We start from the raw sequence: 62,708 nt of genomic DNA on the forward strand, positions 1-62,708 counted from the left end.
TACAGATATGAGTAAGCAAAATCAGCAGCGTTAAGCTATTAACTACCTTTTGGTTGTAACAAGTTAAATGATTTTGATCAATTCTAAGGGTAGGTCAACTGGGCCTAGCTGCAGTGTGATACCCCTCTTGATGTCAGTTTCTGTTTGTCTTATGAAAATGAGTAACTGTATTTAACGTTGCAATGAAAAGTCGGTAGCTCTGAAGAGGTGCCTGTTTTATATGGTAACTGAAACAAAGGAACGTGACGGAAGCAATGGAAAAGAAATGAAAAGGAAAGTCAATGCCACGGATGTCACTGATACTTCTAAAATAACATGAACTACTGGCATTTGGGGTACAGAAACGATTGTCCATTCATGACACATGAGGCCAGAAAGCATTGTTTTAGGACTCATGAAAGGAAGAGAGAGGACCCTCTGATGTCATTTGTAGACAGAGGGACTTTTTCCTCTTCTAAATGGTTTAGCGAAGGTCTCCCTGAACAAGTGCTTTGATTGATCATTTCACCCTCTCATCCTGAACCGACATCTCATGGTCCGGAGATCAGGGGCTGGGCTGCTAACTTTGTTTTCAAGCACATGGCATAGAAGACCTGACAGCGTTCCTTTGTGGATCCTCCTGACCTTCACAGCTCACACTCATCTGCTCCTCTGCATGCTCCTGAACCAAAGCTGCAGAACAAGCACCATCTGATCAGAGACGGATGAAGCATTCAGAAGGAGAATACAGTGGGAAGCTGTTTGTAAAATCCACCTCAACGGTGGACTGGGTGTATGGTTGGTTCAGCGGCGGCTGAAATTGATGCTCGTGTGTTGTGCTGTGTTTCTTCACTGCCTTTCACGGTAGAACGTATAACAAGGAATTAGAGGACTTTGATGAAACACCTCCAGGAAAATGAGAAGCAAAGAAATTTTTACAGGTGTGTGCAGGACAACAAAACACTCTGCAGGCTTGATTGTATTTCCCTGCGAAGGCCAGCACCTGATGGGAAATGATGACTGGCTTCCTCTCTGTTACCGTTAATGGACAATCAAGAGTCCTCCACCTGACGGATGACCCCGTCACAGCGGTGGGATCTGACCGTTCCGCTAGCGTGTGGTCTGCAGCCAGGCTTCGCTCCCGTCAGCAGCCCTTCCGAAAGTATTCCTGGGGGACACGGCGGGACTCTTAATGCAATCGCAGCCCAAACCTGTGCTTCTGTTACAAGCCCTGCATCCACCCAGCCCCCCGCCACTCCCCAAACGCTCTTTCATTGCCTCTGTTATTTTTGGCATTCATTGAACATATGTCATAGCAGAGAGCGTGCTGTACATAGACAGAGCTAATTAAGCTACCTCAAAGTGAGAAAAAAAGACATTTATTAAAAGAGTCTTTAACTCCTTGCCCTGAATCTGAGTCAGATTTGTAGAAAGCGAGGCACCGCCAACTGGGGCTACCCTAGACAGATAGATAGCCAAGCAGCAGCCCATTTATTCGTAAAATGTGTTTTGTTTTTCTTGAAGTAGCGATGAATGTAAATATTCCTAGTGAGTCCCCTTATATTTTTTAAGGAAGGATATTTATTTATTATAATCAAGTTCACAGAAGGAAAGATTGTCCCTTCATCCTTGGCTTACATCTACTCTTTAGGAAAGCCTACTGGGTTTTTAGACTTTGTACACATGGCAAATAATACATCCTGCCAGCTTTCATAAAGTTTATTCAATCTTTACTATGATTAATTTTGTGCTGAAAACTAATAAACCTCATGCAAGCCCATGATCTCACATTCACAGAATTGTTTTTATGACCAAAGTGATCATTACTAAGAGGTCATTTGTTAGTGCACTATAGTCCCCAGTAGTCCAATAACTTAGTCCAATAGATCATTCCAGGATCTGCTCATTACCAAGAAATAAACACGTTGGAAAGCCATGAACTATTATTATTATTATTATTATTATTATTATTATTATTGCTCTCATATTGACTACTTGTTTTTGCTTTTCATGCATTCAGAGCTCAGCTGACATTGTACTGTATTACAAGATCTACATAGACCTTAACTTTAAATCTGGATTTTGAGATCAGGTGTTTGAGCTGAAGGACAATACGTTTTATGATGGCAGCATAGCAACACTGAATATTAGAGTACATATGAATCAGGTACAGGTAGTCCTGGACTTACGATGGGGTTGCGTCCCACAGTGCCCATCACAAGTCGAAAATATCATAAGTAGAAAATGCATTTAATACACCTAATATACACCTCGGCATTACAGACTGGGAGATGCGGATTACTGCCACTGCCCAGCATTGTGAGAGAGTATCGCTCCACATATCACTTTCAAATCAAAATTCAAATCACAAATCAGAATTTAAAATTCAAAGTATGGTTTCTACTGAATGTATATCACCAGCTCAACATCGTAAAGTCGAAAAAATTGCAAGTCGAACCATTGTAATTCGGGGACTACTTGTATTTATAACTCTTATATCGTAATATATGGGGGTGCGGTGGCGCGGTGGGTTGGTCCAGATCCTGCTCTTCGGTGGGTCTGGGGTCCGAGTCCCGCTTGGGGTGCCTTGCGACGGGCTGGCGTCCCGTCCTGGGTGTGTCCCCTCCCACTCCGGCCTTATGCCCTGTGTGCCGGGTTAGGCTCCGGTTTCCCGTGCCCCGTCTGGGGCGACCAGGTTCGGGTGGGCCTTGCTCAGGGTTACTCCATCCATCCATCCATATCGTAATATAATGATCTAACAGTACCGGGGTAGTAGGCAAAGTAGTGTTTAAGGACATGGATGTCCAGTTTAAAGGTCGTTGACTTGAGTGCATGAGAGGATTCCGTGCTGAATTACAAAAAAACCTAGGCAAAACAGAAAGTGAATAACAGAACTGTACCATCTAATCTCTGTTAACATTTTATCACCTCTACTTGATTTCAAAGAATTTGTCTTTCTTGGGAACGGTTACTGTACGTCAGCAGTGTTTCGATGATACCTTCTCATCTACCCTTGATCACCCTTCGTTCGCCCTGCTAACAAGCAGGCCCTCTTTCTGCTGACGGTGAGTTTGTGGCATTAAATTGCTAGGGCCAAAAGAGTGCCACACATGCGAAATGCAGAATTATTGCCTCCTCCTCCTCCTCTGTGCTGTTCTGGCACTGATTATGGCGTTGGGGAGTGCCACAGCCGAGCTGAAGGCAGAGGACAGACATGCGAAAGACATTACCTGGGGCGAAGCCCACATGATTGTGCTTAAGAGGTTTACAATGCTCATTAACAGCTCCCCACCACAACCTCTGGCAGGACTGCCTGACTCCTCCAGTGGGCCGCTGCGCTCGCTCGCTGGCCTGCAGTCGCTCCCCTTTTCTCTCTCCTCGAACCCCAAACAGTCTCGGTGGCTTCACATCAGAAAAGAGCCAGAAAGAGAACACAGGAATTAGAATCAGGAATGTTCAAAGCATGTTAGCCCTCATGGGACATGACCCTAAGAGAGGCCACAACAGGAAATGGAAATGAAAAATACTTGAATAACATTTGAATAATACTTGCATGAAAGTATGCAAGTGTTTTGCCAGACAGGAACAGCCTCATGTCTGATTTACTTTATTTAAAATGTCCAGTATTTTTTCTTCCCACTGGATGTTTTACGAGAGAAGCTGTAGAGGTACCTGAGTTATTTCTACATGAGGGTTGTGCTGGAGCGCGTGCCACGACTCTCGGAAATAATGCGGGCACTTTCTGGCACCATTGCATCTACTGTAGGCGCATGGATATTGCCAGACACACAGCTCACGTTAAGACTCTTTCAGACCACAAGAATAAACTGTTTACTGCTCACTTTGTGCAATTTGTCACTAAATGGTTTGAAAGTCAAGAAATAATCCGATAAAAGTGGAGAAATAAGTCTCCTTAGTCTCCTTGGTATTATCACCTGATGCTTGCAGGAGGAAGGAGCAAAATTGGGGGAAAGCAAAATTTTTGTTCTGGGTCAAAGCACTTTTTAGTAGCAGCACTGGCTAATTTAATTGTCTAGTTTTTTCTCTTATAAATTAACAGCAAATATGAGTAATTTACCCAGAATGTCCGATGCTTAGCTTTGCTTTTGTCCAGTACACGGAACTCTTGCGCACAACCTGAACATACCGTAGTGCGCTCCAGGAGACTGTGGACAGAACCAGACCACATAAGTAAACAATATTGGGAACCTCTGAAGGTCCAAGTTAATGCAGCTGCATAGGGACGTTTATACTACACTTGCACTAACAAAACAAAAGCAAGTGCCACTTGGCTTTCACTTATAAGCCATTACAAGTTTGAGTAACAGAGAAAAGTGTGTCGCGTTTGGTTTGTCCGTTAAGGATAGATTCCATGGCAGTTTCGTGCGGTCACGGAGCCTGAGTAATATGTTATTTCTCCTTAAACGGCTCCTCGCAGCCTCTTGTCCGTTTCTTATCATGTGTGCTGACAGGTATTAAGGGACAAATTGAAACCGAAATGAGCGGGCTGCTTTCTGGTTGCCTTGATTTCTGTCTCCTTCCTTGACAGGAGACTTTCTTCTGCAATTGTAGCCTATATTACCAGTGGACATAGAGCGCTCACTGAAGGGTAGAGCTTTTCACGAATACAGAAATCCATTTTAACTCTGGGCTGGCATTGTTTCAGCTTCGCACAAGGCTGGAACTGTCTGGAAGCTGCACGAGCAAGAACTCGGCCATACTCGGTCCTTTGGAAGGACCTGGGAATTTGTTCTAAAGCTTCTGAAATAATTTGAGGACATGGGATTTGGACATGGTTTTATTTATGAGCTTGAGGACGTGGGATGCAGTTTTATTTATGAGCTTGAGTGTTTACCTCAAGTCAATAAAAAGAAAAAGATAAAAAGAAATTTATTTCATTTCGGTTTCCTACCGTCGAGGAAGTTGGAAATCGACTTTTTATTCGGCTGAATGTAGGGTTTATTTGGTTTCAGGGGATATGCTATGAGTCACTTGCTTTATTTCATTTGCTTCACAGTATTCAGTCCACTTCGTTATTGCCCAATACCAGTGAGAAAATTTTTATAAAAATAAACAAATGATTTTGTGATGACTGCCTACCTTGTGAGAGACACCAAAGGGTGGAAAAACCAGCCCTTTTTTGAGAGCCACTTTGTTTCAACGATGCTCTTTACCAGGATCCATAAAAAAATCCCCTCTGGGCTGAAAGTGATTTATGAATAATTTCTAGGCTTTATTATAACTTTTCTTTATGTCAAATTAGTACAGTGGGTACCTGAAAAACAGCCAGTGCAGACATGGCAGACTTACACCGTAGCATGGTTTCGGGCACAAAAGAGTCTTGTTGGTATTGCCAGACTCAGAGACGTGAGACTCCTGCCTTGACCAAATCATAATTCTGATCCGCCCACTAATCACTGGCTGCACAGCAGTTTTGTTGGCACTGGAGTATTTATGAATGGCGGATGTGACTGTAAAAGAAGCCGTCGCTGACTTCAGGCCCCCGAGCCTCAAGTAACGGGCAGACCACGTTCTTCATTCACTTTCGTTTTAGCTTTCATTACAATTACATCACTTTCTCCCAAGCTCAGCCTCTGATGAAGTGTGTATTGGAAAAGCGCAGTCACAATGTCCCACATTTTTTCCTTGCTGGATATTGCTAAATGACTGCAGTTACCAGATAGCACTGCCTGCAAGTGCAGCGGGAGTAAACGGAATGTGTAGCTTTACCCCACAGCCTCTGTCACGTATTATATGTTCCTATAACCAGTCTGCTCTGTGTGTTGTGTGGAAGGTATGTTTCTCTTCTTACTGCACTCATTTATTTAACTTGATGGATATGAATAGCACACACACACACTGTCTGAAACCCCTTGTCCAGAGTGGGGTCGCAGCAAACTGGAGCCCAACCCGGCAACACAGGGCGCAAGGCTGGAGGGGGGAGGGGACGCACCGAGGACGGAACGCCAGTCCGTCGCAAGGCACCCCAAGCAGGACTCGAACCCCAGACCCGCCAGAGAGCAGACGCAGGCCAAACCTGCCACACCCCCACATATGAATGGCGGTAAACAATCATTCATTCTCCTTGCTTTCATAACACCTGTAAGATCAGGTGTAATGTTAAATATGGAATATTTCCAAAAGAGCATTTATGTTTTTTATTAGAGAAAATAAATTGATGTTATAAGTCTATGTAACTAAGATTCTTTTGGTAATATTACACGGTAATAATGTATTAACCACATGTCTAAATGTCTATGAACCAGTTAGGAATCCTAGATTTGAAAGGGCAAAAACACCATAAAATATCTGTATCATTATCTAGGTATATAGATAATGATGTGTTTCTGGCATTGACACATGAGTGAGGAAAGCCTGCAACGAAAGGGCATGTTATAGAAGAACATAACAAGCCATGTTAGCTTTGCTTCTCAAGGAATAATTAGACAAATCACACCATTCTGGGTACCACAAAATAATATTCACTTCTTCAAGTTTCTGCTGCTTGTTTGGCATTTTTTCACTATGTAAAATGAGGAAGACTTCTACTGAAGTACTGCATTGAGCTCTAATGACAGCTCTGCCGAACTTAATTCATTAACATAATAATAATAAAAAGAATAATAATAATAAAAACACACACACACACTTTGTGAACCGCTTGTCCCATACGGGGTCACAGGGAGCCGGAGCCTAACCCGGCAACTCAGGGCGTAAGGGACACACCCAGGACGGGACGCCAGTCCGTCGCAAGGCACCCCAAGCGGGACTCGAACCCCAGACCCACTGGAGAGCAGGACCCGGTCCTACCCACTGGACCACCGCACCCGCCAATAATAATAATAATAATAATAATAATAATAATAATAATAACAGCCATGAAATCACATTCATTGGAGAAAAAAGTCCAGTCAAGTCTTATAGTTTTATATCTTTTAATGTAAACATTATGAAACCAACAGCAAAAATTAAACAAATTTAATGATTAAATGATATTTAGAGTAATTTCAGCAACGTTTTAAATATTACATTGTATTTTCCTTTGAAAGATGTGTCCAGGTGACATTCGCCTTATAAGCAAACAGGAGAGATTTTGTAGTTTCAGCAAATTTCCAAAGATGCGTCCAGTGGCAGTACAGTCGTGTGAAGACGTTGGATCACTGTGACCATGATTCACGCGGACACCAAGGGCCCAGGCAGGTGAGCAGAGTGGCCCGGGGGTGACACACCGGGGAGTCTGTTGGGAGCGCAACAGAGGAAAAAAAGAGGTAGCAAACACCAGTCCTGCGATCACACTCACACTGTGAATAACGTGCCAGTATTGGTCAGTACTTACATGTTTTTCAGCGAAATATTAAATCTAAAACAGTTTATTATAGCAAATATCATAATGACCTACCAGAAAGAAAGGGATTAGAGGATAATTGAATACAGTTTTAGGACTTTCCACAATGAAAAACATCAACAACCAGAATACTTTTAATATGAAAAGTCTGGAAAAGTGAATGTTTGAACCTATCGCATTATACACACGCATCACTTCATTGCTACTTTCGGTATTGATTGCCACCGTAGCTCTGAGGTGCACGGAAGAAGGACTGAGATCTAACCACCGTGGCACTGCCTGTGAAAACGTCAACTTGCTCTCTCATTTGTCTTGCTGCATTTTATATTTTAATGTTTTTTCATTCAGCGAAAGGGAAAAGTAAAACAGATAGGATGCGATGCAAAATAACCAGTGGGATATGCCACCTGCCCTGAGACAGAGGGACAAAACTGATAGAAGTTCTTCTGTGTGCAGTAACACATTCAGAATTATTCCTTTTCTCTCTCATATGCAAAATAAAAGAATCCGTTTTCTGAGGAACCACACAATTATATTCATCGTTAACTGATTTTCCAAATAGCTTATACCAGAAATTAAAGGACATCAGCATGACAGCAATGAATGCATTTCCTACATTTACTCATGTGCATATTCACTTATTTAGCTTACAAATGTATATTGTATATTGTACATATTGTTGCTCATTTGTTTCATCTTTAACTTGTGAAAGCACCCTCGGTCTCCCTGCATGATACAGCGCTATAAAAGAATAAAGCCGTATTGTAATTGTATTGTATTGTCGAACCGTCTCACGTTGATACGCATCGTCATCAGTACCTGCAATGAGGAATTTGGGAAAGTTTTGTCACACCTCCTAGTAGAGGGACACCTTGTATCCATTCCCAGATACGGGGACTGATGTTGGCAGAGGTTCTTTATTGAGACTGGTGTTTTGCTGCTCGGATGCAGGGGGGGGGGGCGGGGCAGGCCCTCAATCCAGGCGATGATGGATAAGCAGTCATGGCAGGCCACGCTTATGAAGATTTATTTTGCACAGAAGCCTAATAAACTTATTTTAAAGCCGAAGTTGAAAAATTGCAAAGACACAGGTTTGTTTTGGCTCTGCCACATGTTCCATTCTCCTGTGGCAGACTGCTGGTCTACAGGCAGCCTTTTATTGCCTGTCTCTCACCGAGAGACGAGGGAAAAACGGCTTTGTATAATAACCTCAAGGCAACAAAAAAAATTAAATATATATTTATATATAAATATGCTGGCAGCAGTTTGTATTGCATACTAAAAAACAGACATTTCTGACCGCAACTCGTAAACCACACGTTACTTATACTGGCTCCCACCCTTTATTTGTTCATAGGCTTTCTGTGTCTGAGAAATGTGTTCCAGCATTTTGGGGGAGAAAAAAATAGTTGCCAGTTGTTGCCATGACATTCCATTAGGAGAGGCAGTATTGCCCTCATCAGTAGTCGCATACCGTTAGGGACTTGCTATGAATGGGGAGCAGTTGTAGATCACGCTGCATGCGTTTGCGTGCTAAAAGGGACGCTGTGTATTTCCCTCATGAGTTCATGATGTGTGAGTGACAGGAAAAGAAATGAGGCCCAGAGATGAATTTCATGTATTTATACTGCCGGAGTACTAAATAAAGCATCGGCGTTTCTTTTTTTTTTTTTTTTTTTTTTTTTCGCTCCAGTCGCCATAGCTGTCTTCAGTTTGTGATTTCTGCACAGTTTGTGTTTTAATGACTTTAATAAAATAAACACGATGAAAAATGTTCTATTTTGGTAATTGTGTAACTTAAAGGGCTGGGGTGGTGAAAAACGGAAAAGGGCGCGGCCTTCGGTCCGAGCTGCGCACGATGACAGAGTTACTGATGCTAAATAAAATTGAAAGTAGACTTCTAAATCAAACCAACCATTGTTTGCGGTTTATTATAGACCCAGAAGGCATCGCTTGTTTCCACTGGCATTCAGTGATAGCTGCTTACTGGCAGTATGGATTTCAAATCCGAGAAACCGATTTTGGAATGAGGTGTATCTACGGATCACGCGTCGCTGATATTTCTTCTTCAAGTTAGCATTATCGTTATTATTGGGCCCTGAGATATTTTGTCAAAAGCTGGCAGGCCCAGACCCAGCTGAAGAAAACCACGGTGACGCAGCACGTGAGGGCCACCCCGTTCCGCAGCGGGGCATTCCCGGGGGTCCGTCGTCCTTCGCAAGTCATCAGCGAGCAGCGCAAAAACTCGTATTGGACGATCCCGGCGAAAACGACCCGTTAACGTGACGACGTCGGAACGCAACAGCGGCCGACGTGTGCGACACGGGCGCTTTGCTGAGCTTCGCTCCTGCCGACAAGCTCGACGGAAGTAGGCGAATCGTAACCAGGTGTGTTTAATGCTCTCTCTCGAAGTGGCGTCCTGCTCCTGGGCTCCGGGCCGCGCTCGTGCTGCTCGCTCCGCTGAGACGAGGCCCCGTTCGCCGCGCGGGAAAACAGCGCGGCTTCCGGCATCTTCCGGGCGGATTCCTCCCCGCCTCCCCCACCCCAGCCCCGCGCCTGCAGGGCTCCTTCAGGCCTCCGACAAGATGCTGTCATTATACGTGTTTGCAATCACGGGATTTGAATATCTTTGGGAGAAGGGGGAGCGCGCCGTTTCTCTTCCGCGCCGTTTGCCATCGCAGCGCTGCTCTGTTTACCTCAGTGGGAGGCAAACATCAGGGTAGGAAAGAGGAGCAACGGCAAACACTGCCGAATGAGCCAAATGCGCGCGCATCAAGGGCCTGCATTCAGCTCGCAGCACTCATTTCAATATAAATGGAAGAACACGAGTGTCGTTTCATACTGATTTTAAGCGTACTTTGCAGTCGGATACCGCTTCCAAATAGTTTCCCTGTTTTTGCCATGGGGAACGGAGGATGACAACTGCAATTTCCTGCTGCTGTTATGGAGACTCTTCATTTAAGAAAACCCGTTGTTTTTCCTCCTCTGGCCGACATGGCTTAGAAGATTTTTTCATCTCCCGATGACACTTTACACGTGAAAAAGTTGTTAACCCAAGGGCTGCTGACAAATGGCCACACTGTAGCTCTAATAGAAAATGTGGTGCAACAAGACAGTGGATCGTTCAGCTGACATGGATTAAATGTCTCGGGTGATTACGTGTCCACACATTGACTCGGAGGCATCTGACGGCAGAGCAGATCGTGCTGCTGGCTTTGGATCCGAAGGTCACAGGTTTGAATCCCACCTTGCGCTGTAGTACCCATAAGCAGTGTATTTACCCTGAATTGCTCCAGTAGAAATTACCCTCTCTATTAAAGCAGGGAATAGGTGTAAACAGTTCAATATTGTAAGTTGCTGCGGAGAAGCAGCAGGTCAATGAATCAACACGAGTTTTACTTACTTTCACGTAGATACAGCACAGCATATAGCTTGTAACTTTTATTAGCTGTCAGTAATATTAAAGCTGCCAGAAATGACTTGGAAATAACAATAATGAGAGAAGATTTAGGCGGGATTAACCATTACAGGGGACAGCGAGAAAGGGGGTACAAGTGAAACCTTGAACATGTTTCGCACACAGCGACATCACAGGCTGTTTTTCAGAGGGAGAAAACACCGAGAGCACGACACCGAGACACGCGGCCTCCCTCCACCTGGATGCTTAGTGGCTGGGTGACAGCTGGCGCCGTCATGGGAACGGCGGGGATAAATGTGTCGGGTGGCACATGGGTGCCCCCTCTAGAGGGCGCTGGAGGCTTCGGCAGTGGCACTCCCATTATGCTTCGGGGTTTACCAGAGCCTACCACGCACCCCTGGCTCAGCCGTACGTTCGCTACGCGCTTTTTTTTGCACGCGATCCCCTCGCCGAGAGTTTGTCGGCCCGGTAAAGGCATTCACACCAAAGGACCACCGACGACAACAAACGACCGTGCGATGGGCACAGTGTTCGCACTGCATTATGGGACAATCTCAGCGCAAGCATGAAAATTTATTGATAGCCAGCAAACAACAGACAGCTGGAGTTTTTCCACCGCTTGAGTGTTATCCACATAGAACGGTAGAAAAGCGCAGCGATGCAGGGACGCGGCCGCAGATCTCTGCGCGGTTGTGTCTGAGCGCTGCAAACACGTTCCTGCCACGCGCACGTACACACACACACACACACACACACACACACACACACACACACAGACAGCAGGCTCATTGTGAAAGAGTGACCTGCTTCCCTTCTGTTCAAATTGTATTTATGAAACCAAAAGTCCAAACATTATGCACAGTATGTGTCGGTATTTGAATTTTTTTTGCGAAAGCAATTTAAATGCTCTTCCACCGAACTGCAGTCAGAATTTGACTCCAATAGGTATGAATCCGAATGCAAATTGCTGCTTCTCTTACCACAGGTTCTCCTTTTTCTGATTAGCGCTGCGGTTCATTTTACCTCCGCTACAGCAGCAATGCATCCAGCCCCCACAAAAAAAATATATATTTTTAATGCTCAAGTGCGCGCAAAGACTGAACCAATACCAGGTACTTACAAAGAAAAAACTTGGGTATGGCTTAATTTAAATGCGGATGCATCTGATTTAAATGTCATTAAACCATACTCAAATTTTCCCATAAAAAGCATTTAAAATGAGGCCTAAAATTACTTATAATTTAATGGATTTAATGTCACCACAGCTGATTTCCTTGCACCTTGGTGTACCGCCTAAAATAAATCAGCGTATGGCATTTTGCGTTAGATGTTGTGTGGACACCGTCAGAGAGCAGACTGCCCAGCGTTAGATCATCGCAGAGATCAATGTTCGCACACTTGTATGTCCTGGAGTGACACTGGCCCTTGAAGTGATGTGATTACTTTCTGTGCATACCTAAAGTTAGTAAATTAAGCGAAAGTGTGTTGGGTGGTAGAGACAACGTCTAAAATGACAAGGGATTTGGTGCCGAATCCTTTCAGCAGACCATTGACACATGAATGGGAAAAATGGACAACCAATTTGGAAGTAATGCAACTAAAAACAGACAAGTGTAATTTCATCCATCTGGGCAGATGTGTAAAAGCTGCAGCTCTGAACATTCCCCTTGATTCCCCTTGATTGATCTTCCCCCGGACTGAAACACCTATTATTAGCTACAAGCCTAATAGCACCAGGATGGCTCGCTGCTCTCCCAGGGCCATTTCGCCAGCCGCCCTCTTTCACTGCAGCTGTGGAAACCCAAGGGGGGGGGGGGGGCAGAGGGGTTCGAGGGGTTAGCAGTGGAGCGGGAGGGGTTGGGGGAGAAGGGATGATAGAGCAAAAGGCTCAAAGCAGTTCAGCAGAGCTGATCGATATCTTTGAACCAAAGGTACTGTGACTGCACAGTAAAGACGGATAAATAAATGAACGAACGAAACAACAATGACAAAAAAATTGCGTTCCACATATATTTCGTAAAAAACAAATACAGTGACAGGTTGACATCAAGAACAGTGAGCTTTTCTGTTGTGGTGATCGTACACTGACTAATTTTCATCGCAATAATCGCTGCTATATTAGATACACTGTAGATTGTTTCACTTCTTAGTATTACATTATTGAAACAATAGAAATTTGACTTCTTTAATCCTTCACTTAACAGAGAATTTTATGTTCACCGGAATCCACCCTGGCAATCGAAATTTCGGACTGAACGCAAGTATGTCGGTGTATGCCAATACTTTTCCGTGGCATGGTACAGCCGAACGCAGCACACCTGTATTGTGGTTAAAGACTATAATAGCCCTTTTAACTGAGCTGAAATGACAGTTTGTGTGACACACAACACACTCTATTATATGAGTCAGCATACGTTGTGAACACTTGCTAAAAAGCTCATACGGCGGTGTACTGCACGACTATCTCAACTACCACAGGTTAGGATGAAATGCCCTCTTTTAAGGTGCTTTAAATGTTGGGTCACACACACAAGCGCCATTCTCTAGGTGACTCCCGAGACAGGCCACGAAGCCAAGGTCTAATTCCGAGATACGGCTCGTATGTAAATCCCGGCTACGACCCGCACCTCCCGGGTCTGCCTTGTGACCGCAGCTCTGCTTTGTTCCATCTGCAAAGGTTAAGTCACACATCTGCAGTCCTACCACACAGACAAGTGCTCCGCACCTGAGTTCTGCCTATCTAGGCCTCGCAGCCGGGCAGATCATTGCGTCGTCAACTGTGTGACGCTTCGCAAAAGCAAATAACCTAAAGTGGCCTCATCCCTGATGTTCACATATTCTATTTCACGCGTAAAAATCATCTTGAGAGTGAACTGCGTAACTTTGTGAATCTCTTTATTTTTTACTGTAGATAAAGCCTGCATATCATAAAGGTTTCACTAATATATTTGGCATCTGTTTTTTCGGTCTTGACAGATTCACTCCAGCACATTTAGGAATCAGAACAGCTTTGGTTTTTTTCACAGTCAGCCTAAGGACAGTTTTAAAGAATATAAGTCTGCCTTCGGTACATATGCAAATACAAACGGGTCTTAACAAGAATTTCCAAGAAGTTAAACTCACAATAGGGGGTTGCACCATAGTAAAAGTGACCTTTTCTATTCATTGGTATAACGATTTCAGTAGCTGTAAAAAAAATGTAATTCTGCATTCAATACAGCTTTTAGAAGTTTTCAGAGGTCACTTATGATGGGACTTCAGTTAAACGTGAAAAAGAGTTGGAAAAAAGAAGAATCACACGTCTACAGCTATGTCTCTTTCTCTTTCTCCTAATGTAATGCACAAATTGTATTTTCGCTGAGATGTACGTCGCTTCGGAGAAAAAGTGTCTGCTAAATGAATAAATGGGAATGTAAATGTAATGTCAAAATATACATTATTTTCTTTTCTATTTACTTACTATTACAACTTAATGAAATAAACTCTGATCTAGGCAAATATATTCAATTTTCAGAAATACATTTCCAAGTTTTAAGGCCAGTACAACAACCTGTTTTGATCTATCAAGCTTTCAATTCAAAATCATAAGCAATGATTACGAGAAACAGAATGGTCAGAATTTTGTTTATAGCACTGAATTAATTGTAGTTTGTCCAGTCTGGTCAGCATAGCGTAATTCATAACGTTACCTTAACTTCTGAACATGTTTTTGAAACTTCATTATCTCAACAAATTTGCCACAAAAATTTTAACACGACACGAATATCGCAGTTTGCGATGCTGCTACAGGAGCCGGGACTCCATAGAGTCCATTCTGAGAAGGAACGCAATTGTGACACCAAAACAATCCCCAAAGCCACAACCCTGAGTTAACCTTCCAAAAAGGTGCTTATGAATCACAGGTATGCCCTGCTGAAACAAGGCCTGGGGGCACCGAGGCTGTGAGAAGAAAGGTTCCCGGTGTAGGTTTTGGCAGCTGACAATGGGAAACATTGCCAGGCAACTCCTTTCATTCTACTCTTCGCGAGAGCTCAGGCTTGTTAATAAATGTTTTCTGCTGTTCCTCCACATTTTACCAGGTGTGATGTTTTTTTTTTTCTTTCCTTTTCCTTTACGCTTCAGCGCCTTCTGAGCTCTTAGATTTCAAGTGCCTTTTTGTTGTTTCCAGAACATTATGTATGCCTCTTCCCACTCACTGTTTGGATAATTAGGCTCTGGTCAACGTCTTATTTTTGATTCTGAGGAACTTCCGATCTCCACGTAGGGCTCCAGCACCAAGGATCTCTCACTGAAGGCTTCTGCTTTTTTTGCTTTGGTTAAAGCTAAATTTAACGCAAATAAACAGTGGTTACGTTTGTCTTTAGTTTGAAACAGGCCTTGGTTTGTCAAGTCTAAATTAATAACAGAAGGCAAAACAATGCAAATGGCATTATGGGTAAATTCCCATATTAGAACATGGTCAGACTTTGTGTTTGCCAACAAATGCGTTTATCGCTCTTGATTTATGCTGCAGCCATCTCCTAGTCAAAGAGCTGCAGAGCCACATATGTTAACATTTCCTTCTCTAAGGTTACACCTGGAAATTAAACATGAACATTGTTGTCAGGGATTTTTAATTGTTTGGTTCATCCAAGTCATTGCACCAAAACAAAGAGCACGGAGCTGGAGTTTTGCCCTGACAGAGGCCCAGGAGTCAAAGCAGGACCTTCACACTTTCCCATCACATCACACCACACATCCAGACATAGCGCCGGCCACTCGCATCCTCCCTCATGGTCTACGTTCCCTGCGCAACTTATTCGGACAAGCAATTGCACAAGAACAACACACAGTGCAAAGTAATGTTCCGTAACCTCCGTAATGCTTGACTTTCACTTGTTTTTATATTATATCACACAAGGGCATAGAGAAAGAGAGAGAGCAAAAAACATTTATAAAAAGCCTCAATTCTCACGAACAGAACGATGAAAGGATTTGCTTGTCAGGAGCTCCATGATTTAAAACCAATTCTTCTGATGCAAAAGGTATTGTTCATCACAAAGAAATCTAAATCTTTAAAGAACAAGTCTAACAAGTAGCACTGTGACTGAATGGTGCAATCCAAGAGGGGGAGATGCTGCGATGCTGCTGTGTTGATGACCAGAGTCCAACTGTTTGGATTAATTACCTAATATTATGCATAAATTGATAAAAGTGCAAGAAGTTTTCCTGTTTGGAATTATTAAGGATTCACGAAATGCATAACAATGAGAGTAGTGTTTCCAAAAGTGTTTCATTGAGGAACTAAGAATCTGTTTTCTTCAGATTCATGCAGGCTTATTTTGTAGTGGCTCTCCTTTTTTATTTATTTATTTATTTTTGTTTATTTGTTTCTTTTTTGACAGGAAAGATTAAGTACAATATGTGGACTGACTTGTCCTGCAAAGTGACAGCTTTACCACATGAATTCATGGAGGCAGCGGAGCGTTAAGGTAAGGGGAGAGGATATGGGTAATAGACATTTCTTTTCAGTTGTAAACCCAGGGTTTCGTGTTGTCTAAATTACACACTATAACCATTACATAGTTCACTGATTTAATTGTAAGTGGTATTTTTCATCATAGTGCAGCACAGAGCCTCTGGACACCTGCCTCTGCAAACTGGACACAAGGTCCTTTCTTTTCTTTCTTTCTTTCTTTCTTTCTTTCTTTCTTCCTTGTTATAAATAAATACTGTAAATAGTTGTAGTAAATACAGCTGCTATACTAGTTCATCCTTAAAATTTTTACATTAGAAAACAATATCCCACATTTCAACAGCAATAAACCCCATATCCTCATAATTATTAGTATTTTAAAAGTGCCAGAACAACCAACGATTAACCACTTCTGTTACATTCTGTGGGATACTCAGTTGAACTGAATTGTAACATATCTTACATCATCATCATCATCATCATCGCTATTATATTGTTGTTTTTTTTTTACAGTTGTGTCAATTTTTGTTTTCATACACTACTGGAGATCCAATGTGTTGACTGCGAAAAGCCAACTGTACTAAATGAGTCATAGTCACAGAGACGGTGGAGCAGCAGAGCGCTGCGCGCATTTAACGCTCACTGTCCGCACGCGACGGTTGCGCGTGAAGAAAATTGCTACAGTTTTTAGGCCTGCCTTTTAAAAATGACATCTATAAATGGGTTAAATTTGAAATAGGCTTCCATATTAGTAAACATCAACACGGCGTTTTAACAACTAAATCTTAGCAAAAAAATAAAATAATCCAGGACGTTTATAATTTTTGTCTCACGAGTTTGCAATTACGTACATCCTCTTGTTCAAGTTGAAAACATTATTTTGGCTCATTAGATTGTAGGCTTCGCTCAGTTCTGGAAGAAATAAAAATCCGGTTTATCGACCTCCAATTTTATTTGTGTGTGTGTGTTTTAACTTTAAACCCTCACCGACATGTATAACTGTTTTCACTGCAAACGGTAATTTTGTAATAATTCACTGCTGCGAAAATCATTTTAATCCGACCGCTAATATCAAACTCAGTGTTATTTCTGGTTTATGTATGTTTACTCCATACTCTCAGTCTCACCATTTTAAAGTACATTTACATATATGTATTTTATATGTACAGAAAGAGATTTTCTTTTTTATATCTCTCTCCTTTCCTTTTTTATGTATTTATAGAATATAGGCGTTCTATGAAATTAATTAAACATGTAACCTTTACAAATGTAAAGCAAATTTCATTTGTGAAACAGTATACCATTACATTTTCAAACCTTTTAAAAAAATTCAGAGTAGCCTATAGGCTGTAATTGCGTTTAGGTGTATCAGGGAGGCTGTGAGATTTAAAACCGCTCGGCATAGCTGCGAAGGAAAAAAAATAGCAAATGGATAAGTCTCTCCCCAAGAAAAAAGGTATCTTTGTTTGGTCCCCCTTTGTTTACTGCCGGATTTTTCATTTTACTAATTCATTTCAATGGCTTTTCAAACTGGAAAATGGAAATGTTGCTCTTGCCCTCTATTTCAGCTGCAGCGTCCTGGCAACAGAGCAATTTTCTATCATCAGGGATAAATGGCATCGAACAGTACATTCTGATAAAAAAAAAAAAAAAAAAAAAAAAATCTTCAGTCCAAGGAGCCCATGATTGCTGCCCTTCCTGTCTGTCATCTCTCCACAAAATCCTCTCCTCCAAAGCCAAGCTGCGTGCTGTCAGACCTAATAATGTCTTCTATTTATGCGAGAAAGAATCAGAAAATTCACACACAATGTTCGCATTTGTCCAACATCCCATAAAAGGCGTTTCAGGAAGAAGGGTGTCTTAATTTAGCCTGTTGTGAATTAAAATACGAAGCCTAATTACTGGATTTTTAAAAAAAAATACTTCAATAAAACAACCGCATATTTTGACCCGACGAGAGTATTTAAAACATCTCCTCCGTGGAGTGTGTTAAAGCAAGAGGTCCATTCGCTTTCAGGGGAGGGCTCCACATTATTCCCAGACCCTTTCTCTGTAACTAATTGTGAATCTGACAAAGTGTTGGCACATATGACACGCATATATATATATATATATACGTGCGCCTGTCAGTAAACACATAGGAGCCAGCAGGGGGCGTAGTGGTTAGGGTGGTCGATTTGTTTTCTGACCCTTCGAATCCCGCTCGTGTCCAATTTCCCTCGATCAATGCACTTACCCTGCGACAGATACACTAAGAGTACCATACTGCATAAGCTGGTAAATCGTTGTAAAGAGGATTATCTGACACTGTAAATCGCCGTGGGCAAATAGTATGTTAAATAAGGTTTAATAATATATCATATGTGACGTACTGAATGGCTACATAAAAGAAAGATTAGCTGTGAGGTGAGTAAGGCGAACGTGATTTTAAAGAGCCCCCGCTACGGGCCACGTTCCCCTAAAACCCGGGGCCGAGCAAAGGCCATTTGCTGCTGTTCCAGTCCAGACGTGGGACGTGTCCCCCCGCCGAAGGGTTTTTTACGCCACGGAGACGGGCACGCGGTGCTCCCTGGACACTGACACTGCGCTCGCGCACAATTAAGGTAAATCCCGTTGGCGTTTGGATCGGTTGCTAATAGCAAGTGGACCGGACTGTGACCGGCGCTCGTATGCGGGCTGAGAGCGCAACTGACCGGCGCCGCACCACGTTTCACACTCAAACCTTTTTCCTTCCAACATTCTCTCCTTACGTTACTCATTTCCGCTAATCTGTTTCTTTCCATGCATGTGATTGGTCATATATGTTTATTGTGAATGTATAAAAGCCTTTAAAAACCCACTAAAACCCATTATTATTATTATTATTATTATTATTGTTGTTGTTGTTATTGTTTGTTTTTCTTATTGTTCTTGTTGTTGTTGTTATTGGCCAAATTAATATTAGGTCAACCTTAAACCACCGGACTAAGTCCTCTTGGGTTTGTTTTGCACTACGGAGCATGCTGAAGAGAGAAAATGTGCTGCTGTAGGACGAAAGGCACCGTTGCCCGTTAGCGCTAACCCTTAAGGGGTAATTGATGCAGGAGCAGCGCGAACCCCCCCGACCATCAGAGGGCGGCTTTCTTGATATAATCACCGCGTCAAGTAATCACTCCGAGTCCGAATGGATCACCTGTTCTTGCCTTATTCAGGTGCACATTTTGGTTAGGCTATACCGTATATAGCACGTGTGTGTGAGGAAGCGAAAGCGTTAACTGCTCTGTTAATTATGAAATGGAGTACTTTGGGTACTTGTGTAGCTGTTATTACTTCAATTCAATTACTCCTTGTTACACTCAGGAGAGTTTTGTCTTAGTGGTCCATGAGTTGTAAATATTAGCATTTGGGCTTCCTCACCTTAATGTGTCAAAAATGGGAGAAACATCCATGCATTCACGAAACAATATTTCATATTTTTCACTGCTCCCACTGTAGTATGTGAAAGTGAGGTACTGACCCTATTTATACAGCAAAAACTACCATGCTGTACATACTGTAAGCTGTTTACCACTGCACACCACTTTGGAGAAAAGCAATAATAATAATAATAATAATAATAATAATAATAATAACTGATGTGAAACCGCTGCTGCCCAGGCCAGTTATTTATCTATGAAACGTTTGGATACACAGAATATTATCTACAGTTGTTACAAATAAAGTGACATTGCAGGTTTAAAGGTTGGCATGTTTCATCAGCCTCACTGGGTTCCCCAGTTTCATGTGCGTGGAGTTTCTCTTGGTTGGTTTTTATGCAGTAAATGTGGAAATCCTGGCAAAGTAGTGATCTTTTGGTAAACCCACATGCCAACATGCGCTTACTTTACCTCCCGGGCACACTGGAGGTATCTCCTGCTTCAGCACATCACCTTGCACAGATTTTTTTTTTAAAAAAACAAAAAACCTACAGCCATGCAAAGCAGCATCCTTGTTCGGCATCTAAACATCTTCAAAGTACAATGACAATAAAATTTACACAAACTTTCTAATTAGTGGGCTGAAGAGTAAAGAGTAAAATGCTCTTACTCTGGCCAGCAACCTCTAAAGCAGACATTTATTGAACTTAAATTTGCTGGACATTTTGCACCTAATGTATCTAACATAACATTTCTAGGATCTTCCAACGCATTGTGTTGGGATTTCATGGTGTATCAACCTGCAAAACACATTAATAATGTAAACAGTTAAAAATTTCATTTGCGTTATTCCTCTTTCATGGAAATGTGTCTCCTCAGATAGTGCTTCCAGATATTTGTATAGAAGGCAGAAATATTACATTAATTTAAAATGGTAAGAGTCCAGTCTGTTCCCCCCATACATCTTAAATATACTTCAATGTATCTACAGATATGTGACCTTTATTAATTAATATTATATGCTTTAATTATAACAGAGTTATGTAGAATATTTATTCAGGATTTTTAAGGATGTCTTGGTGATGGGTTAAGTGAAACAGAGGGCTAAAACAGAGCCCTGGCATTTATATATTAGTGAATATATATTCATGAGGCATGTTTCTTTAAATAACATTTACCTTGTATTTAAATGTGGGTAAATTGATGTGATAGAGGATTCAGTTTAATTGTTACATGCTTTGGGGGAAAAGTTAATATTAGTGAAACAATTATTTAAACTTATTTCTGGAACCTCAGTAATTCGACATGTTTTTCAAGTAATAAAAATACAAGACTCCGAAAAGAGTTATTGGAAGTTACGGACAAATTGCATTGCTGTTTAAACGAATTAGGCCCATACTGTCATTTGGGGTTTATCTGGTGGTTTTCCATATTATCACCAGCAGGGCAGGGCTGTTTGCATGGCGTTCTCATTTATTATTTGCCTGCGAGCGCTGGGATCAGCCTTCAGTGAGTCTCAAACCAACCAGAAAAATCCAGAAGATCTGCATATTTAATTATACATTTAAAAAATACATTTTGATTTTATCGCCCAAAAATGAACTTCTGAATACTATGTGAAAACCACGACTTCTCACCACAAAATAATTGAATTATCTGTCCAATACAATAATAGTAATAATAATAATAATAATAATAATAATAAGAAGAAGAAGAAGAAGAAGAAGAAGAAGAGAATCGATAGAACTGCTGATGTTTTGTTTCACGTATTGTTAGTCGTTGTTTTTTTTAATTTTATTGCTACTTATATCTTTGGTTTAAAAAGTGAACGGCTGTCATCATATAAAAAATATATCATATTATGTATCATTGCTGTTTTATTAGCCTTACTGGTGTTTTTATTATTACTGGATTAATGTGTTTATAATGAAATAATGACTTTTATCACTTATCGTTACATTGCATGATAGAGTTATGTGGAATAGTTAAGCGTTTAATGTAAAGCAGATTTCTCACACGCTAATAAACTTTTACCAGAAAAATTCGCAACTTGTTCCACAGACCTCTGGTAAATGTAAATTAAGAAAAGCTGCGGCTGCTTTAGGTATTTGCATAAGAAGCATTTCGCTTCAGACTGCGATGGGGGGACTTTACAATTGAACGAGCCTCTCCGCCGAGGTGCGTCGCGGCGAATTCCCGCGCAATTTGTTTTGGCGCGAAAGTGTCCGGTGAGTGAATTCCTCGGGAGCGGCACGGTGAGCTTGTGTCTGCGGGGGCTGTCTGGGCTCGAACCCAGAAGCTCCTGGTGATGCTCGCAGGAGCGTTCGCGGATGCTGCCCTTCTGATTCCCATTATGCTGAGCCACGTTAACTGCCAGGAGCTCCGTGTGGGATCCAGCTGCCCTCCATTCCCTCCTTTTCCACTTCCTTCGTCCTGCTGCCACGCAAATCCCCCGACGCCTGCGAGTCTGTGCAGCACCGACTGGGTCCGAGCCCCTGGGACGAGACGCCGTTAACCCTTTGTGCTGGTGACGGCTTACACACAGGAACAAACACTCACATGACACACACGCACACGCATCGAAAGTCTCCGCAACTCACTGGTTTTTCTTGCCGCCCATTTCTGTACAGTTCGCACAGCTTAAAGCCTCCGTGCGAAATGTAGGCCTAAAACTGTACGTTGTACCGGTTCAGATGGAGAAGGAAAACCACGCCACGACTTTCCTCTAAACTTAGTGACAGGTCGGGAAAATTGATTATTTCCAATGTGCCAATCTGATATGCCATATTTCCCCACTTCTCCGGATCTCTGCTGTATATTTGGCGTTTTTATTCAAGGAGAAATGTCACGTAACTGCTGTGACCATTGATTAAGACAGCAAAGGAAAGCATATTTTGATTTTCAAGAATGCACTTTTCTTTCGGGAAGTTTCCATTCATTGCCCTTAGGCTGACCAGTCTGTTACCTTCCAGCTGGAAATAGTAAGGAGCGTCACATGCCAGTCTTACCTCGGTATTATTTCTCAAATGGACTTTAAGGCTCAGAACCGCCCTGGTGCCGAGCTCAGGTGAGCTGTCCTGCCACCTGTGCCTCCTCACGCGCGCTGGTGCGGGCCTGCGCGCGCGCGTGCGCGCGCGCGCCTCTCCTGTTTGTGTTGCTGCCGTCTAACGGCTGTGTGTGATGAGTGAAGTCGCACGCGCAGTGTCAGTCAGCACCTGCCGTCGCAGCTTCAGGCCAGCTTCAGCGCTGACTTGACGCACGAAACAACATTCAGTGAGTCTTTTTTTTTTTTTTTTTTTTTTTTTTTTTTTAAACAATCCGCACATCATTATTATTATTATTATTAATTTTCTAGGAGGTCATAGCATTGTTTTCTCTAGCTTTGTGTTCGCAACCAGCATCCTTAAAAGCTTTAATCGGCTATTTGCGCCAGTAAACGAAAACAAAAAACAATGAAGTTTATTAAAGCATCTAATCCGCGTTAGCACAACCGTCCACGGCACGAGCAACGCTTCATTTATACCGTTTATTTGAGTGTGCAGTGATCAAGTACCGTAATGTCGAGCTCATTAAAGCCAAGCTTTTTTTTTTCCCCCACATCTGGAGTACTTTCAAATATTTATTTTATTTATTTATTTTCCTTCCCAATTTGTTTGTTTATTTCAGTATTGAGATTCTCAGTAATCTTAAACCGAATTTTAAACACACACACACATATATATATATATATATATATATATATATATATATATATATATATAACATAATTTAAACACTTTGCTTAAACACACAACTTGACATGTATGCTCATTCACATCCACAAGTGAATGAGAAGAATGCACGCGGCGCGCACCAGCAACAACTGCGTCTTCTCATCACATCACTTTGTCTTCATGTATCGAGGCAAAGTGCAGCCGATCTGTCATGATCACCGGATAACAGACGTATATTTCACACTCAAATACCTACATGTTCACAGGCAATAAAACTGTCATGGTAGGTAGATGATACTCAGCCGCTCGGAAGGTAATAAACCATGATGTCCTAATTAATCAAGAGCTGAAAAACAGATGCAAAGCAGTAATATACGAACGATCTGGAAGTCGGTTACAAAAGGGTCTGAATCTGGTTTGTCTCCTGAGCTCTAAGTGAAACCCCAAAATGTTAAATTATAGGGTCCATTTAGACACACGAAATTATCCCAACGAAAAAGCCACTGTACACCCACCTGGAAATGAAGGACACTGATTTAGGTCTCATATTTTTTGTACACTCAGCTTGTGATTAAAAACAGCTCTACTTCAATAAATAAATATATTTGATGTAAATTAGCCGCATCATTCATAATTCTTAAGCGTCCACTGTAAGTGCTCCATCACTCAACGCTTTATTCCTACCTCGTTGGGAAAACGTCCACAAGTGCCGTTTTCAACATCCGGAATACAAATATATTGTACAGAAAATATATAAATAAAAAATGCATGCTTTCACGTATATTCTAATAGGTCTTCTACAGTCGTTGTTTCTTCACAGTTCACCCAGAGAAATGGTTATCCCTCTCGGCTGTGCACTTTTAAATCCCCCAAGTAAATAACAAGCCTGGTAATAATAGCAAGGTACCAAGTTCTTGTCATAGAAAGGGAGAAAATTGAAACTAAACGCTGCATTTAGACAACCATTTTGATAAGAGGATAATTGAGGCGACACTAGTGTATAATTAGCGGATAATTTATGCTATATCCACTTTTATTCCACCTCCCAAAATAAACCCAGTACATAATCATTACGGGAGAATTGTTCTTAATTTTATAGCAGCAATTTGAATAAAGTGTGGCGGTTAATCAGAGAAGAATTGTGGATAACTGATTATGACCGTAATTATTTTTGCACCATTTTAAAATAAATTAATTCCACATTATGAAAAAAATGTGTTGACAATAAAATAGAAATCAACTGAAATGAGAATTAAGAGACCATAATAGAACATAGGTACTTCTCATTGATAGATTATATTGTGACTAGGACATGGCAGACCACTAACCGCACCTATTATTTGCATACATCTGGAGGAGAAGCTCCAGTTTTCAACAGATGGAAATATTGTTGTCGGATTTTTAGGAACGTGACCGTTTCCATGCGCGACGTACACGTCCAAATCTGAAACACAGATGGTCTGGTAAATCGAATTTAGTGCGGGCTCAACACCAAATAATCTCATATGTTAAATTACATGGAATATGCAGTAGAAGATCATCCTGTGTGCGTAACATTGTCTCTCTTGTAAGGTGCTTTCATCTGCAGCAATAATGTTGCATTTGCAATTTTGTGAACTTAAAGGCATATTCACTTTAAGGAACAAGTCTGCGCATGATTGCCCATTGTGAGGTACATATATATATATATATATATATATATATATATATATATATATATATATTTACAGTATATATATATATATATATATATATACACATATACATATTTGTTGCTGTCTGGAAGAGGACCTGTACTGTGCTGCACGTGCACGGCGCTGCTCATTGGAGTTTGCCTTCCACGCAGGATGTTTGAGAAGATCTCCCACCATTAAAATTGCCTGAAGTGTGGTTGTGGGTTCTGCGGGAAGCTGGTAAAGGTGGGTTAACTCACCGTGCAAGTCTCGGGGAAGGCAGTAGTAGTGATGACGTTGGGTTGGATGACCAATGGGAAGGCGCTGCCCTTTGGAGACAAACCATTTTTCACTTGTAGTGTCTGCATCAAGTCTGCAAGCAGGGACTCAAATTTAACAGAATCCACCTTAAAATCCCTGCCTTAACTGCAGCCCAACCTTCTGGCAAAGCGGGTGAGAAATCCACAAGCAGTGGTTGAAATTTGGAGTTAATAAGCCAATATCTCCTTCATTGAGGTGGGGGGGAATACACAAGCACTGCGAGGGAACCCATTTGGACTTGAGAGAGAGAGGAGAGGGGGGTAAGTGCTCTCAAAGCAGGAGCATTTTTTTGATGATGACCATGACTACGATGGCGGACGGTCTGGAAGCTCAGGACTCGTCCAAGTCCGCCTTCATGGAGTTTCATGGTCAGCAGTCTCATTCCCAGCAGAGCTCCCCGTCCATGGCCGGTGGACACTACCCGCTCCACTGCCTCCACTCGGGCTCCCACTCGCACCACCAGCACGACAGCTCGCCGTACTCGGGTTCGAGTTCCTACAACAGAGCGCTGCCCTACTCCTACATGGGCCACTCGCACCACAGCCCGTACCTCTCCTCGTACCACAGTAACAGCACGGCCAGCCAGACACGCTTGGACGGCACAGGTAAGAGCGCGAGCCTGCCTGGCGGCTCGTTCTTCCCGTCCGACATGATCATGATGATGATCACAGACACATACACACACACACACACACACACACACACTCACACACACACACACAGTCACTCGCGCCGCCAGACGCAGATACGAACGACGTAGCGTTTCGTTTTTATCCCGGTCGGTGACGCGTTTTCCATCGAGCGCAAGAGGCGAGGGGCTACGAGCGCTGAAGCCAACGTCTTTCTTGTCCTTCCTTGTTCTTGTTGTGCTCGCTGTCGTTTATGGCAATAATTTGTGCAACCTGAAGGATCCTGGCCATAAATCCCGTCGTCTAGCGCGACACACGTTTATTGTTCATCAGACACGGACTCATCGTGTCAGGGTGAAGTAACGGCGGCGCTTTCGCTGTTGTTGCGGCGCATATAAAAAGGACACTTGTTGTGTGGATCCTTCAACCGGTGCGGGGCAGCTGGCATTGAACAGAGTTGCAATCGCCGTGTCTGCTGTTACTTTCACATGTATTCATGTGACAGACAGAGGGCTTTTTCCGAAACGACGTACAAGCCGTCGTGTAGAAAATCATGCATTCATTGGGATTGTCGTTCATACATAACATAAATCCACGTTCAGTACAGTTCGGGAAGTAGTCAGCATTAGAAGCCTCCCTGGCTGGCGTGAAATCGCACCTGTTTTTCACAAATGCGTGCGCGGAGTGGAAAGAAGACACACACACGCGCACACACACTCACACGCACACGCACACACACACACGCGCGCGCGACGTTACATACGCAGAAAGTGCACGGGAATAATTCCACTTCCAGTGCCGAGTGATGAATTCGGTTCGTGACAGTGTGGTTAGTGGGCTCCTTCGCCTTGTCAGTAACGTTTGTCCTCCTCCGTTCAGAGCAGCAGAAAACGACAGTGATTGAAAACGGAGAGATTCGGTTTAACGGGAAGGGAAAGAAGATTCGCAAACCTCGGACCATTTATTCCAGTTTGCAGCTACAAGCGTTAAACCACCGCTTCCAGCAAACCCAGTACCTCGCCTTGCCAGAGAGAGCCGAGCTCGCAGCTTCTCTGGGACTCACACAGACACAGGTATTAATTATTATTATTTTTATTATTATTGTTGTTGGTGTTACTGTTATTATAATATTATGATCGTTGAGCTTCACGTTATTATTAATAACATTGTGTGTGGATTTTAATATATAACGTAATTATTTTATTGCTATTCGTATTGTTATTGATGATTTTCTTAATCCTTGTAGTGCTAGTAACGTTTTTGTGCGTCTGTCGTTGACGGCGCTTTTACCAAGGCCGGTTATCTTTTTAATTTTTTTTTCTCAGAATACGTTTCAATGAAAAACATGCTTAAAAATAATTCTAAAATCTGAGATGCGTAAATTAAATGCGTATCATGTTCGTAGTCCTTTCCCAGGCCACTGTGCTCGATGTGTAGGTACAAAGACATGTGGATACTTTTTGTTCGCTTGTAATTAATGTTTACTGGCCATTGCGTGTTTTTTTCACGCTGTTGCGTATGATGTATATTGCGTTTTGTACTGAGTCATTTTTCCGTTTGCAGGTAAAGATCTGGTTTCAGAACAAAAGGTCGAAATTTAAGAAGCTTTTGAAACAAGGCAGTAACCCTCATGAGAGTGATGCTCTACCCGGCTCCATCGCCCTGTCCCCCCGCTCCCCAGCAATGCCCCCGATATGGGATGTTTCTGCCACCACTAAAGGAGTAAACATGCCAGCCAACAACTACATGCCTGGATATTCTCACTGGTATTCTTCACCTCATCAAGACACCATGCAGAGATAGGTTTCCGTGGGAAAATGAACGTGTGGGCCGAAGGCCTGGACCCACAGAGAGAACCCAGTTTTACCTGTACAGTTGCTTGACTGATTGATCGATTGATTGCTTGATTGATTGATTGACTGACTGACTGACTATTTAAAACAAAACTGTCACCTCCCAGCACTGAAAGACTTTGCAATGAAGATGCAAGAATGACACATTCCAAAGGAATATATTACATTAGGACTACTCCTGATGGGTCAGTGACAGAGCCTCTGTCTTACTCTTTTTTTTTTTCTTTAAGGTGAACTTTTAATACCAAAAAAAATGACACAAAATAAGAACCTTAACAGTAAAGGTCTGTCAGAAGTGTTCCTCAAGAAATCACTTTTCTGAATGAACAAATTGTTTTTTCAAACTGATTTTTTAACATGCAAACAAGCAAGCTGTATATGTATATATTGTTCCACATTAGTTGTATATACTTTTTATGTTTTTTTATTTTTTTTTTTTTTGATTTTCTTTCATTTATGGAGTAAAATATGACTTTAAATATCGTCTGGACGTGTTTGATGTCAGAATTATTTCCAGTACTGTCTCAAAAGGGATGAGGGTTTGTATTAGATGTGTTGTTTCCTTTGAACATTCTCCATTCCTCAGTTGTGAGCACGAGGTTCAGCATTTACCTCTGAACCTCTTTTATGCCGACAAATGCAGGTTATCAGTTATATATAAAATCATATTTAGAGAAAATAGGCCTAAAATACTTTTAACAATAAGCCATGTAATCCAAGTAAAAGAACAAGGCTGCCAGACACATACAAATGTCAAGACATAATTAAATGTTGTCTTAAATATTACAATGCCACAGATAAAACACAAATTAAAGAGATTATAAAATAGACTTACCACAGTCCGTCTGTTAATATTTATCCCAGCTGAGTCTGGTCCAGTAAACCTTGCCATTTTCCAGCTCAATTACTGGAGTATTGACAGTTTTTTGTGTCCCTCCTTTGCCCACTCTCACTGTGAAAACCCGTGGATGCCACACGCCACGGGATCGATTCTGAACAAAGCATCCAGCTGCAGTCCTGTTCAATACAGACGAGATATTTGGGACAATTTATGGGTTTTATCCACGAGGTTTTTTTTCCTTCTTCTCTCTCCCATTCTCATAAATGCAGGCGTAATTAGGGTAATTTTTGATGTAGCCCGCTGATTACAGCATTTTTACCGTCAAAGATAATTACCTGTAATTTTCTACCACTTTTAATACTAAAAAGCATCTTTATTTGGGTTTGAGGTAGCAAAGACGAAACAAAAGACAAAAATTATTCTGTTATTCATATACAAATTGCCGAGTGGAGCGAACGCGGGGAAATTATGTGAAATTACAATGTTGGAAAGTGGAAAGAGAGAGCCCTGAGCAGCTGTCAAGTCTCACATGGTTTTTTTTCTTCATTTAATGAATAGAATCTCACATACAGTGGGCTGAAAATCTGATGTATATCAAAATAAAATCTTTGAAGGTCCTCAAAAATTGCCATTTTCATTTCATTTTTTTTTTTTTTTTCCATTACTGAAATACTGTTTTAAAGAGACTGGGCCTTGCTCTATTTTAGGAATGAGTCCAGTATATTCATTTTTATTTTAGTATTTATGAGCATGGTAATATTTGTCCATATCTTTGTAGTGTTGGGTGTAGCTGTTAGCACTGAGCACACTGAGATGCGGCAAGAGGCAGACAGACAGACAGACAGACAGACAGACAGAGAGACGGACGGAGGGAGGAAGGGGGGAAGGGAGGGAGGAAGAAATAAAAACAACAGGTATGATCACAGCGTACAACAGGTTTGTGTCGTTGGTCCACAGAATCAGCAAGAATAGAATCGACAAACAACACTGCGGTCATACAGAAAATAAATTCTACCAGCATTCATTCCCAAAAATCCATATTATACGGCTTTGAGTTTGAGGACAGAAGGGAAATTATAAAGGGAGGTTTAAACATCCTGATTTTAAATCACACGTTTCACTGAGACTCCGTCACAAATATGCATAAGACAATATGGAAATTCGGAAGAAACTCCTCCTACCTCGCAACATTAGCAAAGGTATTCAAAACAGAACGCGGCCAAAGTTATTTCGTGAAATTAGTTTAAATGGTTTATTCGAAGCATTGAGCCCAAGAGTCATGGCACCTTAACTCTGACTGACAAAGGACTTTCTCTTCCAGGAGTCCTCACGCAACCATTTGGTTTTATCTCTACGAATGAACCCACGTACACTTTAAAATAACAAAGAGAGCTCGATCAGCTGCAAACACCTGAGACCGTTTTCATGGTAATTACACCTGTGATGTAAGGTATTGCTCAAATCCTTTATACTTTTAATTTTTTTTTTCCTCCCGTAGCAGCTATTATTTAGATTTTATTCTGGAATAGAAATCTGAATGCATCCACCGTTTATATGCTATATTTGAAGAGATGCAAATCAGAGCCACGGACTGGGTGTAAGAGGAGGCTACAGCCCTGTCAGTACTCTACTGGAATAAGACGAGGTGAGTGGAGGCGCATGTAGCAAACCTACCTTTTTTCTCCCTTTCTCTGCGATAAGGAGCAGTGGTCACTCGGACCAGGAGCCGAGAGGAGCACTTTGCAGCGACTGAGCGCCGTTTCTGTGTACCACTCCTGGTTGAGTAAGCACATCCAGGTGTGAAATTGTTTGCACACCCCAGCACCTCTTATATTGCCAGCAAAATTAGCTGTTATTACTGTCACTGTTTAGTGATGGTGAGCTAGGGGGGGAAAAGGCTTCTGTAATCAAGACCGGGCGCATCTTTGTAAATTATAGATAATTGTAAATGTCCAGATTATGATAATGGAATCCTAATCCAGGCGGAAGTATAATTATTGTTGAGTGTTACAGTAGAGGCTGTCCAGTAAAGCTAACTCAGTCATTATTTAGACTCGATTTTCCAGCGCAGATGGACTTGCTGAGTGGAAAATGTTTAGTTGAAATTTAACGGGGGCACTCCATGTGATGGCAGAGCCTGGGGGGAGGGGGGGGTAAACAGTGGTATTTCTGCGATGGGGCGATCAAATCAAACATATTAAGAGACACGATGTGTTTTCGCCTTATGAAATATTCAGATGGCTGAAAAGGAGAACAGTGTTTTCCCTTCTACGAGTGATTTTAATATGTTTGCTTTTTTTACACCTCATTATGATGAGAAAAGGCTTCGAATCATCGTCCCAGCTGAAGCTCATTTCTCCCCGCGGGTTTTTGCCTTTCGTGAAAAACTAGATGAGGTCACCAACACTGACTGGCGATGGATCATAATGTACAAAGATTCTCCTCATCGCTCATGTACATTTTATATTTTTTACAAATGATTAGGATTATTATGCGTGTACGCTTTAATTAATAGTTTTCAATGCGGTGGCAGCACGTTCTGTCATCATTACGCCTTCTAATGACGGATTCTAACATATGTTTTAGGTCTGTTTGTTTCGACGCACTATTAATAATAAGGTGCTGACTGTTATTTTGCGGTCTCCTTCGTGCGTGCGTGCGTGCGTGCGTCCGTGCGTGCGTGTGCGTGCACGCGTGTCCGGGAGCGGGGGAGCGCGCGAGGAAGCCCGAGGAACGCTGCACGAGAGGAACCGAGGAAAGGAGGGAGGGGGTGCAGTGGTTGTACCTTTGTGTCAAAGAGGTGGTTTCAAACACGTGAAAAAAATGCACCCGTTTGAAAATATTTCATTATATTAATAAGAATGCGGCAAACAGTTCTCGGAATTAGTGTCGCACTCATTTGGGTCTTTTTTCTCTAAGAGTGACTAATAAATACATCTCCCGGCAGCACCACTTTCATGGAGTTATAAAGACCTAATAAAGGCCTTTGATGGTTCCCTCTGGGGGACTAACAGACGTCCACAGATTGAACAGCAGCAGTGCAAAGTGTGAAATATGAATATCGCAGCAAAGGCTCATCGGAAGATCAGCCTTGTATTAAAAGAAAAACAACCACGTAGTCAGTGGCCTTGGACAAAGGAATCATCGACATAAAGAACAATAAAAATAAAGAAAATAAAAATGAAACCCAGCACAGCACAGAGACTGGGCTAATAAATGTCTGAAAATTCTTCCTTAAAGTCTAAAATCTGAATGAAATGAAATGTATTATATATGAACGTATTTAGTTTTATGTGCACATAATACATTAACACAACATATCATCAGCAGCACAAACATTAATAGATAGAGCTACATATATACGCATACCTATGAGTGTATACACGAAAGTATATATTTATATATGTGTGTGTGTATGTACCCCTGTAGCGCTATCCATGTATATAAATATAAAGAGCTGAAGAATTTCCAAAGGCTCCTGTAGCACCAGGAGAGCTGTGGCTGAGGCCGGCAGTGGCAGGGAGCTGGAGCCGTTCTGCCCCCACAGGAATGCGGACTGCCTCAGATCTCCATGCCGCCCCCATCGCCTCCTTTCTGCCATTCAAAGACAGTAATTGTAGGGGATACAAAGAGAGAGACGGCCAGACCGACACCCATATTCTCTGGATGGAGGGGGGGGGGGGGGGAGGGGGTTGGAATCCAGATGTAACTCCAGAAACTGGATGAAAACGCAAAATGTATTTCAGCGATATATTTAAAATATGTGTGTAGCGCAATTGCTGAAATGCTCAACTGCGCACCAATAACGCGCAAATACGCGGGTTACACTGTCTCAGCAACACAAAGGAGAAAGAAGTGAACATGGCATGGATCAGTAAAAGACAACGTGGAAGGAAGGAAGGAAGGAAGGAAGGAGATGTGTTGGGGAAAGAAATGCTGGAAGATGATTTAGTGCAGAACACTGATGTCAGCGATCAATGAGCTCAGTGATACCGCCGCGGATACCATGTATGTGCCGCGCTAAAAAAAAGTTTCCAGGTGCAAAACAAACCGGGTACAGGTGGATTCTAAATATTAAAATATCTAAATTATATATATAGCTATCTATTACAGAAATTTCTGAATCTAAAGCAGGTGAAGGAAGCACTTTTGTGGGAACACACAAAATGACATGTGTTTTTTCCTCTCACAATTCTCTTTAAAAAAAAAAAAAAAAAAAAAAAAAAAAAAAACCTATTGTTCGTGCTATCTGTCATACCGAGGCCAGAAATCAAAGAAAAACAAATATTTCATAGAGGGTACAACCTTTTTAATACAATGGTTACACGTACGGTATTAATAATCAGAAGAGCTTGATTTCTGCAAACGTGATTGTGACAGCATAACTTATCTTCAGCTCAATTCGAACCGTTTTGCCTATAAATAATAAGCCTTTAAAAAAAAAAGAATTAAAAACACATAAAATTACTTAAATCCAACACAGTCATTCCTATCTGTTAGCGTAAATTACAGTTTCCAGTTTACATGCAGACTTTAAGTGCAGCTGTCACCCTGTCGGCTGTGCACGTTTGTAATGGTAATTTTCATACAAAACACCTTTATCAAAAATATATCACAGGAAAAAAAAAAATGTATATCACTCTTCTGGAAATTATATCCGCGTCTAAAGTCCATACAAAATCTTTACTCCAATGATCACATAAAAACAACATACACATTGATTTAACTTCTCATGCTTCGATTTTAATTTTTTCTCTTTTTTTTTTTTTTGTAATAATGTGCAGTGGAGTATGAGTTTTTGGAGGAATTTTCAGAGGTCGCAATTTTAATTCCACGTCTCCGTTCTCTGGGCATCGACAGTTTACGTAAGAATGCGACGATGAAGGTCAGAATTGAAGGCACCACTGAGAGTGTTTGCAGTTTCACTGTCCTCTTTGCAATAACGTTTTAATAACTCTTCCAGAGGCAATAAATTACATGCACACATTTACAACATTATACACGTTCTTCTATAACTGCCATGTCAATACATTGCATATTCCTCAGAAATTTAAACATGAGTCCAATACATGGGAGATACTTAAGCGGATTTTCAGTACAACGTCCCCGATCCGAGAACCAGCGAGTGCTGTATGGAGCTGGGGGGGGTCTGCAGGTGTGAATTCACAGCACCCCCCGCGGAGTACCAAGACGAGGAGTTCTCCAAGAAGCTGGACGGCGCTGTGCTCATGTTCTGCTGGTGACTGTGGCTCCTGGGGGTCCCCTGGGAGTCCCACACGGCGGGGGACTGGGGGGAGTTACAGGCCATGGGGTCGCTGGAGCTGGGGCTGTGCTCGGGGGGCAGCTCGCCGTTCTTCATGATCTTTTTCAGCTTCGACCGCTTGTTCTGGAACCAGATTTTTACCTGCGAGGAAGCGGACATCCAGCGTGAGGACGTGTTGTCAACAGTCAGGAGCACATGTGGGGGCATCTGCAGCTGCATCACTGAAACAGGTTGCGCTCCATATGCTGTAAATGTTTTTTTTTTTTTTATAAATATATAGTGATAAGCTCACGTGAGTACAAGTAAATCGAAAAGCTTCAAGAATAAGACTGTCCTCATAAATTATACGCTGAGTGACGGTCATATTAGAGAATTCAGTTTTATTGTGTAGTTTGGTTTTTTTCTGTTGTAGCTCAATAATGCGTGCATGCAAATACACTGGTAAAACCACAGTATCCTGGACTTGTGTCTGATAAAATGTTATTTCGTTAAAATAAAAGGGTAATGTTCCGCTGACGGCCGTTGGCTTGTAACCTGAAGGCTGCTGGTTCGAAACTCACTCCTCCCGTTATAACCCTTAACCAAGGCGCTTACCCTGAATTACCCCAGTAAGAAAACCCTGCTGTATAAAAAGGTAAATCCCCGCAAAGTTGATGATCAAACACTGTAACTCACCTGGACAAAAGCGCCCGGCAATTAAAGGTTAACAGTAATTACAACGGGAAAGGCTGCGGTGACCGTACCTGTGTCTGTGTGAGTCCCAGCGAGGCCGCGAGCTCCGCTCTCTCGGGCAGCGCGAGATACTGCGTGTTCTGGAAGCGGCGCTGCAGAGCCGCGAGCTGGAAACTCGAGTAGATCGTGCGGGGTTTGCGCACTTTTTTAGGCTTTCCGTTCACCATCCGCACCTCCGGCTCTGTTACTTCTTTTTCTGAAAGTCATGCAAATACATTTATTTTATATGTACTGTGCACGGAGAAGCAGGTCGGTATTAAGACTGAGGTCTGTATTATTGTAAGGATATTATCCTTATACAAATATTTAAATGTGTGTTTTATAATTACTTAGCAGTTAATAATAATAATAATAATAATAATAATAATAATAATAATATCAGTAACGTGAAAATACTGAAAGTATTGTAACGGTAGTGATATATATATTATATATATGTATATATATAAAGTAGATATAAATACAGACGATAGTGTTAAGAAATAATTCAATTAAATAAATTAAATGAAATTAACTTAATTATGTTAAATTAAATATACGTGCACATTGAAGATAAACGTTAGCCTTGAAAAGTTAACCGTTGAAAGAATGTACTGTATATCGATACAGTATGTTTACCAACTCAAATGCATAAACACAGAGTTACATTGTTGGGTAACAGCAAACTGGAGCTGATGATATTTTATAAAATTCACATAAATAAGTGAACTTCACCGCGATTTCTTCTAAAATATAGAGCTAGAGATGTACACTTTCTCAATTATCAGTAACAATGAATGTATACTCTGAAAGTTAGATTTTAACAAGACTCCAGTGTGTGCGTGTTAGTATTTAAACTTAAGCAGAAGCCCACAAATTCTACAATAATAATAATAATAATAATAATAATAGTAGTAGCAGTAGTAGCAGTAATAGTAGTAGTAGTAGTAGTCGTAAGTAATCACGAGTAAGAGTCCTACCTTGCGGGCTGACTTGAGCCTGCACTCTGCTGTAGGATCCCGAGTACTGGTGGTAGGCAGCGCTCGTGTACGTGCTGTAATCGGGGTACGATTTAGCAGGGTAATTTCCAGCAGATCCATTCACGCCGTGGTACTGGTACTGGTAGGCGTTGAGTGCTTTCCCATACGAAGTGGAGCCAGGCGAACAATAGCCGTGGTGAACCCCACCGGCAGGACTATAGTAGCCAGAATCCGTGGCCGTGGACTCGGGCAGCGTGGGAGATTCCTGAGACGGGTGATGCATGGCGGAGAGCGGAAAGGGACTCTGGAAATCGGCCGGTTTGATGCTCGGGATCCTCCTGTCGAATACTCCGGTCATAGCGCGAGCGGCGCGGCGGCCGTGGCGTGCGGAAGGGTCGGGATGGTGCGTGCGTGCGTGCGCGGGCGCGCGGCTCTTACGCGGACATTGGCGCGTGCTGCGCGGACGGGCTCCTCGCGCCGACTGCTGCCAGCCACGCAGCAAGGACGTGGTTAAATCCCGAAGTGCGCTCTTACGCACCGCCTGCACGACTGGGTTCCATTGGCCGAAGCGAGCAGCCAGCTTTAGCTACACCCCAACCCGTCCGACCAGTTTGGGGAAACAAAACCTCATTAATAACTTTCGTTGTGTCTTTTTCTAACCATAACAACCAGAATGCCCAAACCAAACACAGCCCTTCGCTAGTGCAGTGAGGGGATCACAAATGTGGTACTTTACACCAAAAATTGCATTATTAAGTTCATTTATATTCCGAAATGTAAGGTTAGATCGTCGTGGTGGAGAGACATCGTTGCAAAGAGATCTTAATTAACGCCCACAAAAACGCCTTCCACGCCCCCTTAAAACGAATAATTTCTAAAAAGCAAATAAACACTCACCTTGGGGAATTAACGCTCAACTATCCGGGACACATAATAATTATTCTGCAACATGGTGTATTATCCTCGAATGACAAATTTAATAATGCAGGACAATGGATGGGCACTCGTGTAATTTCTCTCTATATTTATGCTTCTAACTAACTGTTATTACATTTTAAAAGTTTTTTTTAATGTTTTCTTTGATGGAAATACCATGTTTAAAAGTTAAATCACCATCGCGATTAGGCTACATTTCCAAACTATAAGTACCCAACACATTAACAAATGTACAGCTTAAAATGTTACAAAAATATACCTAATTATTGATAAGAGTTTCTGCAAACACCAGACTGAAGTTACCTGCTCCCACCATTTCCATCTCTGAGTGATTTTTGTTGTTACTCATCTACATATTCATCAGATAACTTAATTGTTTTATTTCCCCGCGCCTTTTTAGGATTGAACAAACGCTGAGGTGTGAATTAAACACACCAAGTCGAATATTGCACACAGTTGTTGAGACGTGTACCGGAAAGGTCCGTAAACTTGATTTAACCTCGAAAGTACATCATATGATCTAGGAAACTGTAAATATTTTCATACAGACAAACGAACACAGGACAGGATCGCTCCGGCAGCCGCCTTTTTGTTCTTGTGGTAAAAGGGCGCCGCTCAGTGATACAAATATGAAATAATTCTCGTTTGAAAACAAACGCATTGTTTTCGCTGAACAGCAGGGGTGCGAAGAGCCGAAGTACTCGCCGTGATTTAGCTGGAGCACAAGTGTGTACTGTACTTTATTAAGTGCCAAAGGGCTCCCTCCTCGTGAGCGGCTCGCGCTGTGTTCCACGCGGCAAGAAGCACAAAGCGCGTCCTGCGCTGCGGCTCCAAACGTTTACGTTTATTTATTTATTTAGCAGACACTTTTCTCTAAAGCAGCTTCCAATGAACTCTGTGTAGTGCTATGAGCCTACACACCTTATTCACCGCGGTGACTTACACTGCTAGATACACTACTTACACTGGGTCACTCATCAGTGGAACACACTCTGACTCTCTCTGTGTCGTCACACACTACAGGTGAACCTGAACAGCTTGTATTTGGACTGTAGGAGGAAACCGGAGTACCCAGAGGAAACTCACACAGACAGAACATGATGCAAACTCCACACAGACTGAGCGGGGATCGAACCCACATCCTCTCGCACCACCCAGGCGAGAGGAGACAACAGCGCGACTCTTTGTGTCACCGTGCCGCCAAAACGCCCCCACTGCTGACACACACTTCACTCTCCAGAGCGCTACAGTCAGACAGGCTACAAAACCTGGAACTTGCTCTCCGTTTAGAAATGATGGAAAAGCCCGTTTAGGAAGAAGAGCAGATGGGAAATACTTTAATTCACAAACGAGGCTGCTGATGTGTAAAATTGCTTCTCGACGGGTATTTTCACCATGCTTGAAAGGACAGGTCACAGAATACCCGGCGTTAGTGGGTTATCTGTTGCACCTATTTCATTCTCTAAAAATCGATGTAAAACACCTTTCTGCCTTAAACTTACTCTTCCACGCGACTTTAAGTTTAAATCGAATCATCTCCTTGTAACATCATCACGTGTTAAAACTCGCCTGTAAGTAAAGTGCGTTTCTGGATGCAGTATGTCGCTTTGACTGGTAATATAAAGGACTTTAGAAACAACAAGCAGGTAAAGAAAAACAAAAAAAAAAAAAAAACCGTAGCCTACTGGAAAATATTGTTTTGAATTACAGTCATGCAAATTAATTAGAGAGAGCAGCATAATGCAGGGTGTGTTGAATTGTAGGCTACTGGCCCCCTGGGCTGCAGCACAAATAAAGTGACTCCTTCAGATAAGAAATCTCAGCGGGGTAGAGCTGGGGGAGGGCTCTGTCAGCATGGTCTTCTTCATCTTCTGGAGACAGAATGCCCCTAGAAAATATTAGCATATTGAAAGGTTACTTTAGGCTACCATGATAAAATGTAACTACTGCAATATTGATTGAACTATCAAAGTTTATAACTGTAATAATAATATATAATTTAATAATGCAAGTCAAAGTGTTACACATGAAATTATTATTGGATTCTATTCCATGACTAATGTTTTTACTCAATGTAACTTTCAGATTTTACCCATTTGTACCATTGGATATTTTTACTGTGGCAATTCATGGTAATTACCTTAACTATTAACTATTACCTCATTACCTTCACTATTCAGGTGAACTATAAAGTACATTTTTGAACTTTGCAAGAGCATTAATTGATTTGTCCTTACACCTGGTCTTCAGTCGCATTTTCAACTGTTCATAGCTGAGGTAATAGAGTAGGAGTGACAGGTGGTAGCACAGTGGTTAGAGCTGCTGCCTTTGGACCCCAGTAGTTGCAGGTTTGAATTGCATCTCTGGCTGTAGTACCCATGAATACTTACCCATACTTACCCTAAATTGCTCCAGTAAAATTACCCAGCTGTGTAAATAATTGTCAGTAGCTTAACATGGTAAGTAGAGGGGTGCGGTTGTGCAGTGGGTTTTAGCCTGTGCCTCCTCCCTGGTGGGTCTGGGGTTCAAGTCCCACTTGGGCTGCCTTGTGACAGACTGGTGTCCAGTCCTGGGTGTGCCCTCTAGCCCTGCATCCTCTGTTGTTGGGTTAGGCTCTGGCTTGCTGCAACCCTGCTCGAAACAAGTGGCTTCAGTTGTGTGTTAACATAGTAAGTCATTTTGGAGAAAAGTGCCAGCTAAATGAATGTAGTAGCAGATGTTACATGTGAAACAAAATGGCTCTTAAATCACTGTGCCAGAAGGGTTCCTTATGAAAAAGGCAAAGCTGTTCAGGTCTAAATTTTGTAAGTTTGTACTTTACTACTGAATGATTTTAGTACAGTGTATTGCAACCAGCTGTGCAAAGTGCAAAAAAACTATCAAAATTCTGCTTCAGACTTATGCCCTCTTCATAATAACTGGTACATCCCTTGTTCACAGCATTACACGTATTAATCCGTAAACCTCTATCTCTACACTTTTTATTTTCATATCTCCTTCTGCTCCTCATCCATCCATCCATCCATCCATCCATCCACTATAAACTTACCCAGTAACCTATTTCAGAAAAATAGATTGCTGAATGGGAGGACAGTGTATCACAGGAATATCGGATCAGATATAGGACTCATTCACTCGGACATAAACACACTATAGGGTATTTAGTCATAACCAAATTCAACAGTCCAGAATGCATAGACTCTCTCCTCCCTATATATGCTTTCTTCCCTATCTGCACAATCTCTGAACAACCTAAGCAAACAATCTATTTTTTAATGTAATGTTTATTCCAAAAAAGCCCAGCTTGCAATGTTCTGAGAAACTCCAAAACACATATCTTTTTAAGTTTTTGCAGACACTCAGCAAAGTGGACCTGCCTTTGCCTCATTGGCAGTACCCATTCCTGCCCTCCTCAATTTTTCTCTCTTTTACCACGTGGGAGAAAATTGGATGGCTTTCTTGTTTCCCGTTCTCATTTCTTGACAGGTGTGTTCCTCTTCTGTGTCACCACACTGACAAAACTTTTGAGGAGGTGTCAGAAAGTTACTTTCCATGGCCTTGATGAAGTAATTTTTAATTTCTTCTTCACTCCTCCTTTATTTTTGTATCTACTCCTCCTTACCTTTTTAGTTTATCAGTGTCTTTCTTCTAAATGTGGAGTTCTTTAAGGTAGTAACGCATAATATGTGTCCTTCTTTAACCTGGTGACTTCTTATACGGTTGGTGTCCACCAACAGGTCCGTTCTCCACCGCAAAGACAGGGGCAGATCCCCCGACACCTGCCGTTATCTGCAGCAGTAACAGTCCTGAACTGGGTCTGTTCTGCCTCCATGTCCCACACGTCCCTCTGGATGCAGCACTCGGACAACTCATGTCCACTGGGAGAAACTCTAACTGCGACATGGGCTAGCGAGTGTCCTACCACCTCTGATCAAGAAGGCTGCTTCCAGAGCGAATACTGTGGCCAGAGGAATGACCGGTTAAAGCTAATCTTTTCTTGCTCCTGCACAAGCTCTGGTAACTTTCCTAACAGTGTCTTCCCCTTTGTGGGGGTGAGGCCATAAGACTGCTTCTGTATTCATTGGGTGAGTTTGGACAGGATACACCAGTCACCATGCCAACAGATGCTTGCTAGTGCACACACCCTCATGCCTGGGATAATAATAATAATAATAAAAATAATAATAATAATTTTTATAATCAATAATTTTATTTTCCTGAATTATGATTATTATTATTGTTGTTGTTTTTGTTTATTTGGCAGATACAAATTCCCAAAGCAATTTACCAAATGAGGTGCTGTTGAGAGGTGGGTGTGGTGGTGCAGCAGGTTTGGCCAGGTTCTCTGGGGTTCGAGTCCCACTTGTGGTGCCTTGTGACGGACTGGCGTCCCATCCTGGGTGTGTCCACAACCCCTCCAGCCCTGCACCTTATGCTGCTGGGTTAGGCTCCAGTTTGCCATGACCCCACTTGGGACAAGCAGTTTTGGACAGCGTGGGTGTTGTTGAGGGTATGAAACATAAAAGGTTATGCAATTTAAGTCATGCACTTCAAATATTTTTTTCTATGTTATATGTGTAATTACAATTTTTTTAACATTCTTGTGGTGTATTTCTTTTAACCACATGTATAGTATCCTTAAAAGCAATTCCACATGTGCGCACATAAACGCATCCTATGAGGCAGCAATAGTGCAGTACTTAATGGGGTTGAAAACTGCAGGTTTCAATAGTGCAGTTTGCTTCAATACTAAGGAACTTGCCCCATCTTTCCCACCTCCATCTTTGTACACTCATGCTACGAGGACCCAACTTGCTTCTTTGCACCTATCTCTGGAGGTATAGACTCCCTTGCATAATGAACATTCATTCTTGAATATCTGCTATAAAGGGATTAAAAAAATCATTTATATAGAAAAAAACATTTTCCTGAATCACAAAAGGTTTCCGTGTTTTTTTTTTTTTCCAGTATACATACCAAATTTCTGGATTTTAAAGTTGAAAAATTCTCAAATATCAGTGCAGTTACAGACACCTTTAATCCTGGATAAAATCCTCCAGGTTTGTGTACAACTGCATATACATAACATATTTGTGTGATTCTCTTTTCTATGCTGTTCTCCATTTCTTATTCATTTCTCTGTCATTATCAAAGGATGGAAATAGTTTAAAACAATTTTGAACATGTGGGTTTTAAGCTTTGATATGAATGTGGCCGGAGTAAGATGTTCCTTAATTTTTTGGGGAGGGAATGTCAACCTTTTAGAGCATAGCAGAAGAAAGTCCTGTTTCCCATGATATGCAGGCAAGCTTGAGGAATATATAACAGTGAGATGAATAATGTTATGAGGTGGGGAACAGACTTATTCAAGGCCAGGATGTCAGGAGCATTATAGCTGAGCACGTGGATTTCGAAGTAAACTCAAAGTTGGCGCTGGGATTCTAATGCAGGCTTCACGTGGTTTCCTGAACAGGATTTTGTCAAGAGACCACCTGCTGAATTCTGAACACACTGGAGCTGGTTTAAAGCGGATTTCGAGGCCACAAGAACAAGCACATTATATCTGAGAGAACAGTAAGCCAGCAAAGTCTGTGTTCCTTTATATGACCAGATGATAATATAACAAACTTGAGTCAAAATTTGTGGCTTCTGTCACCCTCAATGTCTCAATTTAATTTTCCCAATTTGAAATAATGGTCATTTTGGGTTTATATTTACAGGAATCCTGTTTGAAAATATCTTCAGTAACTTAATACGCCCAAAAAATGTATATCCTCTTGTTCTTCGCTCCACTATACTGTAACGACCCCACGTTACTGGTTTTGTGTAAATAGTTGCATTCTGGGAAATCTGTAAATAACGTGTGTAACCACTGGGGGCACGTTGGGGGAAAATGGTGGGTTGACTGTAGCTAGGCGCACACTGGAGAAGAGACTGGGAAGGTTCGCTGTAAGTGCAGGTCCTAGAATGAAGAACGTTATTTTTCTGGTGCTGGTGTTCTAATAAATCGCTCGTCATAAACACTGCCTTCACGTCTTTCTTTACCTCGTCCAAACCCACGGCGCTGCGCGCCACATAGGTGTCAGAAGTGGGATGAGGCAGGACGATGAGAGGCTGGATCCGGGAGCAGCTGAACACCGAGGAAGAAGAAAGGGAAAGCAGCGCCACATCGAAAGCTAGCGGGGCGGAAGAAGCTCAGGTGTCCAGGGGGACGCCGGGGAAGCGCGCGCTAAGGGCGAGGACGGCGGCAGGAAGAGGCAACGAACCGCCGTCGGAGGCGGAGGAAGGTCGCCCCAGCGGAGAGCGCCGCTTTCCCGAGCAGGACGGACGCTGTGCTGGACGACGCACAGCAGTGCGCCTCGTCTGTTTACAGGCAGGGCTCCGTGTGTCGGAGGGGAGCGAAGCCCGCCGACGCTAATGTTTGAAAAGATCTTCAGTAACTTAATACGCCCAAAAAATGTATATCCTCTTGTTCTTCGCTCCACTATACTTTGTTATAAATCATGTGTCATTCACACTGCCAGCTCTGTCGTCTGTATAACGGCATATTTTCGCATAAAGCGTTACGAACAGCCTTCCCTCTCAGCGCACCTCAGCCCCTCACGCTGCCATATTTACTGAGACGCGCACGTCGCTGGAGTTTTCGCGGGGCTCCCCACGTACCCGCCTCCTCTTGACCTCATTTCCGCCGGAACAGACGGAGCGTGAAATTTTCCGAAGGTGGGACTCGTTCTGCGCAGCGCTGATGTTTGTGAGAGAGTCGGGAGCTAAGTGCTCTCGTGGTGCTATAATTTCATTGCTCGTTTCGAATCTTCCGCTGCCCTTCATCTTAACTTATTTGAAGTAACCGTCACCTTTTTGTATTTATTCTAGGTAAACGATTGAAATATCGCCGCAACTGTACAGCGCAAGGAAGAAGACGACAAAAATGTACGCGAGCGGAGCAGCCAGTGCCAGTGCCAGTGCCAGTGGTGGTGGTAAGTGTGGTTCTTCAGCTAGCTCCCGAGCTAGTTGTGCTGTGTGTCCAGCGATGGGGTACATGGTAATTACTTTTTACTCGGTCAAAACCCATTTCTATCGGCTTGCGGTACCCGCGCGTTCGGGTACGTGTTACGTGTGGGTGGGAAGAGGGCTTTGGGCCCGTGTGTTTCTGCTTAGCCTGCGGTTCCCGGGCATTTGGAGCTAGCAAGTACAGCTCTGCTGCTCATGTACAATAGTACCGCTACAACAACAGGTTGGCCGTTGGGTCAGGGGAGCAAATCAGAAACACTGTGACTGGGTTCTTTGGAGTGCCTCCCCCCCCACATCTCAGAAGGTCAGGACCACAACATTACATTATGTCTTGATTAACCATGTAGTTTCACAGAAGTATCTTTAATATATATATTCATACTATTGTTCTATGGCAAATCATTGTTGAGGTGGGCAACCTAAATACTCAACACCACCACCTTTCTGAAATCATCATCATCATCATGATGTTCATTGTCAACAACAAATAACTGAAATGCATCTCAACTGTGCCACTTGCAGTTAAAAGGCAGGTGATTACCAACTGTGGGGGGGGGAATTCTAAGACTGCAAATAAAGCATTGACAAAAAATATGTATAAACCCCATTATTATTTTCTTGCTTTTCTCATTTTTACAAGAGTTCCAGCCCCAGTTTTATCACTCCACAACAGAAACTACACATGGCTCAAGATAGCCACATGTATCATGCAATACAGCCCCCATCTCTGGGCAAAGTTATTGGAGAGCAGGTCCCTTATCAATAAGGCTGCACGACAGTGAAACAGCATGGCTATCTAATCCCACCTACTGCCACTCAAACTAATACATATTACAAGCACTGAAAATGGGTTCATACATAAAGAACGCATGAAATACATAAACCATGCGAACAATCGACTTTCAGCTTTATTCTAGAAAAAGTTTACACATTTCTACTAGCATAATAATGAACAGATACTGATGTTTCGGAGTAGTGTGGACACACATCAAAGCACAACTGCAGACACAAAGTTTGTGAAGTATTCCTTGATCCAGCTCCAAAACTGTACTTTCTACACAAGATTTGTATGTAATCGGCCACAAAATGCAGTAGTGTGAAAATAACCACGTTTCAACAACAAAAACGGATATTATCCCGCCTCCGCGCTCACTGCCTTGTTTACATTCTCTTGCACGCAAAGAGAAAACATTCATTTAGCGTAAGATGGCATCTTCCCGCAATTTCCTGCCAAGTTTGACCCAAAATAAGTAACCGCTACAACAAATAACGATAAAGACAATATTATATATATATTCACAGTGTGACTAATGATCTGATCATGACATGTGTGCAGAAAGAAACTTTCTGCAGTGCACTCACTCACACCTGTCAGGATGCTAAAACAGCTGAAGCAACAAGCTGCTAACCTTCGGCACAAGTAAAACTGTTTGCAGCCCCCTCTTCGAAACCACAGCATTGGGAACAGTGTAGCTGACTGTTAGTGGCCGTTCTGTGAGCTGGTCGGAACCTAAGGCACGAGCCGGGCAACAGGCCGCGTTATTATTATAATATATGTCATTACGTTCAACTTTCGAGGTGAGCTGCCTTGCTGGCGGTGCTAGCCGAGTTAGCTTGTTTTCTGCAGCTCTCCGCTCCTCACCATAAATAATTTGCTGAAATTTGCGAACTGGTTCGGTCGGTGTTGTGTATTGGATGTGTCTGAGTTACCTCGCATATTGGTGTCTCGTTCGAAGTATTCCTGTGGTGGGCATAACTGATAAGTTCAAAAGACCCAAGAAAAGGAGATCTGAAATACTTTTCTAACATTTGTTTGGTATTTGCTTGAAAGCTTGCCGCTTGACTACTGTGACTTAGTAAGCTTCTTCCTGTAAAATTGCAAGGTCCCACTAATATCTTCATGGTTGTATGCAGTCTTACCAGTGGATTTCCTTTTTGTGACTTTTTTTGTCTTTGAGGCTTGCGCTATGCTTTGATCCACATTGCAAACAAATATTTTATAGATCAGTATTTTTATTGAAACGACACATTTAGTGTTTTTCTTTTGATTACAGTAGTCATATACTGGACCCTCTAAGAATTTTTGAAGATTTCACAGTTTATTTTCAATTACATTTCCTCCACTTTCTCATTTTCTAAATTGAGTATAGCAGCGCAAACATGATTTGGGTTTGCATGGCCAGCTCAATGATGGCAGTCAAGCCAACTCAATGGAATAGGAGTGTAGTGCTGCCTTAACTCAGCTGCTTTCAGTGTTGACAGCTCATGTCTGGTGTTTGTCTGTTTTGGAGACCAGTACAATGACGAGTGTTGCGTGTTTATGCGATCGACAAGAGTTGGTATTAAATAGGAGTTTGTAGAGATCGCATTTCTTTTTAAACAATTTTAGTTTGTTTTAATGTAGCTTGAAATGAATAAAGTATGTCTTGAATATTTTTTTAATTGCCATATCTACAATTTAGTAAAAAAATGCAAATATCAATATAGAATTTTTGTGTGATTATTAAATGTCAGGATAAATTGGACTTCAATTATGAACATAATGCATTATGGGTGCAACTGGGACAGAAGTTGAGCTTGCTTAATTGTAATTTTACAGTTTCCTCACTGAAGTATAGTATAGTCATTAATAAAGACATAAAATTTGAGATGTCTACTTTTTCCACAGATTTTACTTGGGTTATGTATTGAATATGGAGAAATACTGTTACGTAAAGTATTATTAGCCTGTATTTTGCATGTGCTTTGTATGCTCTAGGGGTGTGTGTGTGTGTGTCTGTGTGTGTATATAAATGCAAAATGGTATTGACAAGAAACAAAATAAATTTGAATGAGCATATGAATTTTTATTTTCTTTTTGCATCTTTATATGAGGACGAGACTTTGAATTGCTTGAGTCTATAGGAAGTCGTGTCAGGCGAATTATTTAAGTATGTCAGCACTGTGGAGTAAGGAATTTCTTGTCAGGTTCTGCAGTACAGCACTAGATTTTTGTAATTCCACAGGAAACAGGAAACTGTTGATTGCCTAACTTGAGATGCTTGTATGCTGCTATAGATGAAGTGATTTCCAGTGTCAGGCAAAGCTTGGAAGTAATACACTGTGTGCCTCATGAAATTCTTCCAGTGCTGTTAGACTTGGAATGAGATAGCAGAAGGAAGTGCAACTTATTGAACAGTTACAGCTATGACTAAACTTCATGTGGCATACTTGTGCTGACATGCAAAATCAAAAGTTTTCTTTACAGCATGTTAGGTGGTAAATTTTTTGGAAAAAAAATGTTTAGTGTCACTGAGGATGTAAACAACAGTTTTGGAAAATGTTACATTCAGAACTTTATGACCGTATAAGTACGTCATTGAAGTTTTTTGTACAGATGGACAGAATAAACTGGTGTGAAGAGATAAGATAACTTGGACTTGGGTGTTGGTTTTAGTGGTGTGTGTATGGCTAACATATAGAACAAGCAGCCTACACCCAAATCGTTATGTACTTTTATGGCAGTACAGCTCTGACAGTAGAGAGGTATTCATAAATGGCATCAGTAACAACAGATCTCAAACATTTAAGTATTTGAATCTGAAGTGCTGTTAATGCAGGTGTTCAGAGACTTGTTCACCTTGTTTAAAGTGCCTCTGAGCTACAGCCCTCTTCTCACTTTTTGTGTGGTTTTTTGTCTTCCAGCACCGCCTTCTCCTCCCATCCCAGAATATGTATTCAAACCTCCGCAAAGGCCAGACTTTGGCACTATGGGCAGGACAATCAAACTTCAAGCTAACTTCTTTGAGATGGAGATCCCGAAGCTTGAGGTGTACCATTATGAAATAGACATCAAGCCTGAAAAATGTCCAAGGAGAGTCAACAGGTATCAGTTGTTTCAGCAGAGCTGTAAAATTAAATTTCAGAGACCAAATTACAGAACATGAATCTGATTTGGTTTAAAAAAGCTGAAACTTTTCTCTTCAGTGAAAGAAGTGACCTGATACAGTATATTTCTGTATAGCAGTAGTTGGAAATGACTTGTCACCTTTAGACTGAACGGCATAGAATTTTAATTTGAGTTCTCCTGTTGCATTGCGGAAACCAATTTAAAAGTTAGATTAAGGATGTATGTTTGACACTGACATAATAAACACCAAGTGGCTTGATGTCATTTCAGAGAAATTGTAGAGCACATGGTTCAGCACTTTAAAACTCAGATCTTTGGGGATCGAAAGCCGGTGTACGATGGAAGGAAAAATCTCTACACAGCAATGCCACTGCCCATTGGGAGGGATAAGGCAAGTGTCCCATGAAGCCACATCCGTCCACCCTCTCCCTGCCCGTGATTTCAATGGCCTGCTGCTTTCCTTTGCTTCTCAGACTTTCCTTTCATGTACTGAAAGAATTGATCCCTTGCTGCTGTGTGTGGTTGCATGTTGGGTCAATGCATCACTGACATATACCCTCTCTTGCCATAGGTGGAGCTGGAAGTGACGATTCCTGGGGAGGGAAAAGACAGAAGTTTCAAAGTGGCAATAAAGTGGATTTCCTGTGTCAGTCTGCAAGCCCTTCATGAAGCACTGTCAGGGCGACTGCCCAACATTCCCTTTGAAACAATACAGGCACTGGATGTTGTGATGAGACATTTGCCCTCTATGAGGTGAGCATTTTATGCTGTTCAGATGTTGGTTGTGTATCTGTGTTCACAGGGCAGTGTGGTGCATCATATGCAGAAGCAAATAGAGCTGGAAACACTTGTATGCAAAACTGGTCAACTTATTAAAGCCTTAAACATCTGTACCCTTCATAGAGAAGTATTTTTTTTAGTTATGAGTCAGCTTCATAATAAGACTTATAGTTCCAAAAATGCAAGATTTAAAAAAAAAAAAAAAAACACATATTTATTGAAACCTCAGTTCAAACATAGTCCTTAGGTTTTAAGTGATTTGTCAAATTTAGACTTAGGCAGTTTTATTTTGGTTCCTTGGTAATTGTCAGTAACGTGTGCGTGTGTTATCTGAGCTTTGAACAGATTAAAAGCTTCATCGTGTTAACCAGATTTGTAGTGTTAGTCTTAGGAAATGTTAATATTTTGTAGTCTTCCACATGCAGATAGTGCAAGTTCAGTTTCATAAGTGGCTCCTTACTAGGTATAGGTTTTAATCTGACTTTATCCATATTTTTTTGAAGCTCTTACCCATGTTTCTCATCTTGAACAGGTTGTGATGGTTGTTTTATAGCAGGATCAAATGTGGTACTAAGTCTTGAACTGTATCACCTGCCAGGTACACCCCTGTGGGCCGTTCCTTCTTTACCCCATCAGAGGGCTGCTCCAACCCTCTTGGTGGGGGGAGAGAAGTTTGGTTTGGATTTCATCAGTCAGTTAGACCATCTCTCTGGAAAATGATGCTAAATATTGATGGTAGGTGATAATTCTGGAACCTTTAGACAAAATGTGTCCCGAGTTTCTTTTTTGGGAAATGTTCATCAAACATCTCTTTTCTTTGTCATTGATCCTAGTGTCAGCCACTGCATTTTACAAAGCTCAGCCTGTGATTGAGTTCATGTGTGAAGTTTTGGATTTCAAAAGCATTGAAGAACAACAGAAACCCTTAACAGATTCGCAAAGAGTAAAATTCACTAAGGAAATCAAAGGTAAGTAAACATTGTCGATTCTGGGAACATTTTCTTAAAATAGCTTTGTAATTTTGTGCTACAAAATGTGGCTAGTTTGCATAGTTTTCTAAAAAAAATAAAAATAAAGCAGAAGTGATATCTGTTGTAAATGTTACTGTATTTTTCTAGGGATATCTAACCATCCTAAGAGCAGTGAAGTAGTATGGCTGTCTGTGTGTTCGTTGCAGGTCTCAAAGTGGAAATCACACACTGTGGACAGATGAAGAGGAAGTACAGAGTGTGCAATGTCACCAGGAGGCCAGCCAGCCATCAGACGTAAGATGTCACAATGTTCCCTCACGTTGCGCTCAGCATTAGCCAACTTCAGTCCTGGAGGTTCCAGTCCAAATTTTGTTGAATCAATTTATCTCCCATTCAGAGTTCTGATGTAAGGAGGTCTTGGAAATGCTACTAGAACAACTTCTCCTCCAGGGCTGAAATTGAATGACTAATGCAGGCTGTGTGAAAGATGGAACTTCATTATGTATATGTATCCGTCTGCAGTCAGATTGAGAATGTGAGACTCAATTCTCTTTTAGTGTTTGGCCCTAATTGCCCCTTCATTGCCTGTAGGTTCCCTCTGCAGCAGGAGAATGGACAGACAGTTGAATGTACTGTAGCACAGTACTTCAAGGACAAGTACAAGCTCATCCTTCGCTACTCACACCTTCCGTGCTTACAGGTCGGCCAGGAGCAGAAACACACTTACCTTCCCCTGGAGGTCAGTCACAGCTGCTTACAGTTTTCCATGGTTAACTTCAGTTTTAAATTATTGACAAAACCTTACTTGGTCCAATTTTTCATCAGATAGCATTTTTGTGTTAAAAGCCGTTGTTTGTGGCATTTTAGGTTGGTACTTTATACCCCCAATTCTTATTTTATTCTTGTTTTCTCTCTGTGATATAACTAAAGGTGTGTAATATAGTGGCAGGACAGAGGTGTATAAAGAAACTGACAGACAATCAGACCTCAACTATGATACGTGCAACTGCAAGGTCTGCACCTGATCGACAAGATGAGATCAGCAAGCTGGTGAGTGCAGGTCTCCCATGTCTCATCAGTAACCTGTCCACGTGTTCTTTCAAATTGAGACCAGTGCTGAGGTCATATGTAATAAAAACAGAATGAACTTGGATTTCCCAAGTGTATAGTGTGTTTTTTTTCAGTGATTATCCATTCACTGTTTTTAGTATTACATTGGAACATTTTGACCACTGCGTGTTGTGCTGGTTATTACAGATGAGAAGTGCCAACTTTAACTCTGACCCTTATGTTCGTGAATTTGGAATCATGGTGAGAGACGAAATGACGGAAGTGAACGGTCGAGTTCTACAGGCACCGTCAATACTTTATGGAGGTCGGGTAAGGAAACCTGCTCATGTACTCAGTAGGGGTTGCACAGACTAGTTGATTTGTCTGCTTTACTGCTCTGCGATGACTCTTTAAGCTTGACGTTGACTAGTCGTTGATCACGTGATTATGACACTAACAACATGGACACCTCCGAGATGGCACAGACTGACACAGACATATGTGAGGAGCCTGGTGGGTCATTAAAGATGAAGCCTGTGCTACTGTCACTTGCAAAATATGCAAGTTTGTCCTGAAGTACAGCAAAAGTACAAGTGCAGTGTACACTCATCTGAAAGAAAAGGCATCCGCTAACACTAGAACAGGAACGACCCAAATCGGTCCATGTACATTGCGTTCATTTGTTTTTTTCATTCGAAATTGAAAAACAAAATGCGAGTTACGATGCCTTCGTTCGTTGTTTTGTTTTAAGAATTAAAAACATTATGAATTAACTAGCAGAAAAATTAAACTGCTTTTTATTGAGCGCACACAAAAGAAAAGGACTTATTAATTTTCTCTTTTCATCTAATTATGCAAAGTGTAGAAATCAAAGCATCACAATAGCAAATATGAATGCCCTAAAGTGCGCAGTATTTCCAATCTAACAGCACGGTGGCACAGCGACTAACGCTACGGTCTCTCAGTGTCTGGGTGGTGCAAGAGGATGTGGGTTTGAGCCGTTATAATCCATTCGTATCGATCCATACATTGTGTGGACTTTGCATGTTCTCCCCGTGTCTGTGTGGGTTTCCTCCCACAGTCCAAAGACAAGCTGCCCAGATTCTCCTTTAGTGTGTGGGTGACAGAGAGAGTGTGTTCCACTGATGTATGGGTGAGTGACCCAGTGTAAGTAGTGTATTTAGGAACATAAGTCACCTTGGTGAATAAGGTGTGTGGGCTGATAATACTACAGAGTTCATTGGAAGTCACTTTGGAGAAAAGCGTCTGCTAAATAAATAAACGTAATCATCTAGCAAGTAGCCTTACTTGGACGTAAAAGTGAGCTTCGTTGGTGGTCTTCTCTTTGGAAAAAATGTCCACTCGAGCCATTTGCGCAAATGACAATCTGATGTAAACTAGAGCAACGTATTCAGATATCGCAGGCAATCTAGCTCAATGTGGTGCTGCGCGGGGTTGGTTGTTCTACAATGAGTGTCCAAAGATTTTGTGCACAGCACAGTATTGTAAGAAGGACACTTTCTTGCTGCTTTTGAAAAGCACCTAGTGATCCATATTAACTTATCAATAACTCGGTGTGAAGCCAGCATATTCCGTGAAGCCGCTGATGGATTATTCACAGTTTCAATTCGTTTACATACGGGTTGTTAAGAATAACACAAAACGAAATAACTCAGTCAAATAAGACTGCAAGAAACTGAGGCATATTTTACATTTTGAGCAAAAAAGGTTTTAAACATAGTTTATTTGTAGTTAGTTTTTCTTTTTAAAACAAAAAAATGGGGGGAAAAGGCTTTTTTTTAATTTTTTTAAACCCGGCTACGATTTCCCATCTTATGTTTTTTTTATATACGCTCCTCAAAAAAATTAAAGGAACACTTTTTAATCAGAGTATAGCACCAAGTCAATTAAACTCCTGGGATATTGATCAGGTCAGTTAAGTAGCAGAGGGGGTTGTTAATCAGTTTCAGTTGCCTTGATGTTAATGAAATAAACAGGTGCACTAGAGGGGCAACAATGAGATGACCCCCAAAACAGGAATGGTTTTACAGGTGGAGGCCACTGACATTTTTTCCCTCCTCATCTTTTCTGACTGTTTTTCACTAGTTTTGCATTTGGCTAGGGTCAATGTCACTACTGGTAGCATGAGGCAATACCTGGACCCTACAGAGGTTGCACAGGCAGTCCAACTCCTCCAGGATGACACATCAATACGTGCCATTGCCAGAACACATTTGCTGTGTCTCCCAGCACAGTCTCAAGAGCATGGAGGAGATTCCAGGAGACAGGCAGTTACTGTAGGAGAGCTGGACAGGGCCGTAGAAGGTCCTTAACCCATCAGCAGGACCGGTATCTGCTCCTTTGTGCAAGGAGGAACAGGATGAGCACTGCCAGAGCCCTACAAAATGACCTCCAGCAGGCCACTGGTGTGAATGTCTCTGACCAAACAATCAGAAACAGACTTCATGAGGGTGGCCTGAGGGCCCGACGTCCTCTAGCGGACCCTGTGCTCGCTACCCAGCACCGTGGAGCTCGATTGGCATTTGCCATAGAACACCAGAATTGGCAGGTCCGCCACTGGCTCCCTGTGCTTTTCACAGATGAGAGCAGGTTTACCCTGAGCACATGTGACAGACATGAAAGGGTCTGGAGAAGCCGTGGAGAACGTTATGCTGCCTGTAACATCGTTCAGCATGACCGGTTTGGTGGTGGGTCAGTGATCGTCTGGGGAGGCATATCCATGGAGGGACGCACAGACCTCTACAGGCTAGGCAATGGCACCCTGACTGCCATTAGGTATCGGGATGAAATCCTTGGACCCATTGTCAGACCCTACACTGGTGCAGTGAGTCCTGGGTTCCTCCTGGTGCACGACAATGCCCGGCCTCGTGTGGCGAGAGTACGCAGGCAGTTCCTGGAGGATGAAGGAATTGATACCATTGAATGGTCCCCACGCTCGCCTGACCTAAATCCAGTAGAACACCTCTGGGACATTATGTTTCGGTCCATCCCACGCCGCCAGGTTGCACCTCAGACTGTCCAGGAGCTCAGTGATGCCCTGGTCCAGATCTGGGAGGGAATACCCCAGGACACCATCCGTCGTCTCATTAGGAGCATGCCCCGACGTTGTCAGGCATGCATACAAGTACGTGGGGGCCATACAAACTACTGAGTACCATTTTGAGTTGCTGCAATGAAATTTCAGCAAAATTTCATTTCATTTATTAAGGCCAGGTAGATTTGGACTAGCCTGCCGCATAATTTTTTTCACTTTGATTTTCGGGGTGTCCTTGAATTCAGCCCTCTGTAGGTTGATAATTTTCATTTCCATCAAACGATGTGGCATCTTTTCGTTCCTAACACATTACCCAGTCCATATCAGTATAGATATCCAGCATGATTTTTTTTTCCCCATTGAGATCTGATGTTTTCAAAGTGTTCCTTTAATTTTTTTGAGCAGTGTATATAGCCTATGTATGAGCTGTTTGTCAGCATATGTATTCAGTTTGAGAATGCAGATTGTCGGTTATTGCAAAGCATTCCATTCTCCTGTGTTTTTATTAATGATGTCATCAGCGACTAGTTGACGTCGACTCGACTTTCATCACATAGCTGTCAAAAAAAAAAAAAAATCTGAAATTGTGCAACCCTTAATACTCAGTGGGTAGAAGTAACACAGCCTGAAATCATTGATCCAACTTGGCAATGTCATGACCTTTGGGCACAGTATGGAAATTTTATTTTAGATTGTAGTGCTTTGCAGTGTTGTTACAGTTCTTTTCACTTTTCATTTACCTCTGCAGAACAAAGCAATAGCTACTCCAATCCAAGGTGTGTGGGACATGAGGAACAAACAGTTTCACACTGGGATTGAAATCAAAGTTTGGGCCATCGCCTGCTTCGCTCCACAGCGGCAGTGCACTGAACTTTTGCTGAAGTGAGTGCGGCTGTCAGACTTTCTTTAAAAAGTTTTTTCAAAAGTTGCTGTTGGGGGTGTTGTTCTGGAAACCCTGGCTTCTTTAATATGAGACCTCATTTTCACAGAGCGTTCACAGACCAGCTGCGGAAGATATCACGTGATGCTGGGATGCCCATCCAGGGCCAGCCCTGCTTCTGCAAGTATGCCCAGGGTGCTGACAGCGTGGAGCCGATGTTTAAGCACCTCAAGTACACCTACCAGGGCTTGCAGCTCGTTGTAGTCATCCTGCCTGGGAAGACCCCAGTTTATGGTGAGTCATTGGTCCTTGCTCTGTTACTGGCTCTGTTTGTGTGGGTTAGGGTTCCTCAAGTTTCTCCTGCAGTTTCGATTCCTTGTACTGCAAAGTGTATGAGACTAGTGTTTCTTGTGAATGGCAGCTGAGGTGAAGCGTGTCGGAGACACGGTGCTTGGAATGGCTACGCAGTGTGTTCAGGTGAAAAATGTACAAAAGACCACTCCTCAGACCCTCTCCAACCTCTGCTTGAAGATCAATGTCAAGCTGGGTGGGGTCAACAACATTTTGCTTCCCCAGGGCAGGTAAGAATGCCTTGCTTTTGATCTTTGTTTTGTCCTACTGCTCTGTCTTTGGGGTGGATTAGTGAGATGTCAGCCTGGTGACTATTTCTTTGTTTTTGTTTCCAGGCCCATTGTGTTTCAACAGCCTGTGATTTTTCTGGGTGCAGATGTGACCCACCCTCCTGCAGGGGATGGCAAGAAACCCTCCATTGCCGCAGTGAGTCGAGTGTTCCTCCACCTTTAATCAACCATTGGTCCTCTAAGCACCTCATTTTTGCTGTGGAAAGCATACGTGCTCATTGCCCCCTTTTGCTTGTGAATTCTTGGTTTCCCCAGGTGGTGGGTAGCATGGATGCTCACCCCAGCCGCTACTGTGCCACTGTACGCGTGCAGCAGCACCGGCAGGATATCATTCAGGACTTGGCTGCCATGGTGAGGGAGCTGCTGATCCAGTTCTACAAGTCCACACGCTTTAAGCCAACACGCATCATCTATTACCGCGATGGCATCTCTGAGGGCCAGTTCCACCAGGCAAGCTACTTGTATAACAGCCGTCATAGATGGAACATTTATTCTTTAATAGCTATTTGATGTAATAGAATGATCATTTTGGATGATATGCCTTTCACGTTTGTTTGCATGTAGATTAGTTGGCACACTAAATGTCATCTTAAATAAGATAGTGATTTTGGTTAATTTTTACAAGGTTTTATTTAGTTCCTATTAGCAGTTATCTCTTTGAAATACATTTGTTTTGCTCAAATAGAAATGAAACCACCTTTTAGGTGCTCCAGCATGAGTTGCTGGCAATCCGTGAAGCCTGCATCAAGCTGGAGAAAGATTACCAGCCGGGCATCACATTTATTGTGGTGCAGAAACGTCATCACACAAGGCTCTTCTGTATGGACAGGAATGAGAGGGTGAGCTAGGCTGTCACTTCACTGCGTCACTTTCTTTATTGTGACTGAATACATATGGTTTAATAAAACAGTTAAAAACATAAGTGTAATCCTTTTATTTGGATTGATGCTATACTTTACAGTCATGTCCTTCATACATAACTTGTGTTTTTATAAAGGTTGGGAAGAGTGGAAATATCCCTGCCGGCACTACTGTGGACACGAAAATTACTCACCCATCAGAATTTGATTTCTATCTTTGCAGCCATGCTGGCATTCAAGTATGTACTGAGATGCAAGTAGCTTGTTAATCTTGCAGAGAAAAATGAAAGATAAACAAACCAGGCACAGACACTTGTGAATATGATGCTGTTCAATACCTCTCCCGTAGGGTACCAGCCGACCTTCCCACTATCACGTGCTGTGGGATGACAACCATTTCACTTCGGATGAGCTCCAGGTGCTCACCTACCAGCTGTGCCATACTTATGTGCGGTGCACCCGCTCTGTGTCCATCCCAGCCCCTGCCTACTATGCCCATCTTGTGGCATTCCGTGCCCGCTACCACCTCGTAGACAAAGAACATGACAGGTGTGTGTCTTGTCTGTAGCACTTACCTTTATTAATTTAGCAACTGTTAGTGCCGCAAGAAAATATACACATGTGAAAAAGGAAGTTTACTCCTGACCCTGTGGATATATTTTCTATAGAAAATAAGTAAACAAAAGTTGACATCCTTGCAAAAACTTTTTTCTTTTTTAAATTATTAAAAGAATACCTTCACAGCAATGAATTTTGTGTGAGCCATTTTGTCTCTGAGAGATGTGGATAGATGCTGACTCCTGTTGCCTTCCTTGCAGTGCTGAAGGCAGCCACACCTCTGGGCAGAGCAATGGACGAGACCAGCAGGCCCTGGCCAAAGCTGTGCAGATCCACCAGGACACACTGCGTACTATGTACTTCGCCTGACCGGGTGAGATGAAGCGGGGCATCAAGCGCAAGGGCAAAACTGAGGAGAGTTTGTGGCTGCGATCTGCCGACTTCCATAAAGCAACTTTTAAGTATCCCACAGTGCACCGTTATAGTTTCTTTTGTACATGTTTGACCTGTGCTCCAAATCTGCAAAATAATGCCACCTGCATAAAAACCTGGCCTCCTCCAATTACTTCTGTAAAAACAGCCAATGCTTTATATATAGATGTACATAAATGTAAATTTAGGGATAATTTGCAAACATACTGGGCTAATAGTACATATGTAATACATTTTTATTTTTACAGAGTACGTGTTTTGCTGTTATGGAGGAGAGATTTGACTTCTGGATTTTTGTTTTCAGCTTTCTTTTCTGCTTTTCTTTTTTTTGAACAACAGTGCTGTGAAAAAGTATTTGCCCCCTCCCTGATTTGTTTTTTTGCATATTTGTCACAGTTAAATGATTGAGATCGTCAAACGAATTTTAATATTACACAAAGATAACCCGAGTAAATACAAAATGCAGTTTTTAAATGGTGATTTCATTTACTAAGGGAAAAAAGCTGTCCAAATCTACCTGGCCTTAATAAATGAAATCATCATTTAAAAACTGCATTTTGTATTTACTCGGGTTATCTTTGTGTAATATTAAAATTCGTTTGACGATCTCAATCATTTAACTGTGACAAATATGCAAAAACTCCGCCTATGGATTCCTTAGGGGTCCCCTGCCGGTCCCAAGCCCGGATAAAGGAGGAGGGTTGGGCATGGGGCTAGCGACCCCATCCCGTAAAAAACTCACACCGCTACAGAAACGCCAACAAGTACTCAAAACATCTCAGACATCACAGAGATGCCTGGAGAGCTCTTGTTGATGGCCTATGCCCCAAGTGGGGTAGTAGGCATAAGTAAGTAAGTAATATGCAAAAAAAATATAAGGAAGGGGGCAAATACTTTTTCACAGCACTGTGTATACATTTTGAGGGGAGGGTGAAGCTATGGAGGGTGGATAGTGAGAGCTTGTCTGAAGTGAGCTGGGCTCCAATTTGACAGTTACCTACTTCTCGTCCTAGAAGTGTAGCTATTTATCAGCTGAGCAATGGGAAGAGCACTGACCACATGAGTACTTAAGAACATGCAAGTACTTAACATTTTTGTGTGTGTGTGTGTGTTACTTTTGTGAATTTACTTGCTCTCTCTGTTAACTGCGATTATCGTTTCTTCCATATTTTTTAAATTATTTCTTAATTCACCTTCATAAAAACTGGCATTGGATCCATGAACTTCGCTTTGTGTTCTTAGCAAGATGTTCAGTTAGATGCCTGCCACAGTGTGGAGGTTTGCTCAAACTGCATTATTTTGTCACAGTTTTCCCAAGACTGAAATTTGGCTTTCAAGTTATGCATGGCATGTAGTAGGAGCAATTGTCTCTGTCACAGGGTGTTAGAGTAGGTACCAGGTTTACTTTCTGAATGCTGGCACTTTAAATGAGATCCTAGATTTTTCTCAACCTTAAAGGATGACAGCCACCTTTGTGTAATATTCATCTTAATATGTGGATCAGGGAGTGCAGGTCCGGTGTGGCATGCTTGGGCACTGCATTTTTAGTTCACACCTTCCATATCACTGTATGTGTACCAACACCAGTGTCCATAAAAAGCTTTTTAAAATGAAATTCTTACATCAAGTGAACAAACATCAGTTACACGTGTTTTTCAGTTGTTTCATATCCCAAGGGTGTTGAGAATAATTTAATGCAGGAGCGTGTTTTTGTGGTATTAAGGTTTACAGAAAATCATGTTGTTTGTGGCTTTATGGGACATTGTGTTGAACTTATTTTCAACACATTCCCTGTTACTGTCAAAGTTGGTGGTCTTTGCAAAATATTTACTCCTAAATACTCATGGCTTTCATACAAAAGAACACAACTCACTGCTAGTGACTGTAATCTTGTCCTCTTTCCCTGTCTTAGACCATTACATTTTTAGCTCTGGAGGTTATGTAGCTTAAGTTGGAGAATTTATGACTAATGCTTTTTCTGACTATGCATTGTATTATACAGAAGTGATTTAGCAGTTGGTCATATGAATTCTTAGCTACATGTTGGTCATTTGTATTGTTTTGTGTAATATTAGGATGTGTAGATGTTCCCTTGTTCTATGTAGTTGTTACACAGTCTGAAGGTAATTCATACAAAAGATGTGATTCTGTGCTTAAATTTTATGAAACCTTCGGGGTGGAAAAATCAGTTATTCACTTTAAAACACTGCACACCCATAATTTGATATTTACAATTTATCTGCTTCAGACAGACCCATTCTTAAATATTGGTGCTAATTTTACACAGTAAAGACATGCAAACTTGTTCCTATTGGGCCATTACTGTAATGTTGTCATAAAACCTCAATTTTAAATTGCCTAGATTCAAAAAGTAGTGGAAAAAATGACAGCAAATTAACCATGATATTACTTGTTTAAAATTGCTCTTCAAATGAGGCATTCTCTTTTGTACTTGACATTATGTGATATTTTGTCAGTCAGTTCAGTGCTGGTTTCATATCTTGTTAATGCACTTTTAGTAAGTGAGCTACAGATTCCATCAAGTTCCAAAAGGCTTGAGAGTGTCATTGTAATTGTCTGAAATGGCTTTATCTACTACCTCTTGTGACTTGTTTCTATAGAATACTAACATTATGGTGCAGGTCATTCATTCGTAATTGCATCTTATATGCAGGTTTATAGGTGCAGGATAAAATTACACATGGTTTCTTTTGGAACCTGTGGTTGTAATAATGTACATGGTGTTTTCACCCTCTTAAATGTTTTTTTTGCTTTAGACTTGGCCTGTTTTTTTCACCCGTCAAAATCGAGCAAAGAGCTTAACGCACAAAGTTTGAGCTCTCAACGAATCTGCTCCCTGTATATGCTAATGTCAAATGTTTGGACTGCGTACATGACTGGAGAAAGCTAGATGTGTATTGAATCATATTTAGCCAGTTTGTTTGAGCTAAGTTGAATGAAGTTGTAATGATGAGAAAACAAGGTGAATGGAGTGAAATTTTTATACCACGTATATCTTCTAGAATATGTTCAACACAGTTTAGTTTCTGCAACCCCTATTTTTAATACAACAATATATTCAGGAAATTAAATGTATTTATGTATATTTCTGATATAATGTTATGTGGTGTAATTATCATGTTTTTTGCTTATTTTTGAATGCACATATCCCATCAACATCAGCAACATGCAAGGCTAATTTGTGTGTGTGTGTGTCCATGAAAATAGCATGATGTGCAAGCCTATATGGTGTTTGCATAGCCAATGGAATAGGAGAGTTCTATTTTAGTGTGAACACTAAATTGCCAAGCCAACATTAAGAATTGTTTAATCACTTGTCAACAGCATGATTTTGCTTTCTTCAAATAGTTCTCTATAATTTTGTTTTGCAGTAGTCCAGTGTTGCAAGTTTTCCAGTTTTCAGCTTCATAATATGGGTGTTTCAGTGCTTGTGCCTAGCAGTTGTGGTTGAAGTCCAAATGTAGTTTTAAATGTTGTCTTTACCAGTTCTATTACTTCCTAGTATACATTATTTTTCTTATTGTGCACCTGCACCTTAGATTACTAGACCTCTGCGCTTTATATAATGTCAAAAACTCAGAACAAAAATGTAAAGGTCATGTAATTTGCACTATAAACCGCAGTGAGACAGTTGCATAGCTGTGAGTTTAGCTTTTGTCTTCAGATTTTATAAAGAGTAGCTCACTGGCGCTCATAAATGCTCAAAAGATTTAGTTAGCCTTAAATTTAAGGGTATTGAAGTTATCTGTTATTGCTGTAGATTGGCAGTATCACAGTTAAGGATGTGTGTAAATCATTAGTAATGGCACCAGCTCTCCTTCAAAGCACAGTTCAGATTTGTCATGCTCTTTCCATTGCTGCACTTGTGGATGTGACCTGAACTGTGTCAGGTCCCTGGAGCCCTTCCAGTCACCTGCTTCCTTCCTGCTCTGGTCAGTGAAGTCACAGTGGGTGTGCTCCATTTCCAGGGCTACCCAGCTACCTTCAGGCTCAATAGCATTTCTCAGTGGCTTTGGTTGGGGATTATAGATGACTGTTTACATGTACTTGATAATACTGACAAAGGTCTTGTACCTTTGGTACCAGCATTTAAGCTGTCAGTTGGTTGATTATTACACTGAAAAGAACCAGAAATGTTTATGTGGGGGTTGTTGGGTAGAATGAAAGAAGGGTGTTTGCAATAACCCGAAGGAAAATATATCAACTTTTTAGTATCATTGACATCAAAAACCTTGTTTTCTATGTAGTTGTCATCTGAGAACAGGCTATGTTTATGCCTCTTGATGTGCGTTTTGCCTAAATGGGTCACATACTGTCTGGTGTGACCCAGGCCGAATTGATGGCACATGGGACTGCAGCAAGATTCCTTAACAGCTGCTTTAGTTAGGGTTTCTGAATGAATTGGGACTCAGTTCAAAGTTGAACCATCAGCTGAGGTGACTTATTGTGCAAGTCAGAGCTGAGACAGGCTGAGCCTCGGCACATCCTGCAGCTCTTGAGGTCCAGTGCTGCTGTCTCCTGTGCTGTCAGTTATGGGAGTCTGCCAGCCTCCTGCAGCATGTCTTCACCTCTCTCCGGAACATGTGGGCATTTACTTTGCAAAGCACAAGGGCTGGTCTGCTTTTCTCGAAGGCAAGACCATGCAATTTTACTTAATAAAAGTTGTTTCTACATAATCCCATAAAGAGGGAAGTTTGCCAAACTTGGCACTGTACTCCAAGTGATTGTCATTCAGTTTTTTAATCTACATGTGTACAAATTCAACACTTAGTATGTTGATATGTAATAGGACAATCTGCTTTAATCATATACAGACTTTGTAATAGTAAAGATGCTAGAACTTTTTTTAATTGCCTACATCAATAACCAGTTCAGAGGATAACCAAATAGTCAGTGTCGTCATTTATCGTGATTTAGGATCTGTCATTAATGGCATTCAGTTTAAGAACAACTTTTTCAACAAATATATAGTGCAAGGAAGAATGAGTTTAAGGAGAGAAAAGGTTTGCAAAGACTAATTGTTTTAGGTTAAAAACAGCCTACCAGTACACTCAACTTTCATATAACGGGGTTCTATAGGACAAGAGAACTGTTACGGTAACTGATAAAAATATACTTTTTTTTTTTTTTAAAAAAAGAAAAAAAAACAACAATGCTCATCATTTGGTACCGTTAACATCTTCCTCTATAGCATGGTCATTTTACTTCCACAATGGGTACAAAAATAGTTGATATATAGACGTAAGTCATCTTTGCAGCAGGTTTTTGAAAGGAAATATTTGCATGTTTGTGTAGTTCAAACACTACACTCATCTTGGATGTCTGCTGTAATGGTGTGTAAAAAGCAACACTTTCCTCCACTGTTACAGGTTTTCACCAGCAGAGAATAGCTCAGTTGACCATGAAACCCTGTTTAAAATGCAGTAAAAATGTAGTTCACTGTGACCCAGCATTGGACAAGTGAATATTGATTAAAAGACAGGCTAGAAAGAATTGGTTATTAAATGTGAAATATGCTGGTTTTATGAATATCATCATTCATAAAAACACCTTTTAGGTGATCGGGAGGCGCTTATTTTTTTCTCCCATTTAAAAAAGGTAATTTGATCCCCTCCCAAAAGGAATTTGATGGGATGATTTTACAGATTGAATTAACTCTGTTATTTGAGGGATGAGTGTATTGGCGCACTCAACATGGATCTTTTATGAGATCCAAAAATAGACATTCAGGAAGTTTTCCAGTATGATACACTGAAAAGTTTGTTCCCCTGGCAGATCTGTATATCACTGGCCAGCAGTAGCATTGACACCCTTTATGGCAATTCCTTTTCCTAACAGTAGATTTTTACCAATGTAGAGTTTTACAATTTCCCAACTTTGCTCACAAATTTGGCCTTGCATAAGGCAAAGTCTATGCAGTATGTAGTGTTTTTGTTGCCTGTTTTGTATATATCTGTACATGGGTGTGTGTGTGTATGTGTGTGTGGGTGTGTGTGTGTGTGTGTGTGCTTTGAGTATCATGCATTCTGTAGAGGCTAGTTCTGATCA

General features: G+C 41.7%; 3 protein-coding genes and 1 long non-coding RNA gene across 5 annotated transcripts; 2 read left to right on the forward strand and 2 right to left on the reverse strand.

The window, feature by feature from the left end:
* Nucleotides 1-7,038: 7,038 nt before the first annotated feature.
* Nucleotides 7,039-28,950, reverse strand: LOC108922018 (uncharacterized). The gene is made up of 3 exons (XR_001965101.1): nt 28,617-28,950; nt 25,239-25,307; nt 7,039-7,216 (listed from the first exon to the last, which is right to left on the reverse strand). It is a non-coding gene; the product is annotated as an uncharacterized LOC108922018 (long non-coding RNA).
* Nucleotides 25,435-27,835, forward strand: dlx6a (distal-less homeobox 6a). The gene is made up of 3 exons (XM_018731832.1): nt 25,435-25,904; nt 26,808-27,001; nt 27,492-27,835. The coding sequence occupies exons 1-3, from the start codon at nt 25,592-25,594 to the stop codon at nt 27,729-27,731; spliced, it is 747 nt and encodes a 248-aa protein (XP_018587348.1). The 5' UTR covers nt 25,435-25,591; the 3' UTR covers nt 27,732-27,835.
* Nucleotides 28,951-33,068: 4,118 nt separating the features above from the next.
* dlx5a (distal-less homeobox 5a) lies at nt 33,069-36,164 on the reverse strand. Its single transcript, XM_018731831.2, has 3 exons — nt 35,577-36,164; nt 34,629-34,813; nt 33,069-34,026 (listed from the first exon to the last, which is right to left on the reverse strand). Exons 1-3 carry the CDS (start codon nt 35,932-35,934, stop codon nt 33,715-33,717), a joined length of 855 nt encoding a protein of 284 aa, XP_018587347.1. The 5' UTR covers nt 35,935-36,164; the 3' UTR covers nt 33,069-33,714.
* A 6,712-nt stretch (nt 36,165-42,876) lies between these two features.
* On the forward strand, nt 42,877-56,961 carry ago2 (argonaute RISC catalytic component 2). Of its 2 annotated transcripts, none has more exons than XM_018731822.1 (20): nt 42,877-43,232; nt 43,386-43,489; nt 47,208-47,388; nt 47,683-47,803; nt 47,984-48,165; nt 48,791-48,927; nt 49,026-49,160; nt 49,370-49,457; nt 49,755-49,902; nt 50,094-50,213; nt 50,421-50,543; nt 54,017-54,150; nt 54,258-54,442; nt 54,570-54,729; nt 54,835-54,925; nt 55,045-55,239; nt 55,494-55,628; nt 55,787-55,888; nt 55,999-56,198; nt 56,468-56,876. In XM_018731822.1, the coding sequence occupies exons 2-20, from the start codon at nt 43,441-43,443 to the stop codon at nt 56,574-56,576; spliced, it is 2,595 nt and encodes an 864-aa protein (XP_018587338.1). In that variant the 5' UTR covers nt 42,877-43,232; nt 43,386-43,440; the 3' UTR covers nt 56,577-56,876. The 2 variants fall into 2 exon arrangements, with proteins under 2 accessions (XP_018587338.1, XP_018587337.1); XM_018731821.1 differs by lacking the exon at nt 42,877-43,232 and adding an exon at nt 56,888-56,961 and having other exon boundaries at nt 43,241-43,489; nt 56,468-56,580.
* Nucleotides 56,962-62,708: the final 5,747 nt, after the last annotated feature.

This window comes from Scleropages formosus, chromosome 23, assembly GCF_900964775.1.
Source record: "Scleropages formosus chromosome 23, fSclFor1.1, whole genome shotgun sequence".
NCBI classification, from domain to species: Eukaryota; Metazoa; Chordata; class Actinopteri; order Osteoglossiformes; family Osteoglossidae; genus Scleropages; species Scleropages formosus.

Excerpts from the sequence above, each read along its gene's own strand:
- dlx6a (XM_018731832.1), top strand. The coding sequence starts at position 25,592 with ATGATGACCATGACTACGATGGCGGACGGTCTGGAAGCTCAGGACTCG. Across the intron at positions 25,905-26,807 it reads GACACGCTTGGACGGCACAG|AGCAGCAGAAAACGACAGTG; the intron begins GTAAGAGCGCGA and ends TCCTCCGTTCAG. Across the intron at positions 27,002-27,491 it reads TGGGACTCACACAGACACAG|GTAAAGATCTGGTTTCAGAA; the intron begins GTATTAATTATT and ends TTCCGTTTGCAG.
- dlx5a (XM_018731831.2), bottom strand. The coding sequence starts at position 35,934 with ATGACCGGAGTATTCGACAGGAGGATCCCGAGCATCAAACCGGCCGAT. Across the intron at positions 34,814-35,576 it reads GGCTCAAGTCAGCCCGCAAG|AAAAAGAAGTAACAGAGCCG; the intron begins GTAGGACTCTTA and ends CATGACTTTCAG. Across the intron at positions 34,027-34,628 it reads TGGGACTCACACAGACACAG|GTAAAAATCTGGTTCCAGAA; the intron begins GTACGGTCACCG and ends GCTTCCTCGCAG.
- ago2 (XM_018731822.1), top strand. The coding sequence starts at position 43,441 with ATGTACGCGAGCGGAGCAGCCAGTGCCAGTGCCAGTGCCAGTGGTGGT. Across the intron at positions 47,389-47,682 it reads TGTCCAAGGAGAGTCAACAG|AGAAATTGTAGAGCACATGG; the intron begins GTATCAGTTGTT and ends ATGTCATTTCAG. Across the intron at positions 48,928-49,025 it reads AATGATGCTAAATATTGATG|TGTCAGCCACTGCATTTTAC; the intron begins GTAGGTGATAAT and ends CATTGATCCTAG.